Here is a 72,089-nt window from a genome sequence, read left to right as displayed (position 1 = left end):
GACTCCGGCAACCGGAGGAAGAAAGAGCCTAGAAACCGGCCTCTCCGAAGAGGAGATACGAGAGCGGGAGAAGGTCCGGAACCACGAGCTAGAGCTCGCACGACTGCGGCTGGACGGCGAACTCCAGCTGGCGGAAAAAAAACTGGCCCTAGAGCAGCTACGGCTACAAGAGGAGATAGAAGAGAAGAGACGGCACCGAGAGTTGGAGGAAAAAAGACTGACCCTTGAGCACGAGCGCAGTCTCAAAGAGCTCGAAATCAAGGCAAAGAACGGGGGGACTGACACCCCCAGTAATAGAGACACCCTACCGCCTGCCGAGGCCAAGGTACATATCCCGAAAGAGGTCGTCAAGGAGTACTATAAGAATGACGACATCCAACAATGGTTCAAGGCATACGAGGTGGCCATGACCTCTCATCGGGTGCCCCGAAAGGACTGGGGCGCCGGCCTGTGGGGTCGGTTCCTGAGTGAAGGTCGAGACACACTGCTCCAGCTGCCGGAGGAGGTGATGACCTCCTACGACCACATGAAGGAGGCCCTGCTCACCCGCTACGGGCTAACCGCGGAAATGTACCGCCAGCGGTTCAGAGACTGCAAAAAGATCCCGGGTACTACCTGGGTGGAATATGTGGACTTTTTCAGCCGGGCCCTAGAAGGATGGATCAAGGGTAGCAAAGTCACCACCTACGGGCAGCTGGTCGACCTCATTGTTGGGGAACATCTCTCCAACAATTGCTTCGTGGAGCTAAGGCAACACCTCCTCGACAGCAAGATGATCGACCCACGAAAACTCGCCGTCGAGGCCGATCGATGGGTCAACACCTGAGTCCCCCGGAACTCGATGGGGGAGTACCAGAGGAACCCCACCGGACCCCCCCGCCAACGCGGTGGAGGGGGAGGGCCGAACAGGAACCGGGACCCCCCCGCCGGGGCCCCCAGGAGCCCACCTCGAGGGCCACCGCAGCAACCCCTCTCCCCGAGCCTAGCCCGAAGGGGGGCGACCCCGGCCAGAACCGGACCACGGCCCCCAGTAACATGCTACGGCTGCCAACAAACCGGACACTATGCCAGCGACCCGGTCTGCCCCCTGAACCGAAGAAGCGGGGCCGGCGGGCCCCCACCCCGACAGCTGGCGGCCGCCGCCCTGGGGGAAGGAGAAGAAGAAGAAGAAACCCTCGACCGAGGAACCCCCGAATGGGAGCCAGCAGCCATGTCCCTGGTCTGCCTGGGCAGCCGAGAAATGGTGCCCCGCACCCCCATCCCGAGCAACACCCAGAAGTACAGGCAGCAGGACACCGTCAATGGACAACGGGCCGAAGCCCTTCGTGACACCGGCGCCAGCGTCACCGCTGTCCGCTGCCACCTGGTGACCCCCGAACAGATCCTACCCAATGTGCTGTGCCCCGTCCGGACGGCCGACAACAGCGAAATCCTGTGCCAGATGGCCCTGGTCCCCTTCGAGTGGGGAGGGGTGACAGGCCTGCTAAAGGTGACTGTCCGCGACGACGCACCAGTAGACTGCCTCCTGGGGAACGACCTGGAGAGTTCCCCCTGGGCCCAAGTGGAGCGACGAGAGCACCTCCGAATGCTGGGACTATCCGAATGGGCCTGCGCCATCACCCGGTCCATGACTGCCCGGGCCCCCCGCTCGTCCTCGGCCCCCGGTGCCGCCCAGCCCGAGGGGCTCGCACCACCCCCCCGCCTGCAGCGAGGGGGAGGCGGACACCGACACTGGACCTATTGAATCCTCCCCCGAGGAGATTGCTTCCCTTGGCGCCCTACCAGAACTTGCACAATGGCGCCATGAAGGGGGCCCCACCCGTGAGCAGTTCCAGCAAGAACAGCAGTCCTGTCCCTCTCTCGAAGGGGTCCAACAACAAGCGTCCGCACAAGCCAACGGGGACCAGACCGGCACCCACTGGGTCTACTGGGCCGAGGGCCTGTTGTACAGTGAGCAAAAAGTGGCAGAACTCGGGGCCAGCCGCGTGTTGGTGGTCCCCCTCCGCTTCCGGGAGTTCCTTCTCAACCTGGCACATGACGTGCCCCTCGCCGGACACTTAGGGCAAGACAAAACTTACAGCCGTCTGGTGACCCACTTCTACTGGCCCCGGATGCGGAGAGACGTGGACAACCACTGCCGGTCCTGCCAGACCTGCCAAGCCAGCGGGAAGACGGGGGTCGGGTCAAGGCCCCCCTCCAGCCGTCAGCACCCCGTTCGAACGGGTCGGAATCGACATCGTGGGGCCCCTGGACCCCCAGACCGCCCTGGGCCACCGCTTCATCCTGGTCCTCGTGGACCACGCCACCAGGTACCCGGAGGCGGTCCCGCTAAGAACTGTAACGGCCCCCGTGGTAGGCCGGGCCTTGATGGGGATCTTCTCCCGAGTGGGATTTCCCCGCGAAGTGGTGAGCGACAGGGGCACGAACTTCATCTCCAAGTACATGCGGTCCCTGTGGCAGCAGTGCGGGGTCACGTACAAATTCACAACCCCCTATCACCCTCAGGGGAACGGGCTGGTCGAGCGCTTTAACAGAACCCTGAAGGGGATGATTCAGGGCTTGGAAGAGCCCCTCCGGCGGAGATGGGATGTCCTACTACCATGCCTCCTGTTCGCCTATCGGGAGGTCCCGCAGAAGTCCCTGGGGTTCAGCCCATTTGAACTGTTATTTGGGCGTCCGCGGACCCCTCAGCCTGGTCAAGGAGGGCTGGGAGACGAAGCTCCCAGGCGCCCCTCCTGACGTCTACCGATACCTCCTGACCCTACGAAACCAGACCCGCAAGTTCCGAGCCATGGCCGAAGCCAACCTCGAGGCCAGCCAGGAGGACATGAAGCGGTGGTACGATCGGAACTCCTCTACCATCGAGTTCGAGCCAGGCCAGAGAGTCTGGGTCATGGCCCCGGTTGAGCCCTGCGCCCTCCAGGACAAGTGGACCGGGCCCTTCAAGGTGGTGGAGAAGAAAAGCCCCATCACCTACCTAGTTGACCTGGAGTCCCCCCGGGAACCCCTCCGGGTTCTACATGCTAACAGGCTCAAACCCCACTTTGCCCGAACCGAACTGAGCCTGCTGCTGGCGACCGACGAGGGGGGCGAGGACGACTCCGAGCCCCTACCCGACCTCTTGCAGTCCAACGTCCACGACGGATCCATCAAAGGTGTCCAACTCGCCTCTTCCCTGACCCCGGAACAGCGTAACGACTGTCAACAACTGCTGCAGGACTACGCAGCCCTCTTCTCCCTCACCCCGGGGGTGACCCACTGGTGCGTCCACGACGTCGACACCGGGGAGAGCCCCCCCGTGCGACACCGAGCCTACAGGGTACCTGACCGAGTGCGTGCATGCATCCAGGCCGAAGTAGCGAAGATGCTGGCCCTGGGGGTCATCGAGCCCTCCGACAGCCCGTGGGCCAGCCCTGTCGTCCTGGTACCAAAGGCCGCAGCCCCCGGCCACCCCCCGGAGTTACGATTCTGTGTAGACTACCGAGCCCTGAATGCTGTGACCAAGACGGACGCCCATCCTATACCCCGGGCCGACGAACTCATCGACCGCTTGGGGGCCGCCCGCTACCTGAGCACACTGGACCTCACCGCCGGGTACTGGCAGATCCAGCTCACCCCCGGCGCCCGAGAAAGATCCGCCTTTTCTACCCCTGATGGGCATTACCACTTTCGGGTGATGCCCTTCGGCATGAAGAACGCCCCGGCCACTTTTCAGAGACTTGTAAACAAGGTTCTGGCCGGGCTCGAGGCCTTCAGCGCGGCCAACTTGGATGACATTGCCGTGTACAGCAACCAGTGGGCTGAGCACCTCATTCACCTCAAAGCCGTCCTGGCCGCCCTCCAACGGGCCGGGCTCACGATCAAGGCCAGCAAATGCCAGATCGGCCAAGGATCAGTGACCTACCTGGGCCATCAAGTGGGAAGCGGTCAGGTGGCCCCTCTCCAGCCAAAAGTCGATGCCATCCAGGCATGGGAACCCCCCACTACCCAGACCGCTGTGCGGGCCTTCCTGGGCCTCCCTGGATACTACCGGCGGTTCATCCGGGACTATGGGAGCATTGTTGGGCCTCTCACAGAGCTCACCTCGAAGAAACAACCCAAGAAGGTGCACTGGACTCCTCGCTGCCAGTCAGCTTTCGAAACTCTCAAGGCAGCGATGTGCACTGCCCCTGTACTCCAGGCCCCTGACTACAGTAAGGAGTTCATCGTGCAGACAGACGCCTCCGAATATGGGATCGGGGCCGTCCTGTCTCAGGTTGATGAGAAGGGACTCGACCGCCCGGTGGCCTTCATCAGCCGACGGCTGCTGCCCCGGGAGCAACGATGGAGCACCATCGAGCGCGAGGCCTTCGCCGTAGTGTGGGCCCTTAAGAAGCTCCGGCCCTATCTCTTCGGTACCCACTTTCGGGTCCAGACCGACCACCGGCCCTTGCGGTGGTTAATGCAAATGAGAGGCGAGAATCCCAAGCTGCTGCGGTGGTCCATTGCCCTGCAAGGGATGGACTTTTCGGTTGAACACCGACCCGGCAATGACCACGCCAACGCGGACGGCCTGTCCCGCTTCTTCCGCCTTGACGAGGAGAATCCCCAAGGAGATGGGTGACTCTCTCCGCCTTCGGCTGGGGGGGATGCCTGTTGGACCCGGCCTCGTGGCGTGGTCCTGACTTCCCGGGGATTGGGCCCGTTCCCCGCCCTAGACTCCACGAGCTACCCGTTCGGGCCGCACGAGGTCACCTATGCCTCGAGGCTCCGCCATTTTGTCACCTGCCACGTGACCCTGCACACCAGCCCTCATGACTCCGCTCAACCCGGCCTCGGCCCCAGCAAGGCCCAGACATTAAGGTACCAAGAACTGGCCAGGGGGTGTCACGTGAACACCTCATCGCCCTGGCGGAGGGCGGTATCGATGGGACCCCCAACCGTCCCCACACACCGAGGTACGATCGGCCTCCATCTCTCCTGGGCCGGGCGCCTCTCCTGCTGGGCGTCTGGCCGCTCTCAGCCCGGCCTCTCCGCCCCCCCGGGCGCAAGGGTCCGGAAATCAAAGGGCTCCAGACCTATATCTGGGGCGACCCCGCCACAGACCGGCAGTTGTATCCCGGAGTCGAGAGCCCTGCTGATTGAATCGCGGCCGACCCTACAGAGAAGAACTCTTGCTTGAAACCACCACGAGCCCTGCAGACTGCGTCGCGGCTCGAGCTGAGCAGCAACCATCTTGAGAGCCCCGCTGACCTGGTCGCGGCTCTCCACGAACTGAACGGCAGAGCCCTGCTGACGCCGTCGCGGCTCGACCCCTCCGAGACCCGGAGGTCCTCCAGCTTGAGGATAAGAACTGGGCCCCAGGTACCCTCGTACCAAGCTCCTGCCTAAGACTGTCCCGCTACCCCTTCCCTCCTGAAAGAGACACTGAGACTTTTGCGGATCCCTCGATCCCCTTTTTGTGTAATATTGAACCCGTAACCTTTTATCGTGCTGATAAAGAATTGCTCATCTTGAGACAACCTCCTTGAGTCCGGTGTGGTGGTGTTACTGTGCTAGTACATAATAGGAGAAGGATCTCCCAGGAGGCTTCTCTACAGCGCTCGGCTACTTCGTACAGTGTGGGGGCCCCCCCTGAGTGGTCTCGCCGACTCCTCGGGGTCCGCCTTCCAACAACGGTGGTACGACACGTACAGGGGTGGGGGGGTGTACATAGACGGTGGTACGACATGTACAGGGGTGGGGGGGTGTACATAGACGGTGGTACGACACGTACAGGGGTGGGGGGGAGTACACAGATGGTGGTACGACACGTACAGGGGTGGGGGTACGACTCGAATGTACTGGGGTGTACATTGACGTTGGTACGACACGTACAGGGGTGGGGGGGAGTACACAGACGGTGGTACGACACGTACAGGGGTGGGGGTACGACTCGAACGTACTGGGGTGCACATAGACGGTGGTACGACACGTACAGGGGTGGGGGTACGACTCGAACGTACAGGGGTGTACATTGACGTTGGTACGACACGTACAGGGGTGGAGGGGTGTACATAGACGGTGGTACGACACGTACAGGGGTGGGGGTACGACTCGAACGTACAGGGGTGTACATACACAGGTGGGGGTTCGACACATACACGGGTGTACATACAGGGGGGGGTGTACATTCACGGGGAGTACGACTCGAACGTATGGGTGCTGGGGGGAGTGTTGGGCGCGTATGCGGGCACATGTCTCCATGGTTGCAATGGGAGTTCGGTGCGGACGGTGTTTTTACCATACGGTTGTGAGATCGGACGCACGGGTGGGATCGTGATTCCTCGGTCGGACTTCACTTTTCACGTTTGTACGATAAATCATCCGAGAACGTGTCGGACACATTTTCCGACCCGAGGACGTGTGGGGAATGATTCCCAATGCGGTTCGTATGGACTTTTTACCATGCGAATCGTGATTGCCAGTTCGTACGGCACTTGTACAATTCGTACGGTAAAAAGACCGGATACGAGTCGCATGGGGAATTTTTTTACAGGATCGTAATTGCCACCTAAGGTGCCAATTACGATCCTGTAAAAACCGGGTACGAACCGTCGGACGGAGCATATTCTCCGTCCGACGCGTACCCGGTCGTAAAAAAATACAAACATGGAATTACGATTTGCACGGGAACACCATTTCCGTACGAATCGTAAAAAACCCCGAACGAACAAAATAAACCTACAAATGCGATCCGGGAAAGCGCCGACCTGACGTCGGGACGCTCGCAGCCTGCCATTCACGAACCAGGAATTACGATTCGCACCGACGTCATCCCGCACGGTGAATATTTTCCGGCAGCCAAAAACTGCCGGGAAATCAGGACGACGCGAACAAGGACCACCAGTACGCGACGGACAGACAGGACGACGCGAACAAGGAGGACCAGTACGCGACGGACACACAGGACGACGCGAACAAGGAGGACCAGTACGCGACGGACACACAGGACGACGCGAACAAGGAGGACCAGTACGCAACGGACACACAGGACGACGCGAACAAGGAGGACCTGTATGCGACGGACAGACATGGACCCGAACCTACGTGTCATCCCGGCCCTCATAGCAGTCGACCTCCTCTACAGGTTCCGACGCAGACGCCGCAGAAGGTCAGAACAACTAAGGGAGGGGGGAAAGTGGGGTGGGGGGGTGGCAGGACCAGGGCAGGCCACAAACCCCCCACCAAAGTCACACAGCACACATGCCCTGGAGATACCTGACTCCCAGGCACTGGTCACTACGAGGGGGTGGGGGCGTGTCCAGCTAAGCCAGCGACCGCCACAACGGAAGTCTGTCACGACGCGAACCGGCAACACAACCAGACATGTACGTCCCGTACCCACGCCTGAAGAGCGTGGGTACGAGTCGTACCACGCCCACACCCACGTCACCCCAACAATGGCGGGACGGCTCGTACCCACGTGGCAAAGGCCTGGGTACGGGCCGCACAAGCATCACATAGCGTGGGGACGGATATGTACGGACCCTACCCCCACCCGCGTACGTATGGAGCGTACCCCCACCACAACAGTGTAAGTACGACCCGTACCCACACCTGCGTACGTATGGAGCGTACCCCCACCCCAACAGTGTAAGTACGACCCGTACCCACACCCGCGTACGTATGGAGCGTACCCCCACCCCAACAGTGTAAGTACGACCCGTACCCACACCCGCGTACGTATGGAGCGTACCCCCACCCCAACAGTGTAAGTAGGACCCGTACCCACACCCGCGTACGTATGGGGCGTACCCCCACCCCAACAGTGTAAGTATGACCCGTACCCACACCCGCGTACGTATGGAGCGTACCCCCACCCCAACAGTGTAAGTACGACACGTACCCTCACCTCGAATGCATGGAGCGTACCCCCACCCCAACAGTGTAAGTACGACCCCAACCCTCAGCCGCGTACGTATGGAGCGTACCCCCACCCCAACAGTGTAAGTACGACACGTACCCACACCCGCGCACGTATGGAGCGTACCCCCACCCCAACAGTGTAAGTACGACACGTACCCTCACCTCGAATGTGTTAGAAAGGGTAGACGGACCGGGAGGGTCGGCCGGGGTCAGGAGGAGAGGTCTCCGGGGAGAGCCGTCTCCAGCGATCGTACAGACAAGTAACTTCTCCCCCCCCCACAGACAGATACCACACACAGATAAGGTTCAGTGTTCTTTATAAGCACTTCTTAAGGTACGGTTGAATGGTACAAGGAGGTCTGGACTCAGGGGTCCCCTCGATTCAAGTCTCTCAATGCAGGGTAAGGGGGAGCGGGACAGTCTGTTTACCAGTCAGGTAGTTCGGATAAGATGATGACTAGCTCACAATCCTCGAGCTTGGTGGTTTAGTTGGTACGGGCCGCGGCAGCGCCAGCAGGTCCCGGTCGAGATGGTCGGGACACGGTCCGCGGCAGCGCCAGCAGGTCCCGGAAGGATGGTCGATGTACGGTCCGCGGCAGCGCCAGCAGGTCCCGGTGAGGATGGTCGTTACAACGGGCCGCGGCAGCGCCAGCAGGTCCCGACGAGGATGGATGTTGCAGAAGGCCGCGGCAGCGCCAGCAGGCAGGATGATGGTTCACAAGAGCGGGCTACGGCAGCGCCAGTAGTCCGTCAAGGCTGAGTTCTCTCGGTGTCTCTCGACTCCAGGATACAACTGCCTTCCTGCTCCGGAGTTGCCCCAGTTATAGGGCAGGCGCCCTTTGATGTCCGGACCCTCGCACTTGGAGGTCGGAGGGCCCGGGATGAAGGTGTCCAGACACCCAGCAGGGGGTGGAGCCAGCGCCTGGGGGAGCTGGAGGCGATCGGCACCTGGCGGGGGAAGAGCTCTTGACACTTCGTCCTCCCATTGACCTGCCAAGTGGTCCGCTCACCTCCCGGGTGGATGGTGGTGCCGGGATGTCGGGGCCGGCCAGGCCCGGGGTTAGGGTCGGGGCGAGGCCACGCGGCCTCGTGGTGCAGGGCCCAAGATGGCGGCTTGAACCGGCCGGGGGAGCCGGTGGGGCTGGGCCCCGTGATGAGTAGAGGTCCGAGGGCAGAAGATCCGTCGGGAGACGGGGTACAGGTGCTTTTCGTGGGTTATGCCTGGTGGGCCGGAGCTCGGGCCCTGTCGTGCGGGGAGGGAGCAAGCCCTTTGTGTGGCCTGTCCAACATGCGTCCCCCCCAGCTGAAGGCGGGGAGAGTCACCCATCTCCTTGGGGACTCTCTTCGTCGAGGCGGAAAAAGCGGGACAGGCCATCCGCGTTGGCGTGGTCTTGACCTGGTCGGTGCTCCACAGTGAAGTCCATTCCCTGCAGGGAAATGGACCAGCGCAAGAGTTTTGGGTTCTCCCCCCGCATCTGCATCAGCCACTGCAGGGGTCGATGGTCGGTTTGTACCCGGAAGTGGGTACCGAAGAGATAGGGCCGGAGCTTTTTGAGGGCCCACACCACTGCGAAGGCCTCCCTCTCGATGGTGCTCCAGCGCTGTTCTCGGGCCAGGAGACGTCGACTGATGAAGGCCACCGGCTGGTCATGACCTTCGGGGTTTAACTGAGAAAGGACGGCTCCGATGCCGTGGTCGGAGGCGTCGGTCTGTACCACGAATTCCCGACTGTAATCGGGGGCCTGGAGTACAGGGGCGGTGCACAGGGCGGCCTTCAGCTTCTCGAAGGCCGCTTGACAATCGGGGGTCCAGTTAATCCGCTTCGGTTGGTTCTTGGACGTGAGACCCGTGAGGGGCCCCACGATGCTGCCGTAGTCCTTCACGAACCGCCGGTAGTAGCCGGTGAGCCCCAAGAAGGCTCGGACCTCGGTCTGGGTGACGGGGGGCTGCCAGGACTGGATGGCAGCAATCTTAAGTTGTAGCGGGGCCACCAGCCCGCTTCCCACTTGGTGCCCAAGGTAGGTCACAGACCCTTGGCCAATTTGGCACTTGCCGGCCTTAATTGTGAGGCCGGCCCGCTGGAGGGCCTGTAGGACCTCTCGGAGGTGACGGAGGTGGTCGGGCCAGTGGCGGCTGTATACAGCGATATCGTCCAGGTAGGCAGCGCTGAACTCTTCGAGCCCCGCCAAGACCTGGTTCACGAGGCGTTGAAACGTGGCGGGGGCATTCTTCATGCCGAAGGGCATGACCTTGAATTGGTAGTGGCCATCGGGGGTAGAGAAGGCTGACCGTTCCTGAGCCCTGGGTGTGAGGCCGATCTGCCAGTAGCCCGCTGTTAGGTCGAAGATACTGAGGTAGCGGGCGGCCCCCAGCCGGTCGATCGGCTCGTCTGCTCGGGGGATCGGATGAGCGTCGGTCCGGGTGACAGCGTTCAAGCCCCGGTAGTCGACGCAGAATCTCAGTTCAGGTGCGGTGCCGGGGGCAGCGGCTTTGGGGACCAATACAACCGGACTGGCCCAGGGGCTGTCCGAGGGCTCGATGACCCCGATTGTGAGCATCTTGGCCACCTCCTCCTGTATGCAGGCCCGTACCCGATCTGGTACGCGGTAGGCCCGGTGTCGGACAGGGGGACTGTCCCCGGTGTCCACGTCGTGCAAACACCAAGGGGTGACCCCGGGGGTGAGGGAGAACAGGGTAGCGAACTGCAGCAGGAGGTTCCGGCAGCCCTGGCGTTGCTCCGAAGTGAGGGCGTCAGAGAGCCGGACCCCGTCCACGGAGCCGTCATTCTCCTGAGTCTTCAGAAGATCCGGGAGGGGTTCGGAGTTTTCCTCTGCCCCACTGTCCGTAGCCATCAGGAGGCTGAGTTCTGAGCGCACAAAGTGTGGTTTGAGTCGGTTGGTGTGGAGGACCCGAAGGGGGTTCCGGGAGGTCCCCAGGTCGATGAGGTAAGTGACGGGGCTTTTGCGCTCGACCACTTTGAAGGGCCCCGTCCACTTATCTTGCAAGGCAGAGGGTTCGGTGGGGGACATCACCCATACTTGTTGTCCAGGCTCGAACTCAACGGAGGAGGCATTGTGATCATACCACTTCTTCATGTCCTCCTGGCTGGCCTCGAGGTTCGCCTTGGCCATCTCTCTGAAGCGCCGGGTCTGATTGCGTAGGGCCAGGAGGTATTTGAAGACGTCTGGAGGGGTCTTTAGGGGGGCCATCTCCCAACCTTCTTTTACTAGGCTGAGGGGCCCTCGCACAGGGTGCCCGTACAGGAGTTCGAAAGGGCTAAAACCGAGGGACTTCTGGGGAACTTCTCGGTAGGCGAAGAGGAGGCACGGGAGTAGTACATCCCACTGGCGACGGAGGGGCTCTTCCAATCCCCCAATCATCCCCTTGAGAGTGCGGTTAAAACGCTCCACTAGTCCGTTCCCTTGGGGGTGATAGGGGGTCGTGAATCTGTAGGTGACCCCGCATTGTTGCCAGAGGGACTTCATGTATTTGGATATAAAGTTCGTGCCTCGGTCGCTGACGACTTCTCGGGGGAAGCCTACCCGGGAGAAGATCCCCATTAGGGCCCGGCCAACCACCGGAGCTGTCACGGTCCGTAGGGGCACCGCCTCGGGGTAGCGGGTGGCATGGTCCACCAGTACTAAGATGAACCTGTGTCCTTGTGCCGTGCGGGGGTCCAGAGGCCCCACAATGTCTATCCCCACCCTCTCGAACGGGGTGGTGACCACAGGGAAGGGTTGCAGAGGGGCTTTCAGCTTCCGACCACTCTTCCCGCTGGCTGGGCATGTGGGGCAAGATCGGCAGTGGTTCAGGACGTCGTTCCTCATTTTCGGCCAGAAAAAGTGGGTCACTAGGCGGCTGTACGTTTTGTCCTGGCCCAGGTGTCCAGCCAGGGGGACATCGTGGGCCAGGTTGAGCAGAAAGTCTCTGAAGCGGAGAGGTACCACCAGTACTCGACCGGCCCCCAGCTCGGCGATTCTTTGCTCGCTGTATAGCAGGTCGTTATCCCAGTAGACCCAGTGAGTTCCGGTGGAGTCCCCTGCGTTCTGGGCGCTGGCTTGTTGGCGGAGTCCCTCGAGGGAGGGACAGGTCTTTTGTTCCTGGCGGAACTGTTCTTGGGTGGGCCCCCCTTCTTGACGCCACTGAGCCAGGTCAGGAAGGTTCTGGGGTTGCGCGTCCCCTTCGGTCGTCGGGTCTGGGAGGCTGGCCTCGTCGTTGTCTTCTACTGGGGCGACCGGGGGCGGAGGTGCCGGCCATTCCGGTTCTTCTGATCGGGGGACGGCACGGGCGGCCATGGACCGGGTGGTTACGCAGGCCCAGTCCGGGAGGCCCAGCATCCCCAGGTGCTCTCTTCTCTCAACGGTGGCCCACGGGGAACTCTCGAGGTCATTCCCCAGGAGGCAGTCCACGGGGGCGTCGTCCCGGACCGTCACCTTCAACAGGCCGGAGACCCCTCCCCATTCGAACGGGACGCAGGCCATTTGACACATACTCTCAGAGTTGTCTGCCGAGCGGACGGGGCAGAGAATGTTCGGCAGGATCTGCTCGGGCTTCACCAGGTGACAGCGGACGGCCGTCACACTGGCGCCTGTGTCACGCAAGGCCTCGGCTCGCTGTCCATTAATGGTCACCCACTGACCGTATTTCCTGGTGTTAGCGGGTAGGGGAGCCCGTGGGACCATGTCTCTTCCCCCTAAGCACGCCAGGACCATGGCGGCCGGTTCCCACTCTTGCTGGGCCGGCTCATACTCTTCTGGTTCCCCCGATAATCGCTCTTCCCCCAGGGCGGCGGCAGCTACCTGGCGGGGCTTGGGTGTTTGGTTCTGCGGGCAGCTCGGGTCATTGGCGTAGTGGCCGACTCGCTGGCATCGGTGGCACGTGACGTTGGCTCGGAACCCAGGACGCCACGGGGGGTTGCCCCGGCCGGCCGGAGGCGGGGTGCTGGCCACGGGTGTTGCTGGCAAGGTGTCTCTCCCTCGCCCCTGGCCCCCTCCTCCTCCCCGAGGACGGTGCTGGCCTGGGTTGCTTCTGTTCTGTTCGTGTGGCCCCCTCCGGCCCACTCGGGTGCTTTCCCATCGGTCAGCTTCGGCGGCGAGCTGCCGGGGGTCAGTCAGCTTACTGTCGAGGAGGTGCTGCCTGAGCTCGACGAAACAGTTGTTCGACAGGTGCTCCCATACCATAAGGTCAAAGAGTTGTTCGTAGGTGGTGACATGGCTCCCCTTGATCCAACCCTCGAAGGCACGGCTAAAATAGTTCACGTATTCTACCCAAGTTGTACCTGGGATCCGGGTGCAATCTCTGAACCTCTGGCGGTACATCTCGGGTGTGAGGCCGTAGCGGGTGAGGAGGGCAGCCTTCATGTGGTCGTAGGACGACATTTGGTGATCTGGGAGCTGCAGTAGGGCATCGCGACCCTCGTTGACAAACCTCCCCCAAAGTCCGGCTCCCCAATCACTCCGGTCGATCCGGTGGGAGGTCATGGCGATCTCGTAGGCTTTAAACCACTGTTGGATGTCGTCTTCTCGGACATACTCGCGGACAACATCCTTGGGGATGTGGACTTTTTTCTCGATTGGCCCCGGGGTGTGTGGTCGCTCAGGCACCCCCAGTTCTTTATTCTGTTTCCGAAGTTCTATCTCCGCTAGTTGGCGCTCGTGCTTGAGCGTTATTTTTTTCTCCTCCAGCTCTCTCTGTCTCTGCTTCTCTTCTCGTTCTTCTCGGAGCCGCATATGCTCGAGGTTGAGTTTCTGTTCAGCTAACTTGAGTTCCCCATCCATCTTGAGTCGTGCCATTTCCAACTCGTGCAATCTGGTTCTTTCTCTTTCTCGGATCTCCTCCTGCGAGAGGCCCGTTCCCCGCTCCTCGGGAGCCGTGGCGTTCCCCTCTGGTGTGATGCTGCTTTGGTCGGAGAGTCCGGCGACCCCAGTTTCGGTCCACGACTCTAGGGCGTGCTTTAGATCATCCTTGGTACTCAGGCCGGTGGTAGCAATGCCAAGTTCTATGCAGAATTGTCTCAGTTCACGGTGGTTGTATTCTTCTAACTTATCCATTTGGAATTTCTCGGTGGAGCTGCTATCTTTGGCTGACATCGTGTTTTTGTCGTGGGGTGAGCTACTCTCTGTACGATTACGCGTTGATTCGGATCGCGCCGCTGGCCACCAATGTTAGAAAGGGTAGACGGACCGGGAGGGTCGGCCGGGGTCAGGAGGAGAGGTCTCCGGGGAGAGCCGTCTCCAGCGATCGTACAGACAAGTAACTTCTCCCCCCCCCACAGACAGATACCACACACAGATAAGGTTCAGTGTTCTTTATAAGCACTTCTTAAGGTACGGTTGAATGGTACAAGGAGGTCTGGACTCAGGGGTCCCCTCGATTCAAGTCTCTCAATGCAGGGTAAGGGGGAGCGGGACAGTCTGTTTACCAGTCAGGTAGTTCGGATGAGATGATGACTAGCTCACAATCCTCGAGCTTGGTGGTTTAGTTGGTACGGGCCGCGGCAGCGCCAGCAGGTCCCGGTCGAGATGGTCGGGACACGGTCCGCGGCAGCGCCAGCAGGTCCCGGAAGGATGGTCGATGTACGGTCCGCGGCAGCGCCAGCAGGTCCCGGTGAGGATGGTCGTTACAACGGGCCGCGGCAGCACCAGCAGGTCCCGACGAGGATGGATGTTGCAGAAGGCCGCGGCAGCGCCAGCAGGCAGGATGATGGTTCACAAGAGCGGGCTACGGCAGCGCCAGTAGTCCGTCAAGGCTGAGTTCTCTCGGTGTCTCTCGACTCCAGGATACAACTGCCTTCCTGCTCCGGAGTTGCCCCAGTTATAGGGCAGGCGCCCTTTGATGTCCGGACCCTCGCACTTGGAGGTCGGAGGGCCCGGGATGAAGGTGTCCAGACACCCAGCAGGGGGTGGAGCCAGCGCCTGGGGGAGCTGGAGGCGATCGGCACCTGGCGGGGGAAGAGCTCTTGACACTTCGTCCTCCCATTGACTTGCCAAGTGGTCCGCTCACCTCCCGGGTGGATGGTGGTGCCGGGATGTCGGGGCCGGCCAGGCCCGGGGTTAGGGTCGGGGCGAGGCCACGCGGCCTCGTGGTGCAGGGCCCAAGATGGCGGCTTGAACCGGCCGGGGGAGCCGGTGGGGCTGGGCCCCGTGATGAGTAGAGGTCCGAGGGCAGAAGATCCGTCGGGAGACGGGGTACAGGTGCTTTTCGTGGGTTATGCCTGGTGGGCCGGAGCTCGGGCCCTGTCGTGCGGGGAGGGAGCAAGCCCTTCGTGTGGCCTGTCCAACAGAATGCATGGAGCGTACCCCCACCCCAACAGTTTAAGTACGACCCCTACCCTCAGCCGCGTACGTATGGAGCGTACCCCCATCCCAACAGTGTAAGTACGACACGTACCCTCACCTCGAATGCATGGAGCGTACCCCCACCCCAACAGTGTAAGTACGACACGTACCCCCACCTCGAATGCATGGAGCGTACCCACATCCGTGCATGTCATGAGCGTACATATTGTGAAATTGGAGAGGTGGGTGCAGTGTCCTCCCAGCAGTGCCCAGACATAGGAGGGGTGTGTGCCTATCACTCCCAGCAGTGCCCAGAGACAGGAGGGGTGGGTGCAGAGTCCTCCCAGCAGTGCCCAGACACAGGAGGGGTGTGTGCAGAGTCCTCCCAGCAGTGCCCAGACACAGGAGGGGTGGGTGCCTATCACTCCCAGCAGTGCCCAGACACAGGAGGGGTGGGTGCAGAGTCCTCCCAGCAGTGCCCAGACACAGGAGGGGTGGGTGCAGAGTCCTCCCAGCAGTGCCCAGACACAGGAGGGGTGGGTGCCTATCACTCCCAGCAGTGCCCAGAGACAGGAGGGGTGGGTGCCTAACACTCCCAGCAGTGCCCAGATGCAGGAGGGGTGGGTGCAGAGTCCTCCCAGCAGTGCCCTGATACAGGAGGGGTGGGGGCCTATCACTCCCAGCAGTGCCCTGAGACAGGAGGGGTGTGTGCAGAGTCCTCCCAGCAGAGCCCTGAGACAGGAGGGGTGTGTGCAGAGTCCTCCCAGCAGTGCCCTGAGACAGGAGGGGTGGGGGCCTATCACTCCCAGCAGTGCCCTGAGACAGGAGGGGTGGGGGCCTATCACTCCCAGCAGTGCCCTGAGACAGGAGGGGTGGGTGCAGAGTCCTCCCAGCAGTGCCCTGAGACAGGAGGGGTGTGTGCAGGGTCCTCCCAGCAGTGCCCAGACGCAGGAGGGGTGGGTGCCTATCACTCCCAGCAGTGCCCAGACACAGGAGGGGTGGGTGCAGAGTCCTCCCAGCAGTGCCCAGACACAGGAGGGGTGTGTGCAGAGTCCTCCCAGCAGTGCCCAGACACAGGAGGGGTGGGTGCCTAACACTCCCAGCAGTGCCCAGATGCAGGAGGGGTGGGTGCAGAGTCCTCCCAGCAGTGCCCTGAAACAGGAGGGGTGGGGGCCTATCACTCCCAGCAGTGCCCTGAGAGAGGAGGGGTGTGTGCAGAGTCCTCCCAGCAGTGCCCTGAGACAGGAGGGGTGTGTGCAGAGACCTCCCAGCAGTGCCCTGAGACAGGAGGGGTGGGTGCAGAGTCCTCCCAGCAGAGCCCTGAGACAGGAGGGGTGTGTGCAGAGTCCTCCCGGCAGTGCCCTGAGACAGGAGGGGTGGGGGCCTATCACTCCCAGCAGTGCCCTGAGACAGGAGGGGTGGGTGCAGAGTCCTCCCAGCAGAGCCCAGAGACAGGAGGGGTGGGTGCAGAGTCCTCCCAGCAGTGCCCAGACACAGGAGGGGTGTGTGCAGAGTCCTCCCAGCAGTGCCCAGACAAAGGAGGGGTGGGTGCCTATCACTCCCAGCAGTGCCCAGACACAGGAGGGGTGGGTGCAGAGTCCTCCCAGCAGTGCCCAGACACAGGAGGGGTGGGTGCAGAGTCCTCCCAGCAGTGCCCAGACACAGGAGGGGTGGGTGCCTATCACTCCCAGCAGTGCCCATGGAACGCAAAGGGTGGAGTAGTCACATATACCATGCCCACAAATGTCAGTCAGGTGCACAAAGACCCTGCAGTACATGTACCACATGTGTGCGAGGCTGGAAGTATACGCATGCATAGGGCCAAAAACAAAACATTTACACATGAAGTCATGTCAATAGTCCACATACACAAGTACAATGACTACCAAGGATGCCACGAATGATGCAGGTGGAGAATGGCTCAGCATGCATGTGCAAAGTTGAAGGAGTCCGTCACACACCCAGCTAATGTACACACAGCTCTGCACTAAATATTGGGAACACCCTGCAGGGAAGAAGTCAGGGTACACAGAGGAAGGAAAACACCTTGGGACAATTGCAACATGCAGCAACTGCTTACATGAATGGAGAAAGGTAGCTAACACCGTGTGAGGCACACTGATCCCAGGGTCCCCCCTATGAGCAGCACACTACTACATTTCCCACACACCCAACACATGACCAACACCCACAACCATGTAGCAGCCCCACCAACAGCAATGCCAGCAATGCAGGAGTGTTCCAAGGGCAAAAAATAAATAGCTTTATTCAGCATGAGCAAAAAACTAGTATGACGTAAGTCCAATATTAACAAAGGCCATAGGGCAGTCCAGGAGTCCCAGCTGGATGGGGGACACAGTGGGATGCGTGTCCCCTAGCTTGCCTGCACAGTTACAAGTCGTCGTCTTCCACAGGGGTGAGGGCATCATGTGGGGGGGAAGGAACAGGCACCGCAGGGACAGGAGGGCAAAGGGTAGGCGAATTGGGTGCAGGGATGGAGGACTCCACCACAGGGGGTGGGGCAGGGCCAAAGGTGGATTCTAGGAGCGCGCTGCACACCTTGGCAAGGTCCTCCAGGGACTCCCCTGCACCCGAAGGAACCACAGGCCCCAAGGAGGGGGGGGGTCAGAGGGATGGGTCGCAGCGCCACTGGGGGAGGGTGTGGACAGGGGGGGGGACTCAAGCACCCTGACCGGGGACTTCCTTGACCGCTTGCGGGGTGGTGTCACTGTGGGGCTCAGGGACAGAGCGGCCATGAAGGAGTCTTTGGGGGAGATGTGGCCAGGAGAGCTGAGGGGAGGGGATTTGGAGGGAGTGGATTGGGTGGAATGCGGACTCCCACTCTGGCTGCGTGTCACACGTTTGCCCCCCGACCCAGTGGGTGTGCCTACTGCACCCTGTGTGTGCATGTCAGGAGGTGTGCGGCGGACCTTCCCTACTGGTGTGGTGCCTGTGTCTGTTGTGGTGGGTGCATGCTTACGTCTGGGTGTATGTGGGACAGGCATGGGAGTGGGAATTGTGGAAGGAGCAGGGGTAGGGGGTGGGACGTAGCGCTGCAGGAGACCCACTGCTGCAGTCAGTGGGGAGTCTATGGACCTCAGCAAGTTGCGTTGGTCAGCCTGCGATGAATGAATGCCCTCCAAGTATGCCTCCATGTTGTTGAGGACCTGGCTGTGGCCATGGAGGACATTAAGGATCGCAGTCTGACCAATCTGCAACTGCCGCTGGATGTCCACAGACTCAGCATTGGCGGCAGCAGTGGAGACAGGGGCAGGGGGTGCGGTGCCTGGCAGGAAGGAGACATGTGGTGACCGGGCACGCTGGGAAGGGACACGAGCACGTGGGAGGCGGCTGATGCCAATGGAGGGGGCAGTGCCAGATGTAGGGCTGCTGTCAGATGGTGGTGCAGCCACCGCCCACTCGGAGTGATCCTCCTCGGACCCGTCGGCTTCATACTCTGTTGTGCCAGTCGACAGGTCCCCGGGTTCACTCTCCACCGCCTCAGTCCCACTCGAAGTGCCAGCCCCGATGTCACCGCTGGCACTGGTGCTCCGTCCCTCCGCGCCGTCTGTGTCCATGTCTCCCTCCGTGTCCCCCGACGATGCTGTGGGCAGGGTGAAGAGACAGAAAGTAATCATACACCTGTATACATATGTCACATGAGTACAATCTACTTAGGTTACAGTGCATAGCCTGAAACAAAGGAAGAGTTACATCTACAAAACAAGGTACATATGTAGGGCATGCAAGACACAGTTTTTCGACCCACCATGCCATTGAAAAACTATGGAGAGCATGACACACTAGCAAATGAGATGATATGGAATTTTTACTGAGGAGCAAGGCCCTGGGGACAATCCAGCACTGCATCTGCACCACACAGCATGGCAGCAAATAGGGATGAGCAGGGACCATAGGCAGGAACCACAGGCACATGCAGCATAGGTAATACTGATAACATGCCCACCCTGACAGGCACACTGCACCTTGAGTCTATGTCCAGGCAAACATTACACACTGGCCAGTCCTAGCAAGGAGATATCAGGTCTTGACATGTCGGACATGCCCGCACCACCCACCCCCTACATGAGACAAATCTATGGAGACACAGGAAGCACGTACATCTCTTAGTCTGGGTGAAATACACATGGGATGCAAAACTTCTATATTGCACACAAACTACCCAAGGTGCGGCTGTGCAAATTATCATGTACAAATGGGCAGCATCAGATGATTGCAACAAGACACAAAGGCAATGGCCACCGTGAGTATGTAATAGGAAAATCAGGTCAGGCTGTACAGTGGACACTTGTAATACATCGCACGTCAATATACATGTTGCCAGGGGACAATGGCACAGAGCACAACCTATGCTGTAGACACAGAGATTGTCGACATATTCGGATTACACACATGATACCTAGGAAAATATGCCCCTGGGGACAGTAGTGGCCACACAACTCCATGCTCCTGAATGGGAATGACTGCAACACACGCTAACATCCCTGCACTATGCGTACCGCACACTCATGCACATCATGTCACAGGCCACCACATAGGACATGCGTGCTGTAAGGCCTCACACTTGAGAGACTAACTCCCATGTCTGGACTCAGCATTAGTGCCAACTGACATGGAACCCACAAGTCCAGAACTGGACAGGGCACAGGCAAGGTCCAAAATCCTGTTACGCACCACCCCCACACATGATGCTGCAGGCATTGTACACTTGTAGAAGGTGTCAGGCTACATAACCTTGTGATGGAGTGACTACACACAGACCAGGGAACACATTGCAAGGAGGGGAAGGGAGGCAGGAGAGCACTGCAATACTGTGGGGAATAGGATCTGCACAGCACCATAAACCCTGGAAGTGTATCCATGGAACAGTGCACTTACAAATGCTGGTGAAACACAACAAACACACACATGTACCTACCCCCTTCCGGCTGCTGCATCACCTGTAGACGCCTGTCCAAGTCAGGAAAGACCACCGCCAGCACACGTTTCTGGATGTGGGAGAGACGGCGGCGCCCGCGGTTCTTGTGGCTCTCAGGTGAGTCCCCCAGCAGGACCCGTGCGATCCTCCGCGTCCAGCACCGGATATCCTGCCAGCGTTTCCTCACCTGGGACATGCGCCGCCTCCGACCTTCCGCACTCCTCACGGCGCTGACGGCGTCCAGCCATATCTGCTCCTTGGCAGAGGCGTCTACCTGTGAGGATGGACAAGTGACACTACATCAATACACCTGGCACATGTCACAGGGACACAGATTAGAACACATTCGCTGTTTACAACAAGGCCTAGTATGCATCCAACGCATTGCACCTTTGTCATAGGGACATGATCCTCTGGGGAAGGGCAAAAGCAGTACGTGCCATTGAAAGGACACAGGTGGAATGAGGGCAATGACACAATCAAAGATCCAGGCTCACACTGTGCATCACACCCACCCCAGGGCACTGCTGGGAGTGATAGGCCCCCACCCCTCCTGTCTCAGGGCACTGCTGGGAGTGATATGCCCCCACCCCTCCTGTCTCAGGGCACTGCTGGGAGTGATATGCCCCCACCCCTCCTGTCTCAGGGCACTGCTGGGAGTGATAGGCCCCCACCCCTCCTGTCTCAGGGCACTGCTGGGAGTGATAGGCCCCCACCCCTCCTGTCTCAGGGCACTGCTGGGAGGACTCTGCACCCACCCCTCCTGTCTCAGGGCACTGCTGGGAGTGATATGCCCCCACCCCTCCTGTCTCAGGGCACTGCTGGGAGGGATATGCCCCCACCCATCCTGTCTCAGGGCACTGCTGGGAGTGATAGGCCCCCACCCCTCCTGTCTCAGGGCACTGCTGGTAGGACTCTGCACCCACCCCTCCTGTCTCTGGGCACTGCTGGTAGGACTCTGCACCCACCCCTCCTGTCTCAGGGCACTGCTGGGAGTGATAGGCCCCCACCCCTCCTGTCTCAGGGCACTGCTGGGAGGACTCTGCACCCACCCCTCCTGTCTCAGGGCACTGCTGGGAGACATCAGGCATTCCCCCCCCTGGGACCCCCCCTACAGTACATAGCATGTGTGTCACACCTGGACACAATGGCAGAAGTCACAGTCACAAAAAAGGGACACAGTCTGTGGCAGTGGACACTGCACTCACCTGATAACCTGGTCGCCCATACAGCATGGGGTACCGTGGGAGGATCACATCCACCAAAGCCATGTTCTCCTCCAGGGTGAATGGCTGTGACCTCTCCACAGCCCTTGACATGGTTCCAGGGAATCAGTAGCAGCAGCTGGGTCGTGGAATACAGAGATGTGCAGGCAAGTGCTCCCTCATGGGACCTGGCTGCCTTATATCTACCTTGCTGGCCCATCTCATGCACAGGAGTACAGAGTGATTGGTCACTCACATTTGCATCCTATGTTTCCTCCAATCCCTTCAAACCTAGCAGTCTGTGGGTTCTCTATCAGTTTCATTCTCCTGCATGATGTCAGCCCCACAAACACATTGCAACAAAGTAGAAGAATTCCAACTGACTTCTGCTGTGCACCTTCCAGAACAATTTCGAAATTTGAACTTGGTCTCCATGACAACCAGCATGCATGTAGGCCTTAATACTTGTCCCTCATGTGTCCCCTATGTAATTTGGAGCGTCACACACAGGTACGGTGCGTTTCGGGGCCCTAGGGCACCCCAAATGCATTGCAACGGCCCGTACACGCGTGCCTACGTTCACTATCACTATGGGTCTCCTCGCGTATGCGTACTCGTAGTGATAGTGAGCGTACATGCGTGTGTACGGCCCGTACCACTACAAGTACGCATACGCGAGGAGACCCATAGTGATAGTGAGCGTACATGCGTGCGTACAGCCCTATCACTATGGGTGTCCTCGCGTATGCGTACTCGTAGTGGTACGGGCCGTACACACGCATGTACGCTCACTATCACTATGGGTCTGCTCGCGTATGCGTACTCGTAGTGATAGTGAGCGTACATGCGTGTGTACGGCCCGTACCACTACGAGTACGCATACGCGAGGACACCCATAGTGATAGTGAGCGTACATGCGTGTGTACGGCCCGTACCACTACGAGTACGCATACGCGAGGACACCCATAGTGATAGTGAGCGTACATGCGTGTGTACGGCCCGTACCACTACGAGTACGCATACGCGAGGACACCCATAGTGATAGTGAGCATACATGCGTGTGTACGGCCCGTACCACTACGAGTACGCATACGCGAGGAGACCCATAGTGATAGTGAGCGTACATGCGTGCGTACGGCCCTACCACTATGGGTGTTCTTGCGTATGCGTACTCGTAGTGGTACGGACCGTACAAATGCCTGTACGCTCGCCATCACGATGGGTACACATACGGCAGTACTCCCATAGTGATTTGGGAACGTACACAGGCCCACTTAGCAGCAGTACGGCGGTTTTCACACATCACAGTGGTGATAGGCGGCACACAGGTAGGAATAGGGCGGACATACTTGTCCATGGATGGACATACTTGTCCATGGATGGACATACTTGTCCAGGAATGGACATCAAGGCATCGTCTGTGCATTACTACATGTGTGGGGCACAGGTGTGACAGGCTGTGATGTGGAACATTACTCCTGAGTGGAGAAGGCACCAGATGTATGATGAGATGTGTACAGGTGTACTGTGTGACGGTGCAATGTGTGCCAGGCATGCCCTTGACTCCTTTGACATGTGTGCATGTCGTACTGCACACTTGGGGTGAGCGTCACTGGCATGGCACGGACACCAACACATGGAAGTGTCCCCTGATGCCCGGTACAGGGGTTACCACACCTGCCTTGACACTACCCACGGTGCACAATGTGACTATGTCATGTATGTGTGGGGGCTTCCCATCAGGTTGATGTTGGAGCACCCTCAAAAGCTGCAGCTGTTGCGGCAACCAACATGTGTCTGTGTGTAGATGGACATTGCACACTGTTCCGCACACCATGCCACATGTGGTATCGGATGTGAGGTGCACATGTATGCATGGGACATGGAGTAGCGTGACAAGGACATGTCTGCATCCTCACAATGATTGTGTGGTGAGTCATGACATGTGCACCTTCATGGCAAGGTGTGTGGGCTGTCCTAGTGTAATGTCATGTGACCTGTGGCTCTAGTGTTCCGCTACCAGTCTCTGCAATCGGCATCCTACTTCTGCTGATGTGTGGGCGTATGTCACTCCTGTGTTGCGTCTGGCTGTTCACTTGCAATGGGACACAGCTATTCCCATGGCATGGCATGGGGCGGTTCTCAATCTCCGTGTGTAGCTGGGTCTTGGTAGGAGTGTCACCTGGCAGCCATACCTGTCCTGGGCATGTAGCACATACCTGACTCCCTATGTAGCATATGTGTATTGACAGATTAACATGTCCTCAGTATAAATGATTTGTTGTTGTGGTGCACTCACTCTTCCTTGTCACTTCCAAATTACTGCAGAGCGCCGCCTCTTCCCCGAGCAATGCCGGACTTGGCTGCCATGCGGGAGAATGATCGGATCCGGTGCTACCGCTTCCCACGACGGTTGATTCTGGAGTTGACGGCGGGACTGGCACCACACCTGCAACCGCAGCACAGGTATCCTACGGCACTGACACCCCAGCTGAAGGAAATGGCTGCCCTACATTTTCTTGTCACGGGTACCTTTCAATATACCATAGCTCATGTTGGTGGCATGTCCCAGCGCATGTTCTGCCGTGTGCTGCATGATTTCTTAGAGGCCATGTTGATTCACCTGGATGACTTCATCAAGTTCCCAACCCCTGAACAGTTGACTGTGGTCAAGCGTGGATTCTATGCCCTGGGAGGGATGCCCCATGTCATTGGGTCCATAGATGGGACACATGTAGCTTTGGTACCACCACACGCACGGGAGGTAGCGTACCGCAATCGGAAGCACTACCACTCCATCAATGCCCTTGTGGTGTGTCAGTCCAACATGGTGATTTCACATGTCTGTGCTCGTTTTCCAGGATCAGCACACGATGCCTACATCATGAGGTGTAGCAGGATGCCTGAAATGATGATGCAGCTGCGCAACGAAAGAGCATGTGTTGTTGGTGGGTACAGTCTGTCTGTCCTGTATTTTGCATAGCCTACCAGCACGACCGCTTCACCAGTTCTAACGATGTCCATGTGCTTCCCATGTAGGGGACGCTGGCTATCCCAACATGCCTTGGCTGCTCACACCTCTCCGCAACCCCATCACGCCGGCCCAGCTCCGCTACAACACCGCCCATGGCCGGACAAGGCGAGTGATAGAGAGGACGTTTGGCCTGCTGAAGAGCCGCTTTCGGTGCCTCCACAAGACCGGCGGCGCCCTCCCATATGCCCCTGCGAAGGTCTGCAAAATCTTCATGGTCTGCTGTATGCTGCACAACATGGCAGTTGAGAAAGCTGTGCCACTCATCCTGGATCAACATGACGAGGACCATCCACCCGTGGAGGACGAAGGCCTTGGCAATGGGGCTAGTGATGTGGAGGATGTGGAGCCGCAGGAGGACATCCGGACTCGGCTCATACGCGACTTCTTTGCTTAGTGGTGAGTACCAGTGTCTGAGTGTGCACGCATTTGTCCCCGTGTGGCATGTGTTGTGATGTGTGTGTCCACCTGCATGTATGGCACGTGAGTCAGAGGTGTGTGTGGGTGTGTCACTGGAGTGATGGTGGCAGTGATGGTTGTATTTCCCCAGTCATAATTGTGACCTAGCATGTTGTCATCCATACATGTGTCGAGCACATGCACATGCAAGTGGCTGTGCTTTTTGTGGCTGACTTCTTGTGTGCTCTCTTCCCCAGGTACTTGCGCATGCCGTCTGCTGGTTGCATTGTTGTGGCACTGCTATTCCTCATGGACACGTCATCGTGGGCTGACTCAGCGTTACAGGCACGGACACGTTTGGAAGTCTCCATGGGGTAAGGGATGCATCAGGGGTGTATTGGGTGTGGCAATTGGTCACTGTTAGACGGCGACCTCAGAGGAGCCCGGAAAGGGGTCCTGACTTCCCTGAGTCCCACCCGTGTTGTATTGTAGCCGGGCACTGGCGAGAGATTCCCCAGGGGGAGGAATCTCGCAACTAGGATCGTACTTCTGGCACCACACGACACAGAGAGACCACACTGGGTATTCTCAGAAACAAGCTTTATCAAATAGGTATCACCGCAAATATGTACAAGATGAGCACGGGCTCAAGAGTCTCGGAAAGGTAGGGGGTAGCGGGACTGTCTCTGGTAACGGTTCCAAGCAGGGACGTATCCGGCGCACAGCTCACAATCCTCGAGCTGGGGGATACGTGGTCGGAGTCGGGGTCCGGCGGGACCGTGAGAGTCTGGGGGAGCCGCGAGTCACTCAGCGGGCTCAGGTACAGGTTCGGAGGTCTTACGATCTTCAGGGAGCCGCGAGTCACTCAGCAGGGCTCAGGTCCAAGTTCGGAGGTCTTACGATCTTCAGGGAGCCGCGAGTCACTCAGCAGGGCTCAGGTACAAGTTCGGAGGTCTTACGATCTTCAGGGAGCCGCGAGTCACTCAGCAGGGCTCAGGTACAAGTTCGGAGGTCTTACGATCTTCAGGGAGCCGCGAATCACTCAGCAGGGCTCAGGTGGGGTCCAGTCCCAGGAGCCGCGACCACGTCAGCAGGCTCTCGTTGTTCCAGCGTCGAATCTGCCGGACAGTCTCAGAGCACCCCTTGTTATAGGTCGACCCCGCTTTGATGTCCGGAGTCTGCGCAGGCAGGGGTCTTGTCACCTGGGGGCCGCGTGTCGGGGTTTCCTGCTATTGTCTTTTGATCCTTTCAGGGCCGGGTCGGGAGGAGTCCCAGACACCCAGCAGGCACGGAGCCAGCCCGCAGGGAGGCCGGAGGGCCGATCGAAACCCATCGTCCCAGGGGAGTTCAGAGGTGCGATAGAAACTGCTCCTCCCTCTCTCATCCCCGGGAAGCGTGATGTCCTCCAGCCGGAGTGGCGCCTTGAGGCCCGGGTCGCGCTGGAGCCGGGCGGCCATCTTGTTGCAGGGAGTGGGCACGCGGGCCCGGGGTGGCCGAAAGGAGAGAGGCCATGGACGGGGATGTCCGGGGTTGGTGCAGGTGTCCTGGTGGGAAAGGTCGGCTGGGCCGCGTGCTTGGGCTGCAGGCACCAGGTTTCGGTGGTGCGGGGGCACGGAGGGCCATTCTACGAGGCCGGGTCCAACACGCGTCCCCCCCAGCTGAAAGCCAGAGAGAACTGCCCATCACCTTGGGGGGTTCTCGTCGCTGAGGCGGAAGAACCGGGAGAGGCCGTCAGCGTTGGCGTGGTACGTACCAGGGCGGTGTTCTACGGTGAAGTCCATTCCTTGGAGGGAGATTGACCACCGCAGTAGCTTGGGGTTTTCTCCTCGCATCTGCATGAGCCATCGCAAGGGCCGATGGTCAGTTTGGACCCTGAAATGAGTGCCGAACAGATAGGGTCGTAGTTTCTTGAGTGCCCAGACCACGGCAAAGGCTTCGCGCTCTATGGTGCTCCACTTCTGTTCTCGGGGTAGCAGCCGCCGACTGAGGAAGGCGACGGGCTGGTCTAGGCCTTGATCATTCACTTGGGACAGGACGGCCCCAATACCATGCTCGGAGGCATCGGTCTGGACTATGAACTCCTTGGTGTAGTCGGGAGCCTGGAGGACGGGGGCAGTGCACATGGCCTTTTTCAGAGCATCGAAAGCTTCCTGGCAGGCAGCCGTCCACTGCACCTTCTTTGGCTGCTTTTTAGACGTGAGTTCAGTGAGAGGGCCGACCAGGCTGCCATACCCCCGAATGAATCGGCGGTAGTAGCCCGTGAGTCCCAGAAAGGCTCGGACCTCCGTTTGGGTGATGGGTGGTTCCCATGCCAGGATGGCGTCGATCTTTGGCTGTAGAGGGGCGACCTGGCCACTCCCGACTTGATGCCCCAGGTAGACTACGGATCCTTGCACGATCTGGCACTTGCTGGCTTTTACGGTGAGGCCTGCCTGGCGCAGGGCTGTTAGCACTCTCCGGAGGTGCTGGAGGTGCTCACTCCATTCTGAACTGAAGACAGCGATGTCGTCCAGATAGGCCGCGCTGAACTGTTCTAGCCCGGCCAGGACCCTATTCACCAGTCTCTGGAAAGTGGCCGGGGCATTTTTCATCCCGAAGGGATTCACGTGGAAGCGGTAGTGCCCATCGGGGGTGGAGAAAGCAGACCGCTCCTTGGCCCCTTCGGTGAGCGCAATCTGCCAGTATCCGCAGGTGAGGTCGAAAGTGCTGAGGAACCGGGCGGCCCCCAGGCAGTCAATGAGTTCGTCGGCGCGTGGAATGGGGTGGGCATCGGCTCGGGTAATGTCATTGAGCCCCCGGTAATCCACGCAGAACCGGAGCTCGGGGGCGACACCGGGGGCCGCTGCCTTCGGAACTAGGACCACGGGGCTGGCCCAGGGACTGTCAGAGGGCTCGATCACCCCCAGGGTTAGCATCTTCGAGACTTCAGCTTGAATGCAGGACCGGACCCGGTCAGGAACCCGGTAGGCTCGGTGTCTCACCGGCGGGCTGTCCCCGGTGTCCACATCGTGAACACACCAGTTGGTGACCCGGGGGGTCAGGGAGAAGAGGTCGGAAAATTGACTGAGGAGCTGGCGGCAGTCCGCTTGTTGCTGGGCAGTGAGGGCTGGGGAGAGGTTCACCCCCTCCACGGAGCCATCCTGCTCCTTGACACACAGGAGGTCCGGGAGGGGATCCGACTCATCTTCGGCCCCGTCATCGGTGGCCAGCAGGAGGCTCAGTTCTGTCCGCACGAAGTGAGGCTTGAGGCGGTTCACGTGCAGGACCCGGAGGGGATCCCGAGGCGACTGGACGTCCACCAAGTAGGTGACTTGACTCTTCCTCTCGACCACTTTGTAGGGCCCAGTCCATCGGTCCTGGAGGGCGCCGGGCTTCACGGGGGCCATGACCCACACCTGCTGTCCCGGCTGGAACTCGACCAGAGTAGCATTCTGGTCGTACCAGCGCTTCATTTCTTCTTGACTCGCCTCCAGGTTGGCCTCGGCCAGTTCTCGGAACCTCCTGGTCTGGTTCCGGAGGGCCAGGACATATTGGAACACATCTCGGGGGGTGGTCTGGGGCGCTGCCTCCCACCCTTCCTTAACCAAACTGAGGGGACCTCGGACGGGGTGCCCATAGAGTAATTCAAATGGGCTGAACCCTAAGGACTTCTGGGGGACCTCCCGGTAAGCGAACAAGAGGCAGGGGAGCAGGACGTCCCACTTACGCCGGAGGGGCTCTTCTAGGCCAGCGATCATCCCTTTCAAAGTCCTATTAAACCTCTCTACTAGGCCGTTCCCTTGGGGATGGTACGGGGTGGTGAACTTATAGGACACCCCACATTGTTGCCACAGGGACGTCATGTACCTTGATATAAAATTAGTGCCGCGATTGCTCACGACCTCGCGGGGGAAACCCACCCTGGAAAAGATCCCCATCAGGGCCCGGCCCACCACGGGGGCCGTAATGGTGCGTAGGGGAATAGCCTCCGGATAGCGGGTGGCGTGGTCTACTAGGACCAAGATGAAACGGTTACCTTGGGAGGTGGGGGGTCCAGTGGCCCCACGATGTCGATTCTGACTCGTTCGAAGGGGGTACTGACGACCGGGAAGGGTTGGAGGGGAGCCTTGCGCTTCCCCCCACTCTTCCCACTGGCCTGGCACGTGGGGCAGGACTTGCAGTGGGCCTCTACCGCTGCTTTCATCTTAGGCCAATAAAAATGGGTCACGAGACGGCTGTAGGTCTTGTCCTGACCCAGGTGGCCGGCGAGGGGGACGTCGTGGGCTAAGCCCAGGAGGAAATCTCGGAAGCGGAGGGGTACCACCAGTACCCGTCCGGATCCCAGCTCCACCGACTTCTGCTCACTATACAGGATGTTATTCTCCCAATAGATTCGGTGCGTTCCGGTCTGGTCACCTGCGGCTGGCCCTCGGCCTGGCGCCGCAGCCCGACCAGGGAAGGACAGGTGGCTTGCTCCCGGCAAAATTCTTCCCGGGTGGGCCCGCCCTCGTGGCGCCAATGGGCCAACTTGGGTAGATCCCCCAACTCGGGGACCGGGGCGGGGTCGGATGGTGCGGGTTCGTCGCTGGCGACGGACCCTTCTGATGGGGGAACGGGAGGACCCTCGGCGGGGACGGTACTGGTTTCTTCGACCGGGGGGCTCTCGACTTCTCTCCGGGGAGTGAGTCGGGCTGTCATAGATCGGGTGGTGGCACACACCCACTCGGGGAGTCCCATCATTCCTAGGTGGGCCTTGCGCTCTACGTGCTTCCAGGGAGAACTCTCCAGGTCGTTCCCTAGGAGGCAGTCGACCGGCTGGGAGGTTCTTACGGCCACCTTGAGTTTGCCTATCACCCCTCCCCACTCAAATGGCACCAGGGCTACCTGACACATACTTTCCCTATTGTCTGCGGATATTACGGGGCAAAAGACATTGGGGAGGATCTGCTCCTCGGGGACTAGGTGCCTGAGGACACCAGTGATACTGGCCCCGGTGTCCCGCAGGGCCTCTACCTGGTGGCCATTGATCTTGACGAGCTGCCCATATTTCTGTGTGTTGGAGGGTAGGAGGCTACCAGGGATCATTTCCCTATCTCCCAGGGATACTAGGGCCATCGCGGCGGGTTCCCACTCCTCGGCTTCCCCAACCTCCTCCCCCAGGGCTACGTTGGCTATCTGTCTCGCAGGGGGGACTTGGGTGGCCATGGGACACTCTGGGTCATTGGCGTAGTGCCCGGGTTTCTGGCAACGGAAGCATGTGACGGTCACCCGGTGTCCCCGTCTCCCAGAGAGCCCGGTCACTGGTGGAGGGGGCGCCGGGAAAGGTGGAGGTGGTGTCTTCGGGGGGCTAGGCTGGGCCTCCCTCGGCCCTCCCTGGTTCCCTCCTCCTCTCTGGCGGGGTGGTCCCTGACTGGCTCGGGGATACTCTCCTACCATGCCCCGGGAGACCCGGGTGTTGGTCCAGCGGTCGGCCTCCACAGCCAGCTTCCGGGGATCTGTGAGCTTGCTATCCAGCAGATGTTGACGTAGCTCTATGAAGCAGTTCGCAGCCAGATGTTCCCATAACATGATATCAGTGAGTTCGGCAAGGGTGGTGACTTTGCTGCCCTTGACCCACCCATCGAAGGCCCGACTAAAAAAGTTTACATACTCCACCCAGGTGGTGCCCGGGATCTTCCTGCAGTCCCGGAACCGTTGGCGGTACATTTCTGGGGTGAGGCCGTATCTTGTGAGGAGAGCCTCTTTCATGTGGCTGTAGGAGGTCTGTAGAGAGAGGGGTAGGTCGAGCAGGGTGTCCCTTCCTTCGCTCAGAAACCGCCCCCACAACCCCGCCCCCCAGTCCTTCTGTGGGATCCGATGGGAGGTCATGGCGACCTCGTAGGCCCGAAACCATTGCTGAATGTCATCGTTTTAATAATATTCCTTGACCACATCCTTGGGGATGTGGACCTTCTGTTCCGCTGGGGGGGTCGTCTCTCGGTTTCCCGAGGGCCTCCCGTCCTCATTTCGGGCCTTGAGCTCGAGTTTCTTTAAGCTGCGTTCGTGCTCCAGTTGGAGCTTCCTTCCTTCGTGCTCCCGTTGGAGCTTCTTTTCTTCCAGTTCGCCTTGTACGCGCATTTGCTCTACCGCTAGCTTTTTCTCCGCTAGCTTCAATTCGCCCTCGATTTTGAGTTTGGCTAACTCGAGTTCATGACTGCGGCTTCTCTCTCTGTCCGCGAGTTCTTCCGGGGATAGGCCCCCGTCTGGTGCTATGCCTCGCACCTGATTGTCGCTGCTTTCACTTGGAGGGGGTTCGGCTTCGTCGGGGCGCTCTCCCGTGCCTTCCGGGCGGGAGGCCTCGGTCTCCACCCAAGTTTTCAGTGCTTTCTGCAAGTCTTCCTTAGTGTTGAGGCCAGTGGTAGCGATTTTAAGTTCTTTGCAAAATTGCTTTAGCTCTTTGTGTGTGTATTCTTCTAGATGCTCCACCTGGAACACTCTGTTGGCGTTGGTTTCTGCGGAGCTTGTGGCGCTTCCTTCTGCCATCTTTGTTGGTCGTGCGTCCGTTGTTCACTGTACGATCTCTAGGTGATGGGCCCGAATCCCGTCGCTTGCCACCAATGTTAGACGGCGACCTCAGAGGAGCCCGGAAAGGGGTCCTGACTACCCTGAGACCCACCCTCGAAGTATCGTAGCCGGGCACTGGCGGGAGGTTCCCCAGGGGGAGGAATCTCGCAACTAGGATCGTACTTCTGGCACCACACGACACAGAGTGACCACACTGGGTTTTCTCAGAAAACAAGCTTTATCACATAGGTATCACTGCAAATATGTACAAGGTGAGCACGGGCTCAAGAGTCTCGGAAAGGTAGGGGGTAGCGGGACAGTCTCTGGTAACGGTTCAAGCGGGGACGTCTCCGGCGCACAGCTCACAATCCTCGAGCCGGGGGATACGTGGTCGGAGTCGGGGTCCGGCGGGACCGTGAGAGTCTGGGGAAGCCGCGAGTCACTCAGCGGGCTTCAGGTACAGGTTCGGAGGTCTTACGATCTTCAGGGAGCCGCGAGTCACTCAGCAGGGCTCAGGTACAAGTTCGGAGGTCTTACGATCTTCAGGGAGCCGCGAGTCACTCAGCAGGGCTCAGGTGCAAGTTCGGAGGTCTTACGATCTTCAGGGAGCCGCGAGTCACTCAGCAGGGCTCAGGTACAAGTTCGGAGGTCTTACGATCTTCAGGGAGCCGCGAGTCACTCAGCAGGGCTCAGGTGGGTTCAGGTTTCAGGAGCCGCGACCACGTCGGCAGGCTCCCGTTGTTCCAGCGTCGAATCTGCCGGACAGTCTCAGAGCACCTCTTGTTATAGGTCGACCCCTCTTTGATGTCCGGAGTCTGTGCAGGCAGGGGTCTTGTCACCTGGGGGCCGCTTGTCGCGGTTTCCTGCTATTGTCTTTTGATCCCTTCAAGGCCGGGTCGGGAGGAGTCCCAGACACCCAGCAGGCACGGAGCCAGCCCGCAGGGAGGCCGGAGGGCCGATCGAAACTCATCGTCCCAGGGGAGTTCAGAGGTGCGATAGAAACTGCTCCTCCCTCTCGCATCCCCTGGAAGTGGGATGTCCTCCAGCCGGAGTGGCGCCTCGAGGCCCGGGTCGCGCTGGGGCCGGTCGGCCATCTTGTTGCATGGAGTGGGCACGCGGGCCCGGGGTGGCCGAAAGGAGGGAGGCCATGGACGGGGATGTCCGGGGTTGGTGCGGGTGTCCTGGTGGGAAGGGTCGGCTGGGCCGTGTGCTTGGGCTGCAGGTACCAGGTTTCGGTGGTGCGGGGGCACGGAGGGCCATTCTACGAGGCCGGGTCCAACAGAAGGTCTCTACTACTATGCTAAGCCTAGCTAATAGTCTAGAGAGACTGCCAATATTCCATAGATCAGGACACTTTTCTCATGTCAACATAAATCAGTTCACTCTATAATGTCAAATTAAAAATATAGTGATGTTTAAAAAGGGGGAACACTTAGTATGGTAGTACAGAGAGAAACGGAATTGCACCACGCTAAGTCAATTAACCTATATGGGTTGCTAATTCTTCACCATAATTCATCCCGTTGGGAATTTTAGCATTAAGTTCGATGATGTACTTTGACTCGGTAATCCTCAAGAGTTTTTCCCGGTCCCCTCCTCTAGGAAGGGGTAGGACTCTATCAATGCCAAAGAATTTGATCAAGTCAGCGTTGCTCTGATGTTTCTCCTGATAATGCCTCGCTACGGGATAGTTAAGATCCTTATTGGTTACAGCCCTCATATGCTGTAATATATATTATATATACTTACTTAATAATAAATTTTAATAATTGTTTTAATAACTTATAACTTGTTAAAAATTATTATAAATTACAAATACATCATACATATAAAACAATAACATGAATACAAATTAAATAATTATTTATAACACATTTAAAAAATTACATTTAATTTGTATATTGTTAAAATTAATTATATATTACATTAGCTCAAATAATACAAAAAATATTAAATAGCACCGACAATAAAACTACAACTCCAGCTAAAAAAAAAAAACAGTAAAGAAAATGTTGGATAGCGTAGAGCTAAAAATTACTATTTCCACTCCAGGGAGTGTGACAATAGGGAAAGTGTTGGATAACGTACAGGTATAAATTACTATACCCACTGCAGGGAGTGCAACAGTAAAGAAAGTGTTGGATAGCGTAGGGGTAAAAATGACTATTCCAACTCCAAAGAGTGCAACAGTAGGGAAAGTGTTGGATAGTGTAGGGGTAAAAATTACTATTCCCACTCCAGAGAGTGCAACAGTAGGGAAAGTGTTGGATAGCGTAGGGGTAAAAATTACTATTCCCACTCCAGAGAGTGCAACAGTAGGGAAAGTGTTGGATAGCGTAGGGGTAAAAATTACTATTCCAACTCCACAGAGTGCAACAGTAGGGAAAGTGTTGGATAGCGTAGGGGTAAAAACTACTATTCCCACTCCAGAGAGTGCAACAGTAGGGAAAGTGTTGGATAGCGTAGGGGTAAAAATTACTATTCCCACTTCAGAGAGTGCAACAGTAGGGAAAGTGTTGGATAGCGTAGGGGTAAAAATTACTATTCCAACTCCACAGAGTGCAACAGTAGGGAAAGTGTTGGATAGCGTAGGGGTAAAAATTACTATTCCCACTCCAGAGAGTGCAACAGTAGGGAAAGTGTTGGATAGTGTAGGGGTAAAAATTACTATTCCAACTCCAGAGAGTGCAACAGTAGGGAAAATGTTGGATAGCGAAGGGGAAAAAATTACTATTCCCACTCCAGAGAGTGCAACAGTAGGGAAATTTATGGATAGCGTAGGGGTACAAATTACTATTCCAACTCCAGAGAGTGCAACAGTAGGGAAAGTGTTGGATAGCTTAAGGGTAAAAATTACTATTCCAACTCCAGAGAGTGCAACAGCAGGGAAAGTGTTGGATAGCGTAGGGGTAACAATTACTCTTCCAACTCCAGAGAGTGCAACAGTAGGGAAAGTGTTGGATAGCGTAGGGGTAAAAATTACTATTCCAACTCCGGAGAGTGCAACAGTAGGGAAAGTGTTGGATAGCGTAGGGGTAAAAATTACTATTGCCACTCCAGAGAGTGCAACAGTAGGGAAAGTGTTGGATAGCGTAGGGGTAAAAATTACTATTCCAACTCCACAGAGTGCAACAGTAGGGAAAGTGTTGGATAGCAAAGGGGTAAAAATTACTATTCCAACTCCAAAGAGTGCAACAGAAGGGAAAGTGTTGGATAGCGTAGGGGTAAAAATTACTATTCCCACTCCAGAGAGTGCAACAGTAGGGAAAGTGTTGGATAGCGTAGGGGTAAAAATTACTATTCCAACTCCAGAGAATGCAACAGTAGGGAAAGTGTTGGATAGCGTAGGGGTAAAAATTACTATTCCAACTCCACAGAGTGCAACAGTAGGGAAAGTGTTGGATAGCGAAGGGGTAAAAATTACTATTCCAACTCCAAAGAGTGCAACAGAAGGGAAAGTGTTGGATAGCGTAGGGGTAAAAATTACTATTCCCACTCCAGAGAGTGCAACAGTAGGGAAAGTGTTGGATAGCGTAGGGGTAAAAATTACTATTCCAACTCCAGAGAATGCAACAGTACGGAAAGTGTTGGATAGCGTAGGGATAAAATTTACTATTCCAACTCCAGAGGGTGCAACAGTAGGGAAAGTGTTGGATAGCACAGAAGTTAAAAATAACAGTTATAAATAAAATAATTATTTAAAATAATTAGTGATTTAATCCACATGGATAAAATGAATGTCTGACAGAATATCGACGGACAGAAAATCGACCTACAAAAATATCGACACAAAAATATCGATGACAAGAATATCGAGATCCTATCTACAACATGGTAAGTACAAAAATATCGAAAATAAAATATAGAATGTCAAAAATATCGTTATTAAAAATATAAAGTATTTTTTAGTTAAAAAAAATATGTAAAATAAACTAAATAATACTTATAAATAAAATAAACATAATTAAATATATTTTATAATGTTTAAAATTAATAATTAATATATATATTATAATAAAACATTAATTAAACATATACATATAATATATAATATATATACTTACTTAATAATACATTTTAATAATTGTTTTAATAACTTATAACTTGTTGAAAATTATTATAAATTACAAATACATCATACACATAAAACAATAACATGAATAAAAATTAATAATTATATATAACACATTTAAAAAATTACAATTAATTTGAATATTGTTAAAATTAATTATATATTAAATTAGCTAAAATAATACAAAAAATATTAAATAGCAACGACAATAAAACTACTACTCCAGCTCCAAAAAAAAACAGTAAAGAAAATGTTGGATAGCGTAGAGCTAAAAATTACTATTTCCACTCCAGGGAGTGTGACAATAGGGAAAGTGTTGGATAACGTACAGGTATAAATTGCTATACCCACTGCAGGGAGTGCAACAGTAAGGAAAGTGTTGGATAGCGTAGGGGTAAAAATGACTATTCCAACTCCAAAGAGTGCAACAGTAGGGAAAGTGTTGGAGAGCGTAGCGGTAAAAATTACTATTCCCACTCCAGAGAGTGCAACAGTAGGGAAAGTGTTGGATAGCGTAGGGATAAAATTTACTATTCCAACTCCAGAGGGTGCAACAGTAGGGAAAGTGTTGGATAGCGTAGAAGTTAAAAATAACATAGTTATAAATAAAATAATTATTTAAAATAATTAGTGATTTAATCCACATGGATAAAATGAATGTCTGACAGAATATCGACGGAAAGAAAATCGACCTACAAAAACATCGACACAAAAATATCGATGACAAGAATATCGAGATCCTATCTACAACATGGTAAGTACAAAAATATCGAAAATAAAATACAGAGGTGCCGATCACGATCCGGTAAAAACCGGGTACGAACCGTCGGACGGAGCATATTCTCCGTCCGACGCGTACCCGGTCGTCAAAATTTACAAACAAGGAATTACGATTCGCACGGAACACCATTTCCGTACGATTCGTAATAAAGCCCGACCGAACAAAATAAACCTACCAATGCGATCCGATAAAGGGCCGACCTGACGTCGGGACGCTCGCAGCCTGCCATTCACGAACCAGGAATCACGATTCGCACCGACGTCATCCAGCACGGTGAATATTTTCCGGCTGCCAAAAACTGCCGGGAAATCAGGACGACGCGAACAAGGACCACCAGTACGCGACGGACAGACAGGACGCCACGAACAAGGAGGACCAGTACGCGACAGGACGACGCGAACAAGGAGTACCAGTACGCGACGGACAGACAGCACGACGCGAACAAGGAGGACCAGTACGCGACAGGACGACGTGAACAAGGAGGACCCGTACGCGACGGACAGACATGGACCCGAACCTACGGGTCATCCCGGCCCTCATAGCAGTCCACCTCCTCTACAGGTTACGACGCAGACGCCGCAGAAGGTCAGAACAACTAAGGGAGGGGGGAAAGGGGGGGGGGTGGCAGGACCAGGGCAGGCCACAAAACCCCCACCAAAGTCACACACCACACATGCCCAGGACATACCTGACACCCATGCCCTGGTCACTACGAGGGGGTGGGGGCGTGTCCAGCTAAGCCAGCGACCGCCACAACGGAAGTCCGTCACCACGCGAACCGGCAACACAACCAGACCGGTACGTCCCGTACCCACGCCTCAAGAGCGTGGGTACGAGACGTACCACGCCCACACCCACGTCACCCCAACAATGGCGGGACGGATCGTACCCACGTGGCAAAGGCCTGGGTACGGCCCGCACAAGCATCACATAGCGTGGGGATAGAGATGTACGGACCCTACCCCCACCCCCCCTATGCATGGAACGTACACCCACCCCACCAGTGGAAGTACGACCCGTACCCTCACCCTCGTATGCATGGAGCGTACCCCCACCCCAACAGTGTAAGTACGACCCGTACCCTCACCCGCGTATGCATGGAGCGTACCCCCACCCCAACTGCGTATGTACGTACCGTACCCCCACCCCAACAGTGTAAGTACGACCCGTACCCTCACCCTCGTATGCATGGAGCGTACCCCCACCCCAACAGTGTAAGTACGACCCGTACCCTCACTCGCGTATGCATGGAGCGTACCCCCACCCCAACCGCATATGTACGTACCGTACCCTCACCCACGTATGCATGGAGCGTACCCCCACCCCAACAGTGTAAGTACGACCCGTACCCTCACCCGCGTATGCATGGAGCGTACACCCACCCCAACTGCGTATGTACGTACCGTAACCCCACCCCAACAGTGTAAGTACGACCCGTACCCTCACCCGCGTATGCATGGAGCATACCCCCACCCCAACCGTGTATGTACGTACCGTACCCCCACCCCAAAAGTGTAAGTACGACCCGTACCCTCACCCTCGTATGCATAGAGCGTAGCCCCACCCCAACAGTGTAAGTACGACCCGTACCCTCACCCGCGTATGCATTGAGCGTACCCCCACCCCAACCGCGTATGTACGTACCGTACCCTCACCCGCGTATGCATGGAGCGTACCCCCACCCCAACAGTGTAAGTACGACCCGTACCCTCACCCGCGTATGCATGGAGCGTACCCCCACCCCAACCGCGTATGTACGTACCGTACCCTCACCCGCGTATGCATGGAGCGTACCCCCACCCCAACAGTGTAAGTACGACCCGTACCCTCACCCGCGTATGCATGGAGCGTACCCCCACCTCAACCGCGTATGTACGTACCGTACCCTCACCCGCGTATGCATGGAGCGTACCCCCACCCCAACAGTGTAAGTACGACCCGTACCCTCACCCGCGTATGCATGGAGCGTACCCCCACCCCAACCGCGTATGTACGTACCGTACCCCCACCCCAACAGTGTAAGTACGACCCGTACCCTCACCCGCGTATGCATGGAGCGTACCCCCCACCGCGTATGTACGTACCGTACCCCCACCCCAACAGTGTAAGTACGACCCGTACCATCACCCTCGTATGCATGGAGCGTACCCCCACCGTGTATGTTCCAAGCGTACATATCCAGAAATAGGAGGTGTGTGTGCAGAGTCCTCCCAGCAGTGCCCTGAGACAGGAGGGGTGGGTGTGGAGTCCTCCCAGCAGTGCCCTGAGACAGGAGGGGTTGGTGCCTAACACTCCCAGCAGTGCCCTGAGACAGGAGGGGTGGGTGCCTAACACTCCCAGCAGTGCCCTGAGACAGGAGGGGTGGGTGCAGAGTCCTCCCAGCAGTGCCCTGAGACAGGAGGGGTGGGTGCCTAACACTCCCAGCAGTGCCCTGAGACAGGAGGGGTGGGTGCCTAACACTCCCAGCAGTGCCCTGAGACAGGAGGGGTGGGTGCAGAGTCCTCCCAGCAGTGCCCTGAGACAGGAGGGGTGGGTGCCTAACACTCCCAGCAGTGCCCTGAGACAGGAGGGGTGGGTGCAGAGTCCTCCCAGCAATGCCCTGAGACAGGAGGGGTGGGTGCCTAACACTCCCAGCAGTGCCCTGAGACAGGAGGGGTGGGTGCAGAGTCCTCCCAGCAGTGCCCTGAGACAGGAGGGGTGGGTGCCTAACACTCCCAGCAGTGCCCTGAGACAGGAGGGGTGGGTGCAGAGTCCTCCCAGCAGTGCCCTGAGACAGGAGGGGTGGGTGCCTAACACTCCCAGCAGTGCCCTGAGACAGGAGGGGTGGGTGCCTAACACTCCCAGCAGTGCCCTGAGACAGGAGGGGTGTGTGCAGAGTCCTCCCAGCAGTGCCCTGAGACAGGAGGGGTGGGTGCCTAACACTCCCAGCAGTGCCCTGAGACAGGAGGGGTGGGTGCAGAGTCCTCCCAGCAGTGCCCTGAGACAGGAGGGGTGGGTGCCTAACACTCCCAGCAGTGCCCTGAGACAGGAGGGGTGGGTGCCTAACACTCCCAGCAGTGCCCTGAGACAGGAGGGGTGGGTGCAGAGTCCTCCCAGCAGTGCCCTGAGACAGGAGGGGTGGGTGCCTAACACTCCCAGCAGTGCCCTGAGACAGGAGGGGTGGGTGCCTAACACTCCCAGCAGTGCCCTGAGACAGGAGGGGTGGGTGCAGAGTCCTCCCAGCAGTGCCCTGAGACAAGAGGGGTGGGTGCCTAACACTCCCAGCAGTGCCCTGAGACAGGAGGGGTGGGTGCAGAGTCCTCCCAGCAGTGCCCTGAGACAGGAGGGGTGGGTGCCTAACACTCCCAGCAGTGCCCTGAGACAGGAGGGGTGGGTGCCTAACACTCCCAGCAGTGCCCTGAGACAGGAGGGGTGGGTGCAGAGTCCTCCCAGCAGTGCCCAGAGACAGGAGGGGTGGGTGCCTATCACTCCCAGCAGTGCCCTGAGACAGGAGGTGTGCAACACATGTGTGTGAGGCTGGAAGTACCCACATGCATACTGCCTACAAGGGAACATGTCCCCATGAACTCATGTCAACAGACTCAACACACAAGTACAGTGATCACCAAGGATGCCACGAATGTTGCAGGTGGAGACATGGCCCTGCATGCATGGCCAAAGTAGAAGGTCTCCGTCACACACACAGCTCATGTAGACACAGCTCTGCGCTAAAGATTGGGAACACCCTGCAGGGAAGATATCAGGGTACACAGAGGGAGGAATACACCCTGGGACAATTGCACCATGCAGTAACTGCTTACATGAACAAAGAAAGTTAGCTAACACCTTGTGATGGCACACAGATCCCAGGGTCCCCCCAATGAGCAGCCCACTACTACATTTCCCACACACCCAACACATAAACACCACCCAAAACCATGTAGCAGCCCCACCAACACCAATACCAGCATAGCAGTAGTGTCAGAATGAAAAAAAAAATAAAGCTTTATTCAGCAGGATCACAGTGTCCGTGGATTGCAGGCAGTTAAATATTCACAAAGCCCATAGGGCAGTCAATAAGTCTCAGCTGGATGGGGGACACAGTGGGATGCGTGTCCCCTAGCTTGCCTGCACAGTTACATGCCGTCGTCTTCCACAGGGGTGAGGCCATCAGGGGGGGGGAAGCACCAGGCACCGCAGGGACATCAGGGCAAAGGGGAGGCGTTGTGGGTGCAGGGATGGAGGACTCCACCACAGGGGGTGGGGCAGGGCCAAAGGCGGAGGCCAGGATGGCACTACACACCTTTGCAAGGTCCTCCAGGGAGTCCCCTGCACCCGAAGGATCCACAGGCCCCAAGGAGGGGGGGGGTCAGAGGGATGGGTCGCAGCGCCACCGGGGGAGGGCGTAGACAGGGGGGGAGAATCAACCACCCTGACCGAGGACTTCCTTGACCGCTTGCGGGGTGGTGTCACTCTGGGGCTCAGGGACAGAGCGGCCATGAAGGAGTCCTTGGGGGAGATGTGGCCAGGAGAGCTGAGGGGAGGGGATTTGGAGGGAGTGGACTGGGTGGAATGCGGACTCCCACTATGGCTGCGTGTCACACGTTTGCCCCCCGACCCAGTGGGTGTGCCTACCTCACCCTGTGTGTGCGTGTCAGGAGGAGTGCGGTGGACCTTCCCTGCTGGTGTGGTGCCTGTGACTGTTGATGTGGGTGCATGCCGACGTCTGGGTGTACGTGGGACAGGCATGGGAGTGGGAAGTGTGGATGGGGCAGGGGTAGGTGGGGGGAAGTCGCGCTGCAGGAGACCCACTGCTGCAGTCAGTGTCGAGTCTATGGACCTCAGCAAGTTGCGTTGGTCAGCCTGCGAAGAATGAATGCCCTCCAAGTATGCCTCGATGTTGTTGAGGGTTTGCCGGTGGGCATGGAGGACATTAAGGATCGCAGCCTGACCAACCTGCAGTTGCCGCTGGATGTCCACAGACTCAGCATTGGCGGCAGCAGTGGAGACAGGGGCAGGGGGTGCGGTGCCTGGCATGAAGGAGACATGCGGTGACCGGGCACGCTGGGAAGGGACACGAGCAAGTGGGAGGCGGCTGATGGGAACTGAGGGGGCGGTGCGAGGTGTTGTTCCGCTGTCAGCTGCTGGTGCAGCCTCCGCCCACTCGGAGACATCCTCCTCGGACCTGTCAGCTTCGTATTCTGATGTGCCAGTCGACAGGTCCTCGGCCGCACTATCCTCCGCCTCTGTCCCACTCGATGTGCCAGCCCCGATGTCACGGCTGGCACTGGTGCTCGGTCCCTCCACCTGGTCTGTGTCCATGTCTCCCTCTGTGTCCCCCGACGATGCTGTGGGCAGGGTGGAGAGACAGAAATTAATCAGACACCTGTACACATCTGTCACATGAGTCCAATCCACATAGGTAACATTGCATAGCCTGAAAAGGAAGATCCCTAACATCTACTAAACAAGGTACCGATGTAGGGCATGAAACACACAGTTGGTTGAGCCACCATGCCACTGAAATACCATGGAGAGCATGAGACAATAGCTAAAGACAGGAAACGGAGTCTGACATAGCACCCAGGCCCTGGGGACAATCCAGCACTGCATCTGCACCACACAGCGTTGGCGAAAATACCGATGACCAGGGACCATATCCATGAACTTGAGACACATGCTGCATAGGTAATGCTGAAAACATGCACAACATGACTCGGTCACTGCACCTTGCGTGTGTGTCCAGACAAACATCACACACTGCCCAGACCCTGCAAGTAGAAATCTGGATTTGACATATAGGCTTTGCCCGCCCCAACCACCCCCTACACGAGGCAAATAGTTGAGACACAGGTAGCACCAACATCTCATAGTCTGGGTGATAAACACAGGGGCAGGCAAAATGCAAGATTGGACGCCAAACACCCAAGGTGCGCCTGTCCAAATAATGAGGTACCAGTGCCCATCCTCAGATGAGTATAACAAGACACACAGGCACTAGCAACTGTGAGTATGCAGAAGGACATTCAGGTCAGGCTGCACAGTGGACACCTGTCCAAAATAGCACGTCTATATACATGGTGCCAGGGGACAATGGCACAGAGCACAACCTACGCTGTAGACACTGAGAGTGTCCACGTTTATGATGACACATACAACACCGATGAAAAGGTGCCCCAGGGGACAGTAGTGGCCATGCAACTCCATGCTCCTGAATGGTAATGACTGCAACACACGCCACCATCCCTGCACTATGCGTATCGCACACTCATGCACATCATGTCACAGGCCACTACATAGGACATGCGCGCTGTAAGGCATGACACATGAGAGACCAACTCCCATGTCTGGAGTCAGCATCAGTGCCAACTGACATGGAACCCACATGCAGTGAACTTGACAGGGCACAGCCAAGGTCCCAAAACCTGTTACACACCACCCCCACACATGATGCTACAGGCATAGTTCTCGTGGACAAAGCGCCAGCCTACATTACCTTGTGAAGGAGTGACTACACACAGACCAGGGAACACATTGCAAGGAGGGGAAGGGTGGCAGGGGCGCAGCGCTATACTGGGGCAAAATGGATCTGCACAGCACCTTTAAACCCTGGCAGTGAATTAATGCTACTGTGCCCTTACAAATGCCGGTGACACACAACACACACATGTACCTACCCCCTTCCGGCTGCTGCTTCGCCTGTAAGCGCCTATCCAAGTCTGGAAAGACCACCGGCAGCACACGCCTGTGGTGGTGGCTCAGACGGCGGCGCCCGCGGTTCTTGTGGCTCTCAGGTGAGTCCTCCAGCAGGACCCGTGCAATCCTCCGCGTCCAGCACCGGATATCCTGCCAGCGTTTCCTCACCTGGGACAGGCTCCGCCTCCGACCATCCACACCCCTCACGGCACTGACGGCGGTCAGCCAGATCTGCTCCTTGGCAGTGGCGCCTACCTGTGAGGAAGAACAAGTGACACCACATCAATACACCAGCCACATGTCACAGAGAGACATTTGATAACAAATTAGCTGGTAACAACAAGGCATGTCATGCAGCCAATGCATTGCACCTTTGTCATAGGGACATGATCCTCTGGTGAGGGAAAAAGCAGTACGTGCCATAGTGGGTACACAGGTGGAATGATGGCAATGTCACAATCAATGATCAAGGCTCACACTGTGCATCACACCCACCCCTCCTGTCTCAGGGCACTGCTGGGAGCACTCTGTACCCACCCCTCCTGTCTCAGGGCACTGCTGGGAGGACTCCACACCCACCCCTCCTCTCTCAGGGCACTGCTGTTAGTGATAGGCACACACCCCTCCTGTCTCAGGGCACTGCTGTGAGGACTCCACACCCACCCCTCCTGTCTCAGGGCACTGCTGTTAGTGATAGGCACACACCCCTCCTGTCTCAGGGCACTGCTGTTAGTGATAGGCACACACCCCTCCTGTCTCAGGGCACTGCTGTGAGGACTCCACACCCACCCCTCCTGTCTCAGGGCACTGCTGGGAGACATCAGGCATCCCCCCCCCTGGGACCCCCCCAACAGTACATGGCATGTGTGTCACACCAGGACACAATGCCAGAAGTCACAGTCACAACATAGGGACAGTCTGTGCCAGTGGCCTATGCACTCACCTGATACCCTGGTCGCCCATACAGCATGGGGTACTGTGGGAGGATCACATCCAGCAATGCCATGTTCTCCTCCAGGGTGAATGGCTGTGACCTCTCCACAGCCCTTGACATGGTTCCAGGGAATCAGTAGCAGCAGCTGGGTCGACGAATTCAAAGATGTGCAGGCAAGTACTCCCTCATGGGACCTGGCTGCCTTATATGTGCCTTTCTGCCCTGTCTCATGCACAGGAGTACAGAGTGATTGGTCACTCACATTTGCATCCTATGTTTCCACCAATCCCTTCAAACCTAGCAGTCTGTGTGTACTCTATCGGTTTCATTCTCCTGCATGATGTCAGCTCCACAAACACATTGCAACAAAGTATTTTAATTCCAACTGACTTCTGCTGTTCACCTTCCAGAAGAAATTCGATTTTTGAACTTGGTCTCCATGACAACCAGCATGCATGTAGGCCTTAATACTTGTCCCTCATGTGTCCCCTATGTAATTTTGAGCTCCACACACAGGTACGGTGCGTTCCGGGGCCCTAGGGCACCCCAAATGCATTGCAACGGCCCGTACACGCGTGACTACGTTCACTATCAGTATGGGTGGCCTCGCGTATGCGTACTCGTAGTGGTACGGGCCGTACACATGCCTGTACGCTCCCTATCACTACGAGTACGCATACGCGAGGCCACCCATACTGATAGGGAGCGTACACACGCCTGTACGCTCCCTATCACTACGAGTACGCATACGCGAGGCCACCCATACTGATAGGGAGCGTACACACGCCTGTACGCTCCCTATCAGTATGTGTGGCCTCGCGTATGCGTACTCGTAGTGGTACGTGCCGTACACACGCCTGTACGCTCCCTATCAGTATGTGTGGCCTCGCGTATGCGTACTCGTAGTGGTACGGGCCGTACACACGCCTGTACGCTCACTATCACTACGAGTACGCATACGCGAGGCCACCCATACTGATAGGGAGCGTACACATGCCTGTACGCTCCCTATCAGTATGTGTGGCCTCGCGTATGCGTACTCATAGTGGTACGGGCCGTAAACACGCCTGTACGCTCCCTATCACTACGAGTACGCATACGCGAGGCCACACATACTGATAGGGAGCGTACAGGCGTGTGTACGGCCCGTACCACTACGAGTACGCATACGCGAGGCCACACATACTGATAGGGAGCGTACAGGCGTGTGTACGGCCCGTACCACTACGAGTACGCATACGCGAGGCCACACATACTGATAGGGAGCGTACAGGCGTGTGTACGCTCCCTATCAGTATGGGTGGCCTCGCGTATGCGTACTCGTAGTGATAGTGAGCGTACAGGCGTGTGTACGGCCCGTACCACTACGAGTACGCATACGCGAGGCCACACATACTGATAGGGAGCGTACACACGCCTGTATGCTCCCTATCAGTATGTGTGGCCTCGCGTATGCGTACTCGTAGTGGTACGGGCCGTACATATGCCTGTACGCTCGCCATCACGATGGGTACACATACGGCAGCACTCCCATAGTGATATGGGAACGTACACAGGCCCTCTTTGCAGCAGTACAGCGGTATTCACACATCACAGTGGTGACAGGCGGCACACAGGTAGGGATAGGGCGGACATACTTGTCCATGGATGGACATACTTGTCCATTAATTGACATCGAGGCATCGTCTGTGCATCACTACATGTGTGGGGCACAGGTGTGAAAGGCCTGTGATGTGGAATATTACTCCTGAGTCGAGAAGGCACCAGATGTATGATGAGATGTGTACAGATGTACTGTGTGATGGTGCGATGTGTGCCAGGCATGCCCTTGACTCCTTTGACATGTGTGCATGTCGTACTGCGCACTTGGGGTGAGCGTCACTGGCATGGCACGCACACCAACACACGGAAGTGTCCCCTGATGCCCGGTACAGGGGTTATGACACCTGACTTGTCACTACCCACGGTGCACAATGTGACTATGTCATGTATGTGTGGGGGCTTCCCATCAGGTTGATGTTGGAGCACCCTCAAAAGCTGCAGCCGTTGCAGCAACCAACATGTGTCTGTGTGTAGATTGTCATTGCACACTGTTCCGCACACCATGCCACATGTGGTATCGGATGTGAGGTGCACATGTATGCATGGGACACGGAGTAGCGTGACAAGGACATGTCAGCTTCCTCACAAGGTATGTGTGGTGAGTCATGACATGTGCACCTTCATGGCAAGGTGTGTGGGCTGGCCTAGTGTAATGTCATGTGACCTGTGGCTCCAGTGTTCCGCTACCAATCTCTGCAATCGGCATCCTACTGCTGCTGATGTGTGGGCGTATGTCACTCCTGTGTTGCGTCTGGCTGTTCACTTGCACTGGGACACAGCTATTCCCATGGCGTGGCATGGGGAGGTTCTCAATCTCCGTGTGTAGCTGGGTCTTTGAAGGAGTGTCACCTTGCATCCATACGTGTCCTGGCCATGTAGCACATACCTGACTCCCTATGTAGCATGTGTGTATTGCCAGATTAACATGTGCTCAGTACACATGAGTTGTTGTCGTAGTGCACTCACTCTTCCTTGTCACTTCAAAATTACTGCAGAGCGCCGCCTCTTGCCCGAAGAATTCCAGACTTGGCTGCCATGCAGGATAATGACAGCATCCGGCTCTACCGCTTCACCCAACCGTTGATTCTGGAGTTGACGGCGAGACTGGCACCACACCTGCAGCCGCAGCACAGGTATCCCACGGCACTGACACCCCAGCTGAAGGTAATGGCTGCCCTACATTTTCTTGCCACGGGTACCTTTCAAAATACCATAGCTCATGTTGGTGGCATGTCCCAGAGCACGTTCAGTGGTGTGCTGCATGATTTCTTAGAGGCCATGTTGATTCACCTGGATGACTTCATCAAGTTCCCAACCCCTGAACAGATGACTGAGGTCAAGCGTGGATTCTATGCCCTGGGAGGGACGCCCCATGTCATTGGGTCCATAGATGGGACACATGTAGCTTTGGTACCACCACACGCACGGGAGGTGGCGTACCGCAATCGGACGCACTACCACTCCATCAATGCCCTTGTGGTGTGTCTGTCCAACATGGTTATTTCACATGTCTGTGCTCGTTTTCCAGGATCAGCACACGATGCCTACATCATGAGGCGTAGCGGGATGCCTGATATGATGATGCAGCTGCGCAACGAACGGGCATGTGTTGTTGGTGGGTACAGTCTGTCTGTCCTGTATTCAGTATAGCCTACCAGCACGACCGCTTCACCACTTCTAACGATGACCATGTGCTTTCCATGTAGGGGACGCTGGCTATCCCAACATGCCTTGGCTGCTCACACCTCTCCGCAACCCCATCACGCCGGCCCAGCTCCGCTACAACACCGCCCATGGCCGGACAAGGCGAGTGATAGAGAGGACGTTTGGCATGCTGAAGAGCCGATTCAGGTGACTCCACAAGACCGGCGGCGCACTCCCATATGCCCCGGCGAAGGTCTGCAAGATCTTCATGGTCTGCTGCATGCTGCACAACATGGCAGTTGAAAGAGCAGTGCCACTCATCCTGAATCAACATGACGAGGACCATCCACCCGTGGAGGACGAAGGGCTTGGCAATGGGGCTAGTGATGTGGAGGATGTGGAGCCGCAAGAGGACATCCGGACTCGGCTCATACGCGACTTCTTTGCATAGTGGTGAGTACCAGTGTCTGAGTGTGCACGCATTGGTCCCCGTGTGGCATGCGTTGTGATGTGTGTCTCCACCTGCATGTATGGCACGTGAGTCAGAGGTGTGTGTGGGTGTGTCACTGGAGTGATGGTGCCAGTGATGGTTGTACTTCCGCAGTCATAATTGTGACCTAGCATGTTGTCATCCATACATGTGTCGAGTAAATGCACATGCAAGTGGCTGTGCTTTTTGTGGCTGACTTCTTGTGTGTTTCTCTTCCCCAGGTACCTGCGCATGCCGTCTGCTGGTTGCATTGTTGTGGCACTGCTATTCCTCATGGACATGACATCATGGGCTGACTCAGCGTTACAGGCACGGACACGTTTGGAAGTCTCCATGGGGTAAGGGATGCATCTGGGGTGTATTGGGTGTGGCAGTTGTTCACGATGTGTGCACACTGCCCCTGTCAGTGTTTGGTTCCTCTGCAGCCATGTCGCATCCCCATGGGACACGACATGCAGCTGTGTACACCTGAATAGATGGTCTGCCTGGTTGACAGTCATCAGTGATGGGATAGGGGATTGTGATGATGGCATCAATGTGTGTGACACTGCCCTCGGACACATTCGGTTAGCATTGGCTTGACATGGTGTGGGACTTCGACATCCGCGGATCTATGGTGTATGGCAGGCTCTCCGTGTGCAGCTGTGGGTATTTAGCTGTTAGCCGACGCTTGTGTGGCAGTTCCATGGCGAACACGCATGTGTGCTGCTGAAGGGGGGTGCCAGTGTTGGACCCACATGTTACTCCACATGATGTGTTCATGTGTACTTCGAGTTGCCTCTGCAATCCCGAATACATGACTAATAAAGGTGTCCCTATGCCTCCAAGGTGCCTCTTCTCAGTCAATGCTGGTGTGTTGCCACGGTGCATCCTGCTTGTCTGGCATGGTATTCCCTGATTGTGGCTATGTGTCAATGTGTCGAGTGGCAAGATGCAAGCTGTGTGTGTGGGCTGAGACTGTGTATTGGGCATGATGTCCATGACTGTGTGGGTATTGTGACATGTGCCATCCCCATGCATCCAACGTTGGCCAGGCCCTCATTCTCTGCATCCACCGGACTCAAGCTTGCAGGACATGTTTCTGCCACCTGTCTACACATACCTGGGTGCCCCCCAGGACACTGGACTGGATCCCTGACCTCTGCGCATGACTGTTGCTGTACTCAATGTGTCTGTCAGCACGGTTGTTCGGTAACCCCCTCAGCTGGTTGGGCCCATCAGGGGTGTGTATGGTGCTCGATGTCTGTCTTGCCTAATACACTGTGACCCATGTGTCCTGTGCCAGACTCAGGCCCCAGGGTGTGGGTGGTTGAAGACAAAAGATGACTCAGGCATGTTTTGACTTTACAAGACACATGTTAGGTAATAATGCTACCAGCAGGCATCTACTCTTCATAGTGTGATTTATTATTGGGGGGGGGGGGAAACAAAGTGAGTGTCTTTCCGGGAATTTGGAATCCAAAGTTCAGTAGGGGAGTTGGTGTCCTTGCCATTGGATGTCCTCAGAGTCCATGCCACAGTCTTTGTCAACATTGGTCAGCCAGTGACCAGCAGGGCCATGTGGCAGAGAATGTCTCTTGATGCTGTGATGCTGTTACTCCAGTGGGCCAGGTGCCAGGCCAGGTGTCCTGGGAGATGGTGATGTAGCGCCGACCCTCACGGTCCTTTCCGTGGACGACCCGGCCTCCTGCGGGGAACCTCACCAGCAGGCCGTGACGACATCTGGGATGCTCCGTCGGATGTTTCCTCCTCCTCCTCCTGATCCCTCCCTGTGGGTGGTGATGTTCTCCGCCTTCTGGCACAGGGAGGGTCGGCCATGTTGTCGGCCATCCGACGGAGTGTAGCGTGAATCCCCTGGAATGCCGTCACTTGCTCAGCCTGTCTGTCCTCCATCCTCCGTTGGTGTACCAGTAGACAGGCATGTAGCTCCGCATGTTGCTGGGCCTGCTGGGTCTTTATCTCATCGAGGCTCCCCTTGATCTCATTGAGGGTGGACACAACCTGGGCCATGCCCGTGGTGTCCTGCCGGTATGAGTCCAGGATGTTACGGACATGGGAAAATACCGGATCCCCAGCCAACTGGTCAGGCTCGTGCCTCCGCCGTCCTCCACTCCCACCACCCCTGCCCACTTGCGCCTGGCCTGCCCTTGCGGGCACATCGGGTCTCCGGGACCCCTGAGGGGTGGCATTGGCGTTGTCGCCTGCCTCCTCCTGGGTGCCCAGGACACCGTGTCCCTCCTGGCCAGCCTGGCTGCATTGTGGTGTTGGGGCAGGGATCCTGGGTGTCTCCTGGGATGTGGCAGGAGTGGGGGTGGTGGTTGGCACAGTTGTACCTGACGCAGGTGCTGCAGGCGGTTGGACACCAGAGGGGCCAGGTCGGTCGGGGTCGTCCACAGAGTGGTGAGAGTGGTCGCTGCCGGTGGGATCGGGCTCCTGCAGATCCGGGTCCTGTGAGTGTTCCCCCCCAGTGTTGGGGGGTGCACCACGACGTTGACCTGTGTGTGAGAGAGACAATGTTAATTTTGGTCCATGCAACATCCATGTTTCATCATTTCCTAAGTTGGCACATTTCCTCTTGGAATTAGGATCTGTCTTGCATTCCACTCACAGTGCACTTGTGCATGGGTGTGTCCCTTGGGCACCACTTTGGCACCTTTAACTATGTGTGGCACAGTCTTACTTGCTGCGTCAAGTGTGACTGCAGTCAGCAGTGGAGTGGGCAGGTGTTGCGAGCCATGCATTGGCGCCTTCCGTGTAGCACTGTACATGTGCACATGGATTTGTTCCACACACTTATGTGATGCAGGTAGCTGTCATTGTGCTCGTGCACAGGTTGTGACATGGCCCTGTGTTTTGCCATGGAGAAGAGGGGGGGTTCTGGCACGGGCCACCCTTGGCTACATGCACGCAGTCTACCTGCTGACGAGCAGACATTCCCACACACCACACGGCTGATTTGCTCTCCCTGTGTCTCCCTCCCTCTCTGTCCCCCTCTCCCTCCCTCTCTGTCCCCCTCTCCCTCCCTCTCTGTCACCCTCTCCCTCCCTCTGTGTGTCAGACTCCTCCCTCTGTCCGTCTCCCTGTGTCTCCCTCCCTCTCTGTCCCCCTCTCCCTCCCTCTCTGTCCCCCTCTCCCTCCCTCTCTGTCACCCTCTCCCTGTGTGTCAGCCTCCTCCCTCTGTCCGTCTCCCTGTGTCTCCCTCCCTCTCTGTCCCCCTCTCCCTCCCTCTCTGTCCCCCTCTCCCTCCCTCTCTGTCACCCTCTCCCTCCCTCTGTGTGTCAGCCTCCTCCCTCTGTCCGTCTCCCTGTGTCTCCCTCCCTCTCTGTCCCCCTCTCCCTCCCTCTCTGTCCCCCTCTCCCTCCCTCTCTGTCCCCCTCTCCCTCCCTCTGTGTGTCACCCTCTATCACCTCAGCCCAGCTTCCTGGGCACACACTGTTAGCAGATCTTTGAGTGGCCCTTGGCTTGTTGATGTGAGTTTGTTTCTGATCTCCAGGCACCCATTGGGTGTGATGTGTGTCTGTGCGCTGCTGCTGTGGTGGTGTGTGCTGCCACTCTTTCACAATGTTGGCTGTTCATTAGCTGCTGTCATGTGCAAAACAGTGCCTTCACCCCCATGTGTTGATGCAAGGCGTCCGCCATTTGCTGGCAAGTCATTCCTGTGTTGGGACACACTGTTTGTCTGGCTGTGACCTAGGCCATATGGGCAGAGTGCATTGTTGTCTGCTTCGGAGTCGCACTATGTGATTTTTGGGGCCCAGCCTCCCGCCATCCGGGTTACCGTGTCATGTGTTGTTGTCTTCTGTGACTTGCCATTGTCCAGCTGGGTGCATGGGGCATGGTGGCAGCAGTGGCATGTGCGTGCTCATGGAGTGTGGTTGAGTAATGCGATGGCTTGTGGTGGTTGCGTGCCTGTTAGTGATTTTGGTTGTGGATGCCGTTCCCCCCATGTGAGGTGCGTTGTTTGTGTACTCACCCGGGTCTCGGAGTCCTTCTAATCCTTCGACTGCCTCCACCGGCAGTATGGCCATCACCCTCTCCTCCCAGGGATGGTACTGTACGGGTCTGCGGGAGGGCCCTCCTCCGGTGGCGTTGGCCTGGTCGTGTTCCTCCTGCCTCTTGGCTCTGACCCTCCTCCGCAGATCGTACCACCTGTTCTGGCATTCCTGCCTGGTCCTCCTGGTGTCCGCAACAGCATTCACAGCATCAACGATGGTCTGCCACATGGCTGTTTTTGCTGCCAGGCTGGTGTTTCTGTCCAATGTTCCAAAGATCTGTGGCTCGACTCTGAGTATTTGATCAACAAGGACCTCCAACTCTCGGTTACTGAACTTTGGATTCTTGGTAGTGGGCATGGTGAGGGGTGTGGGTGGGGATGGTGGGGGGGGTGTGGATGTTGGGGGGGGTGGATGGTTGTGTGTGTGTGTGTGAATGTGATGAGGGGGTGTTTGTGAGGGTGGTTGTGTGAAGGTGTGCAAGTGTAAGGTGTGGTGTAGCTTGTTGTATGGTTCTGTGGTGTCTGGCAGCAGTGAGTCTGTTGCAAAGGCTCATGGTTTGTGTGTGTGGGCCCTTTTTATTGGTCCATGGGTGGGTGTGGCAGTGTTTGAATTTTGGGTGGGTGTGTTATAAGTAGTGGTGATGTTTTGGCCCTCTGTTTGTCTTTGGCAGTTGCAGGTCAGTGAAGGTGTATTTGTAGTGTTTGTTGGCCATGTTTAGTGGCTTTGTGCCATTCGAATAGTGTCTTCTTGTGTTGTTTTGTTTTGTCCTGGTTGTGTACGTGCGTTTTGAGCGTGTGTACGGTGTGTAGATGGGCCATTTGGTTGTACGGTGCTGTCCTTGTGTGTGGGTTGGTACGACTCGTACATGCGGTTGTGATGTTGGGGCCTGGGGTGTGCTCCGTACTTAGGAGGTTGTGTTGGGGGTAGGACCGGAACGTACTGGGGTGTACATAGACGGTGGTACGACACGTACAGGGGTGGGGGTGCGACTCGAACGTACTGGGGTGTACATAGACGGTGGTACGAGAAGTACTGGGGTGGGGGTACGACTGGAACGTACTGGGGTGTAGGTACACGGGGGTATGACACGTACTGGGGTGGGGGTACGACTGGAACGTACTGGGGTGTACATAGACGGTGGTACGACACGTACTGGGGTGGGGGTACGACTGGAACGTACTGGGGTGTAGGTACACGGTGGTGCGACACGTACAGGGGTGGGGGTACGACTGGAACGTACTGGGGTGTAGGTACACGGTGGTGCGACACGTACAGGGGTGGGGGTGGGGCTCGAACGTACAGGGGTGTACATAGACGGTGGTACGACACGTACTGGGGTGGGGGTACGACTGGAACGTATTGGGGTGTACATAGACGGTGGTACGACACGTACTGGGGTGGGGGTACGACTGGAACGTACTGGGGTGTAGGTACACGGGGGTATGACACGTACTGGGGTGGGGGTCGAACGTACTGGGGTGTACATAGACGGTGGTATGACACGTACTGGGGTGGGGGTACGACTGGAACGTACTGGGGTGTAGGTACACGGGGGTATGACACGTACTGGGGTGGGGGTACGACTGGAACGTACTGGGGTGTACATAGACGGTGGTACGACACGTACTGGGGTGGGGGTACGACTGGAACGTACTGGGGTGTAGGTACACGGGGGGTATGACACGTACTGGGTGGGGGTGGGGCTCGAACGTACTGGGGTGTACATAGACGGTGGTACGACACGTACTGGGGTGGGGGTACGACTGGAACGTACTGGGGTGTAGGTACACGGGGGTATGACACGTACTGGGGTGGGGGTACGACTGGAACGTACTGGGGTGTACATAGACGGTGGTACGACACGTACTGGGGTGGGGGTATGACTGAAACGTACTGGGGTGTAGGTACACGGGGGGTATGACACGTACTGGGGTGGGGGTGGGGCTCGAACGTACTGGGGTGTACATAGACGGTGGTACGACACGTACTGGGGTGGGGGTACGACTGGAACATACTGGGGTGTAGGTACACGGGGGGTATGACACGTACTGGGGTGGGGGTACGACTGGAACGTACTGGGGTGTAGGTACACGGTGGTGCGACACGTACAGGGGTGGGGGTGGGGCTCAAACATACTGGGGTGTACATAGACGGTGGTACGACACGTACTGGGGTGGGGGTACGACTTGAACGTACTGGGGTGTACCTAGACGGGTGGGGGTATACATACACAGGGGGTACGTGTCGGACGTACTGGGGCTGGGGGGAGTGTTGGGCGCGTATGCGGGCACATGTCTCCATGGTTGCTATAGGAGTTCGGTGCGGACGGTGTTTTTTCCATACGGTTGTAAGCTCGGACGCACGGGATGGATCGTGATTCCTCGGTCGGACTTGGCTTTTCACGTTTGTAAGGTAAATCGTCCGAGGACGTGTCGGACACACTTTCCGACCCGAGGACGTGTGGGGAATGATTCCCAGTGCGGTTCGTATGGACTTTTTACCATGCGAATCGTGATTGCCAGTTCGTACGTCACTTGTACGATTCGTACGGTAAAAAGACCCGATACGAGTCGTACGGGGACATTTTTTACCGGATCGTGATCAGCACCAGAATGTCAAAAATATCGTTATTACAAATATAAAGTATTTTTTAGTTAAAAAAAAATATGTAAAATAAACCAAATAATACTTATAAATAAAATAAACATAATTAAATATATTTTATAATGTTTAAAATTAATAATTAATATATATATTATAATAAAACATTAATTAAACATATACATATAATATATAATATATATACTTACTTAATAATACATTTTAATAATTGTTTTAATAACTTATAACTTGTTAAAAATTATTATAAATTACAAATACATCATACACATAAAACAATAACATGAATAAAAATTAAATAATTATATATAACACATTAAAAAAATCACAATTAATTTGAATATTGTTAAAATTAATTATATATTACATTAGCTAAAATAATACAAAAAATATTAAATAGCACCGACAATAAAACTACTACTCCAGCTCCAAAAAAAAACAGTAAAGAAAATGTTGGATAGCGTAGAGCTAAAAATTACTATTTCCACTCCAGGGAGTGTGACAATAGGGAAAGTGTTGGATAACGTACAGGTATAAATTACTATACCCACTGCAGGGAGTGCAACAGTAAGGAAAGTGTTGGATAGCGTAGGGGTAAAAATGACTATTCCAACTCCAAAGAGTGCAACAGTAGGGAAAGTGTTGGATAGCGTAGGGGTAAAAATTACTATTCCCACTCCAGAGAGTGCAACAGTAGGGAAAGTGTTGGATAGCGTAGGGGTAAAAATTACTATTCCCACTCCAGAGAGTGCAACAGTAGGGAAAGTGTTGGATAGCGTAGGGGTAAAAACTACTATTCCCACTCCAGAGAGTGCAACAGTAGGGAAAGTGTTGGATAGCGTAGGGGTAAAAATTACTATTCCCACTTCAGAGAGTGCAACAGTAGGGAAAGTGTTGGATAGCGTAGGGGTAAAAATTACTATTCCAACTCCACAGAGTGCAACAGTAGGGAAAGTGTTGGATAGCGTAGGGGTAAAAATTACTATTCCCACTCCAGAGAGTGCAACAGTAGGGAAAGTGTTGGATAGTGTAGGGGTATAAATTACTATACCCACTGCAGGGAGTGCAACAGTAAGGAAAGTGCTGGATAGCGTAGGGGTAAAAATGACTATTCCAACTCCAAAGAGTGCAACAGTAGGGAAAGTGTTGCATAGCGTAGGGGTAAAAATTACTATTCCCACTCCAGAGAGTGCAACAGTAGGGAAAGTGTTGGATAGCGAAGGGGTAAAAATTACTATTCCAACTCCACAGAGTGCAACAGTAGGGAAAGTGTTGGATAGCGAAGGGGTAAAAATTACTATTCCAACTCCAAAGAGTGCAACAGAAGGGAAAGTGTTGGATAGCGTAGGGGTAAAAATTACTATTCCCACTCCAGAGAGTGCAACAGTAGGGAAAGTGTTGGATAGCGTAGGGGTAAAAATTACTATTCCAACTCCAGAGAATGCAACAGTACGGAAAGTGTTGGATAGCGTAGGGATAAAATTTACTATTCCAACTCCAGAGGGTGCAACAGTAGGGAAAGTGTTGGATAGCGTAGAAGTTAAAAATAACAAAGTTATAAATAAAATAATTATTTAAAATAATTAGTGATTTAATTAATAAATAACTCAAAATTATTTACAAATACCAATAAATAATTATTACAAACATAACTACCAAAGAATAATTAATTAACAAAACATTAATAATAAATACCAATAAATAATAATTAATAAATATTAATTACCAAATAATAAATATTAAACGACAAAATATTTTTCATAACCAAAAACATATGAATTATTAAAAAGTAAATACCAATTAAAATATATTTAATAATTTTAAAAAATATATACCGCAAAATAATAATTATGAAACATTAATTACCAATTAAAAAATATTGAACTATTAAATATTTTTCATACGTCAAAATAATAAATATTACACATTAACTACCAATTAATAATTACTTATTAATATATTAATTAGAAATATCAATGCATAATATGTAATTATATTTAATTCACAATTAATGATTAATCAACTATTAATTATTTTTCATAACCAAAATATTATAATTTAAAATATTTACCAATTAATAATTATTGTCCAATAATTAATTATCAATACCCAACAACTAATTTAATAATTACTTAATTAGATTTCAATTACTTCCAACACTATTCCCCTATAAACGCACAACACACTAATGTATGTACGGTGCGTACCCCCCACCCGTACATACACGGGTGGGGGTACGACTCGAACGTACTCGGGTGTACATACACGGGGGGTTCGACACGTACTCGGGTGTACATACACGGGGGGGTTCGACACGTACTCGGGTGTACATACACGGGGGGTTCGACACGTACTCGGGTGTACATACACGGGGGTACGGCGCGTACATGCGGGGGCTGGGGGGGTACGTCGCGTACATGCGGGGGCTGGGGGGGGTACGGCGCGTACATGCGGGGGCTGGGGGGTACGGCGTGTACATGCGGGGGCTGGGGGGGGTACGGCGCTTACCGGGCCACCTACTCTGGTCGTTTCGCGCCGTACTTCGCTTATCCGGCACTTTTTGGGTGCCGTAAAAATATTGCTGTCCGGACTGCTGTCGGTTCGAATCGTACTTCCTGGGTCGTGAAACGCGGCCTGAGAGCATCCCGACGTCACGTCGGCTCTTTCCCCGGATCCCATTTGTATGTATCTTTTTGTCGGTCGGTGTTTTGTACGACTCGTACGGAAATGGTGTTTCCGTGCGAATCGTACTTGCATGTTTGTAAAGTTTTACGACCGGGTACGAGTCGGACGGAAAAAAGCCTCCGTCCGACGGTTCGTAACCGGTTTTTGCCGGATCGTAATTGGCACCTTAGTGTAACGAACTATGTAGGAGTTCCTAAGTCCTGTAGCATATATTTCAGTTCACCATGACGACGGTACCAATTTTCATTAGTCCCACGCTGACATGCCATCAGATTAATCAACTGAGATTCTAAATGATCATCTCTCTGATGCACTTTATCCATAAAAACCTTTGCAGTTACATTTTGCAGATGCATTCCAGTTTTTAAAATGTGATTTACTGCATATGAAAGTCCAGACAAGTCACTTTCAAACAGAAGATGAAACATATAAGGGATACATTGTCGAAATCTTGGATCTTCTGCATATAATCTTGTTGTCCGATATTCAGATGCAGGAATCTGCACAAGACGTTCATCATATCGTCCACCGTTTCCTGTTGGAAACAACTGCGGGAAACAACGAGCTTCCAAACTCTCTTCCCATACACTCATGGGACTTCCTCTTGCTTTTTATCATTTGGAACAACTCATTCGTATTCCCCATCACTTCTTTGGAATGAAGTGGATGTACACTGTAATGTTCATAGATTTCTTCACATCTGGACATGTCCACTTTTTCAATTTGTCCACTCAGGTGCCGATTACGATCCTGTAAAAAAATTCCCCGTACGACTCGTATCCGGTCTTTTTACCGTACGAATCGTACAAGTGCCGTACAAACTGCTGATTACGATTCGCATGGGAAAAAGTCCATACGAATCGCATTGGGAATTATTCCCCACACGTCCTCGGGTCGGAAAATGTGTCCGACACGTCCACGGACGATTTACCGTACAAATGTGAAAAGTGAAGTCCGACCACGGAATTACGATCCATCCCATGCATCCGATGTTACAACCGTATGGAAAAAACACGGTCCGCACCGAACTCCCATAGCAACCATGGAGACATGTGCCCGCATACGTGCCCAACACTCCCCCCAGCCCTCCTATGTACGAGTCGAATCCCCACCCGTGTATGTACACCCGTGTATGTACGAGACGTACCCCCACCCGTGAATGTATGGAGTGTACCCCCACCCCAACCGTGAATGTACGACCCGTACCCTCACCCGCAGATGCATGGAGCGTACCCCCACCCCAACCGTGTATGTACGACCCGTACCCTCACCCGCGTACGTATGGAGCGCACCCCCACCCCAACAGTGTATGTACGACCCGTACCCTCACCCGCGTATGCATGGAGCGTACCCCCACCCCAACCGTGTATGTACGGACCGTACCCCCACCACAACCGTGTATGTACGACCCGTACCCTCACCCGCGTACGTATGGAGCGTACCCCCACCCCAACAGTATATGTACGACCCGTAGCCTCACCCGCGTATGCATGGAGCGTACCCCCACCCCAACCGTGTATGTATGGACCGTACCCCCACCCCAACCATGTATGTACAACACGTATCCTCACCCGCATATGCATGGAGCGTACCCCCATCCCAACCGTGTATGTACGGACCGTACCCCCACCCCAACCGTGTATGTACAACCCGTACCCTCACCCGCGTACGTATGGAGTGTACCCCCACCCCAACAGTGTATGTACGACCCGTACCCTCACCCGTGTATGCATGGAGAGTACCCCCACCCCAACCGTGTATGTACGGACCGTACCCCCACCCCAACCGTGTATGTACGACACGTACCCCCACCCGCGTCTGCATGGAGTATACCCCCACCCCAACCGTGTATGTATGGACTGTACCCCCACCCCAACCGTGTATGTACGACACGTACCCTCACCCGCGTATGCATGGAGCGTACCCCCACCCCAACTGTGTATGTACGGACCGTACCCCCACCCCAACCGTGTATGTACGACCCGTACCCTCACCCGCGTATGCATGGAGCGTACCCCCACCCCAACAGTGTATGTACGACCCGTACCCTCACCCGCGTATGCATGGAGCGTACCCCCACCCCAACCGTGTATGTACGGACCGTACCCCCACCCCAACCGTGTATGTACAACACGTACTCCCACCCGCGTACGTATGGAGCGTACCTCCACCCCAACAGTGTATGTACGACCCGTACCCTCACCCGCGTATGCATGGAGCGTACCCCCACCCCAACCGTGTATGTACGGACCGTACCCCCACCCCAACCGTGTATGTACGGCACGTACCCCCACCCGCGTATGTATGGAGCGTACCCCCACCCCAACATTCTAAGTACGGAGCGCACCCACCCCAGGCCCCAACACCAGCACCTTCACACAACATCGCGCATGTACGAGTCGTACCAAGCCAGACACAAGGACAGCACTGTACAACAAAATTCCCGAAGTACACACCGTACACAAGCTAAAAACGCACGTACACAACCAGGACAAAGCAAAACAACACAAGAATACACCATTCGAATGGCACAAAGCCACAAAACATGTCCAACAAGCACAAAAACAACACATCCCAAACAGAGGCCCAAAACACAACCACTCCTTATAACACACCCACCCAAACTTCAAACACAGCCACACCCACCAATGGACCAATAAAAAGGGCCCACAGAAACAAACCATGAGCCTTTGCAACAGACTCACTGCTGCCAGACCCCACAGACAACCTACAGCACCATACTAGAACCATTACTACACCTTACACTTGCACACCTTCACACACACACCTTCACAAACACCCCCTCATCACATTCACACACACACCTGCACAACCACACCCACACACCCACAACCATCCACACACCGCCCCCCCACCATCCACACCCACACCCCTCACCATGCCCACTAACAAGAATCCAAAGTTCACTAGCCGAGAGTTGGAGGTCCTTGTCGACGAAATCCTCAGAGTCGAGCCACACCTCTTTGGAACATTGGTCAGACAGACCTGCATGTCCGAAAAAACAGCCATGTGGCAGAGGATTGTTGATGCTGTGAATGCAGTTGCGGCCACCAGAAGGACCAGGCATGAATGCCAAGCCAGGTGGTACGATCTGCGGAGGAGGGTCCGAGCCAAAATGACCGACGACCACAACCAGGCCAACGTCACTGGAGGAGGGCCGCCCCGCAGACCCGTACACTACCATCCCTGGGAGGAGAGGGTGATGGCCATTCTGCCGGTGGTGTCAGTGGACGGATTAGAAGGACTCCGAGACCCGCGTGAGTACACAAACAACTCACCTCACATGGGGGGAACGTCATCCACAACCAAACTCACAAACAGGCACGCAACCACCCCAAGCTATCGCATGACTCAACCACACTCCATGAACACGCACATGCCACTGGCGCCACCATGCCCCATGCACCCAGCTGGACAATGCAAAGTCACAGGCCACAGAAAACACCAACACAAGACACGGTAAGCCGGATGGCGGGAGTGTGGGCCACAAAAATCACATAGTGCAACTCAGAAGCAGACAACAATGCCCCCTGCCCATATGGCCTAGGTCACAGCCAGACAAACAGTGTGTCCCCACACAGGAAAGACTTGCCAGCAAATGGCGGACGCCTTGCATTAACACATGGGGGTGACGGCACGTTTTTGCACATGACAGCAGCTAATGAACAGCCAACACTGTGAAAGAGTGGCAGCACACACCACCACAGCAGCAGCGCAGACACAGACACTACACCCAATGGGTGCCTGGAGATCAGAAACAAACTCACATCAACAAGCCAAGGGCCATTCAAAGATCTGCAAAAAGTGTGTGCCTAGGAAGCTGGGCTGAGGTGACAGAGGGTGACACACAGAGGGAGGGAGAGGGGGAGAGAGAGGGAGGGAGACACAGGGAGACGGACAGAGGGAGGAGGCTGACACACAGAGGGAGGGAGAGGGGGACAGAGAGGGAGTGAGAAAGGGACACACAGGGAGACCAATTCAGCCTTGGGGGGTCTGGGAATGTCTGCTCATCAGCAGGTGGACTGCGTGCATGTAGACAAGGGTGGCCAGTGCCTGAATCCCCCCTCTTCTCCATGGCAAAACACTGGGCCATGTCTCAACCTGTGCACGAGCACACTGCCAGCTACCTGCATTATCTAAGTGTGTGGAACAACTCCATGTGCCCACGTACAGTGCAACACGGAAGGCGCCAATGCATGGCTCGCCACACCTGCTCACTCCACTGCTGACTGCAGTCACAATTGATGCAGCAAGTAAGACTGTGCCACACATAGGTAAAGTCTCAAAAGTTGTGGCCAAGGGACATACCCATGCACAAGTGCACTGCGAGTGGAATGCAAGACATATCCAAATTCCCAGAGGAAATGTGCCAACTTAGAAACGAATGAAACATGGATCTTGCATGGAACACCCCCCAACACTAGGGGGGATGACTCACAGGACCCGGCTCGGCGGGATGACGGACCCACCGGCAGCGACGACTCTCACCACTCTGTGGACGAACCCGACCCCGACCAACCTGGCCCCTCTGGTGTCCAACCACCTGCAGCACCTGCGTCAGGTACAACTGGGCCAACCACCACCCCCACTCCTGCCACATCCCAGGAGACACCCAGGATCCCTGCCCCACCACGACAATGCAGCCAGGCTGGCCAGGAGGGACACGGTGTACCGGGCACCCAGGAGGAGGCAGGCGACAACGCCAATGCCACCCCTCAGGGGTCCCAGAGACCCGATGTGCCCACAAGGGCAGGCCAGGTGCAAGTGGGCAGGGGTGGTGGGAGTGGAGGACGGCGGAGGCGCGAGCCTGACCGGTTGGCTGCGGAACCGGTATATTCCCATGTCAGAAACATCCTGGACACATACCGGCAGGACACCACGGGCATGGCCCAGGTTGTGTCCATCCTCGAGGAGATCAAGACCCAGCAGGCCCAGCAACATGCGGAGTGTTGGAGCCGGCCTCGTGGCGTGGTCCTATTCCCCCTCGCTAAGCCGCACGAGGTCCCATGCACCTCGGGGCCCCTCCATTTTGGATTGTACGTGACTCTACGTAACCACCTACGTGACCCTGCTCCACCCGGCCTCGGTCCCAGCGAGGCCCGACATCGAGGCGCCAACCCCTGGCCCGGGGGATACCACGTGAACCCTTCCCACTCCCGGCGGAGGGCAGTATCGATGGGACCCCCAACCGTCCTTCCACACCTAGGTGCGATCGCCCCACAGCTCTCTGGGGCCAGGCGCCTCTCCTGCTGGGCGTCTGGCCGCTCCCTACCCGGCCTCTCCGCCCCCCCCGGGCGCAAGGGTCCGGACATCAAAGGGTTCCAGACCTATATCTGGGGCAACCCGGCAACAAGACGACAGTTGTATCCCGGAGTCAAGAGCCCTGCTGATCGGATCGCGGCTGACCCTCTGGAGAAAGACTCATCCTAAAACGACACTCTGAGCCCTGCTGACGACGTCGCCGCTCCATCGTGCTTAAAAGACCTTCACGAACCTTTGGGGCCCTGCTGACGCTGTCGCGGCCCGACCTTGTTGAACTTACCATCAGAGCCCAGCTGACCTCGTCGCGGCTCGACCGAAGCGGACCTACCACCGGAGCCCTGCAGACACCGTCGCGGCTCCCCACGTCCGAGCTGCTTTGAGACCAGCCCGCAAGGTCTGGCGCAGAACCTCCCCGTACCAGGCTGGTACTAAGACTGTCCCGCTACCCTACCCCCACAGAGACATTGAGACTCTTCTGGATCACTCGATCCCCCTGTAAATATATTGAATGTGCTACCATTGATAAAGTACCGAGATAAGCAACTGACACGGAGTCCTGTGTAGTGGTGTTACTGGGCCTAGTACGATCATAGGAGAAGGACCTCTCCCAGGAGGCTTCTCGGCGGCACTCGGCTGTAACTTTGCGGTAGGAAGGTGCACCGGAGTAGTCTCCCCGACTCCCCCGGTGGTCCTCCCTCCAACATTTGGTGGCCAGCGACGGGATCCGAGCCAGACGCAATCGTACAGGCAAGTAACGCAACCACTACCTAACCAGACGGAAAGAAGGGAACCATGAACGGCCAAGAAGCAACCGTCGCCGCAACCTTCCAGCTGGAAAAGCTGGAAGAATACACCCACAAAGAACTGAAACAATTCTGCAAGGACAAAGGGATTCCAACCACAGGATTGGGCACCAAGGAAGAAATGCAGAAAGCCCTGAAAGCCTGGGCAGAATCCGAGACCACTCCACCCCGAGCCGAAGGAACCTCGGCCCGGGGCGGAAACCTGCCACCGACCATAACCCCGACTGATGGGGGACGAAGCATCCCGGAAGCCGGCCTGTCCCACAAGGAGATGCAAGAACGGGAGAGGGCCCGGACACACGAAATGGACCTTGCACGACTCCGGCTGGACGGGGAACTCCTGCTGGCGGAGAAGAAACTAGCCTTGGAGCAACTACGGCTGCAGGAGGAAATCGAAGAAAAGAAACGGCAGTGAGAACTAGAAGAGAAATGGCTAACCCTCGAGCACGAGAGGGGCCTCAAGGAACTCGAATTGAAATCCAAAACGGGGGAGACCAGCACCCCCGGGGCCCGGGACGCTCTGCCACTAACCGAGCCAAAGGTTCATATCCCCAAGGATGTCGTCAAGGAATACTACAAAAACGACGACATCCAGCAGTGGTTCTGAGCCTACGAGGTAGCCATGACCTCCCATCGGGTACCCCAGAAGGATTGGGGTGCCGGCCTATAGGGGAGGTTCCTCAGCGAGGGCCGGGATACCCTGCTGCAACTCCCCGACGCGGTGAGGACATCATATGACCACATGAAAGAAGCCCTACTCACACGCTACGGACTATCAGCCGAGATGTACCGGCAGCGCTTCCGGGACTGTAAGAAGCTCCCCGGTACCACATGGGTCGAATACGTGGACTTCTTCAGCCGGGCCTTTGAAGGGTGGATAAAAGGGAGCAAGGTCACCTCGTACAACGAACTGTTCGACCTCATTGTCTGGGAGCACCTCGCCAACAACTGCTTTGTGGAACTAAGGCAACACCTCCTGGACAGTAAGCTGACCGAGCCCCGTAAGCTCGCCGCCGAAGCCGACCGATGGGTCAACACCCGGGTCACCCGGAACCCCGTGGGGGACTACCAACGGAGTACCACGGGACCTCCTCGCCAGCGGGGAGGAGGAGGGGGGTCCCACCGCAGTCGAGAATTCCCGACCGGGCCGCCCAGAAGCCCGCCACGAGGCCAAGCCGCCAACCACACGTCCCCGACCCTGGTCCGAAGGGGGACCCCCATCGCCAGGCCTGGACCCCGAACAACAGTGACCTGCTTCGGCTGCCAACAGACCGGCCACTATGCGAGCGACCCGGCCAGCCCAGTGAACCGACGGAGCGGGACCGCTGGGCCCCCTCCCCGACAAATAGCCGCCGCAGCCCTGGGGGAAGGAGAGGAAGAGGAGGAAAACCGCGAGGACGGGTCCCCCGAGTGGGAACCCGCTGCCATGTCACTCGTATGCCTGGGCTCCCGAGAAATGGTGCCCCGAGCTGCCATCCCAAGCAACACCCAAAAGTACCAGCAGTGGGTCACCATCAATGGACGACGGGCCGAAGCCCTCTGGGACACTGGGGCCAGTGTGACCGCTGTCCGCTGCCACCTGGTGACCCCCGAACAAATCCTGCCGCATGTCCTATGCCCTGTCCGGACCGCGGACAACACCGAAAGCATGTGCCGGATGGCCAGGATCCCCTTCGAGTGGGGAGGGGTGTCAGGCACCCTCAAAGTAACTGTCCGCGACGACGCCCCAGTGGACTGCCTCCTGGGGAATGACCTAGAGAGCTCCCCCTGGGCCCAGGTGGAGCGCCGAGAGCATCTGTGGATGCTAGGGCTGCCCGAGTGGTCCTGCGCCACCACCCGGTCCATGACCGCCCAACCAGCCGCTGCCGCGGCCCCCGACAAGCCTATGGGGCCAGAACTACCACCCTCCTCCGGCACGGAGGAACCTGACGATGAGGCCGGGCCATCCGAACTTTCTCCCGACAAGGCCGCCTCCCTCAGCGAGATCCCCGAGCTGGCCCAGTGGCGCCACGATGGGGGCCCCACCCGCGAACAATTCCAGCAAGAGCAGAAGGCCTGCCCGTCCCTCGAGGGGGCCCGATAGCAAGCGGCCGCCCAGGCCTCGGGGGACCCCACGGGAACCCACTGGATCTATTGGGACAATGACTTATTGTATAGCGAGCAGAAAGTCGCCGAACTGGGAGCCGGCCGGGTGTTGGTGGTTCCCCTCCGATTCCGAGAGTTCCTCCTGAACCTGGCGCATGACGTGCCCCTCGCCGGACACCTCGGGCGAGACAAAACTTACAGCCGCCTAGTGACCCATTTCTATTGGCCCCGAATGCGGAGAGACGTGGACCATCACTGCCGGTCCTGCCGAACCTGCCAGGCTAGCGGAAAGACTGGGGGTCGAGTTAAAGCCCCCCTCCAACCATTTCCAGCCGTCCACACGCCGTTCGAACGAGTGGGGATCGACATCGTGGGGACCCCCGGACCGCCCTGGGACACCGCTTCATCCTGGTACTGGTCGACCACGCCACCCGATACCCCGAGGCCATCCCACTCCGCACTGTGACAGCTCCAGTGGTGGGCCGGGCCCTGATGGGCATCTTCTCCAGGGTGGGGTTCCCCCGAGAAGTGGTGAGCGACAGGGGTACGAACTTTATTTCGAAGTACATGAGATCCCTCTGGCAACAATGTGGGGTCACCTACAAATTCACCACCCCTTACCACCCCCAGGGGAACGGACTGGTCGAGCGGTTCAACAGAACCTTGAAGGGGATGATCAAGGGCCTGGAAGAGCCCCTGAGGAGGAGATGGGACGTCCTGCTGCCCTGCCTCCTGTTCGCCTATCGAGAGGTACCACAAAAATCCCTGGGCTTCAGCCCCTTTGAACTGTTGTATGGGCACCCCGTCCGAGGGCCCCTCAGCCTTGTCAAGAAGGGCTGGGAGGCGAACGTCCAAGATGCCCCCCCCAACGTCTACCGGTACCTCCTGACCCTGCGGAACCAGACTCGGATGTTCCGGGCCCTGGCAGAAGCCAACCTCGAAGCCAGCCAAGAAGACATGAAACGCTGGTATGACGAAAATGCCTCGACCATCGAGTTCGAGCCGGGCCAGCAAGTCTGGGTCATGTCACCCGTGGACCCCTGCGCCCTGCAGGACAAGTGGACCGGGCCCTTCAAGGTGGTTGAGAGGAAGAGCCCTGTCACCTACCTGGCCGACATGGAGTCCCCGAGGAACCCCCTCCCGGTCCTACACGTCAACCGGCTCAAGCCCCACTTTGCCCGAACTGAACTAAGCCTGCTGCTGGCTACCGACGATGGGGGCGAAAGCGACTCCGAGCCCCTACCAGACCTCCTGGGGTCCTCGGGCCAAGACGGCTCCTTGGAGGGCGTCCACCTCTCCGCCACCCTGACCCCAGAACAGCGCCATGACTGCAGGAAGCTGCTGCAACACTTCGCTGCCCTCTCCTCTCTCACGCCCGGGATGACCCCCTGGTGCGTCCACGACGTGGACACCGGGGACAGCCCCCCTGTGCGGCACCGCGCCTACAGAGTACCCGACCGAGTCCGAGCCTGCATACAGACCGAGGTCTCCAAGATGCTCGCCCTCGGAGTCATCGAGCCATCAGACAGCCCGTGGGCCAGCCCGGTGGTCTTGGTGCCGAAGGCCGCCGCCCCCGGCACCCCCCCGGAACTCAGATTTTGTGTAGACTACCGGGGCCTGAACGCAGTCACCAAGACCGATGCCCACCCCCTGCCACGGGCAGACGAGCTGATCGATCGCTTAAGGGCCGCCCGCTACCTAAGCACCTTTGATCTCACCGCTGGGTACTGGCAGATCAAGCTCACTCCCGGCGCCCAGGAACGATCCGCCTTTTCCACCCCCGATGGGCACTACCACTTTCGGGTGATGCCCTTCGGTATGAAGAACGCCCTCGCGACCTTCCAGAGGCTGGTGAACAAGGTCCTGGCCGGGCTAGAAGCTTTCAGCGCGGCCTACCTCGACGACATTGCTGTCTTCAGCGACCACTGGGCCGCGCACCTGGGACACCTCGGAGAAGTCCTGGCCGCTCTCCAAAGGGCCGGGCTCACAATTAAGGCCAGCAAATGCCAGATCGGTCAAGGATCTGTGACCTATCTGGGCCACCAGGTGGGAGTGGACAGGTGCCGCCCCTCCAGTTAAAGGTCGATGCCATCCAGGCGTGGAAGCCCCCCGCAACCCAAACCGCTGTCCAGGCCTTCTTAGGCCTCACAGGCTACTACCGGCGATTTACTAAGGATTATGGCAGCATTGTGGGGCCCCTCACGGAGCTCACTTCCAAGAAACAGCCCAAGGCGGTGCACTGGACGCCCCGCTGTCAGACCGCTTTTGAAGCCCTCAAGGCGGCCATGTGTGCTGCCCCTGTGCTACAGGCCCCTGACTACAGCAAGGAATTTGTGGTTCAGAACGATGCCTCGGAGTATGGGGTCGGGGCGGTCCTCTCCCAGCTGGACGCCGAGGGCCTCGACCGACCTGTAGCCTTTATCAGCCGCCGACTGCTGCCACGAGAACAGAGGTGGAGCACCATCGAGCAGGAAGCCTTCGCTGTGGTATGGGCTCTCAAAAAGCTCCGGCCCTACCTTTTCGGCACCCACTTCAGAGTCCAAACTGACCACCGGCCCTTGCGGTGGCTAATGCAAATGCGGGGCGAGAACCCCAAGTTGTTGCGATAGTCCATCTCGCTGCAAGGGATGGACTTCACCGTGGAGCACCGGCCCGGCAACGACCACGCCAATGCTGACGGCCTGTCCAGATTCTTCCGCCTCGGCGAGGAGAACCCCCAAGGAGATGGGTGACTCTCCCTGCCTTCAGCTGGGGGGGACGCGTGTTGGAGCCGGCCTCGTGGCGTGGTCCTGTTCCCCCTCGCTAAGCCGCACGAGGTCCCATGCACCTCGGGGCCCCTCCATTTTGGATTGTACGTGACTCTACGTAACCACCTACGTGACCCTGCTCCACCCGGCCTCGGTCCCAGCGAGGCCCGACATCGAGGCGCCAACCCCTGGCCCGGGGGATACCACGTGAAGCCTTCCCACTCCCGGCGGAGGGCAGTATCGATGGGACCCCCAACCGTCCTTCCACACCTAGGTGCGATCGCCCCACAGCTCTCTGGGGCCTGGCGCCTCTCCTGCTGGGCATCTGGCCGCTCCCTACCCGGCCTCTCCGCCCCCCCCGGGCGCAAGGGTCCGGACATCAAAGGGTTCCAGACCTATATCTGGGGCGACCCGGCAACAAGACGACAGTTGTATCCCGGAGTCAAGAGCCCTGCTGATCGGATCGCGGCTGACCCTCTGGAGAAAGACTCATCCTGAAACGACACTCTGAGCCCTGCTGACGACGTCGCGGCTCCATCGTGCTTAAAAGACCTTCACGAACCTTTGGGGCCCTGCTGACGCTGTCGCGGCCCGACCTTGTTGAACTTCCCATCAGAGCCCAGCTGACCTCGTCGCGGCTCGACCGAAGCAGACCTACCACCGGAGCCCTGCTGACTGTGTCGCGGCTCGACCCAAGCGGAACTACCACCCGAGCCCTGCAGACACCGTCGCGGCTCCCCACGTCCGAGCTGCTTTGAGACCAGCCCGCAAGGTCTGGCGCAGAACCTCCCCGTACCAGGCTGGTACTAAGACTGTCCCGCTACCCTACCCCCACAGAGACATTGAGACTCTTCTGGATCACTTGATCCCCCTGTAAATATATTGAATGTGCTACCATTGATAAAGTACCGAGATAAGCAACTGACACGGAGTCCTGTGTAGTGGTGTTACTGGGCCTAGTACGATCATAGGAGAAGGACCTCTCCCAGGAGGCTTCTCGGCGGCGCTCGGCTGTAACTTTGCGGTAGGAAGGTGCCCCGGAGTAGTCTCCCCGACTCCCCCGGTGGTCCTCCCTCCAACACGGAGCAACATGCCCGTCTACTGCGACACCAAGGGCGGATGGAGGACAGACAGACTGAGCTCGTGACGGTGTTCACAGGAATTCACAGTACACTCCGTCGGATAGCCGACAACATGGGCAACCCTCCCTGTGCCACCAGGCGTACAACATCACCACCCACAGGGAGGGATGAGGAGGAGGAGGAGACATCCGACGGAGCATCCCAAACATCGTCACGGCCTGCTTCTGAGGGTCCCCGCTGGAGGGCGGGTCGTCCACGGAAAAGACCGTGAGGGTCAGTGAAACTGCACCATCTCCCAGGACACCTGGCCTGGCACCTGGCCCACTGGACCAACAGCAGCACAGCAGCAAAAGACATTCTCTGCCACATGGACTTGCTGGTCACTGTCTGACCAATGTTGACAAAGACTGTGGCATGGACTCTGAGGATTTCAAATGGCAAGGACACCAACTCCCCTAGTAAACTTTGGATTCCACACACACGGAAAGCCCCTCATGTCATACCCCCCCCCCCCACGTACCCCAACGAAAATAAAAAGTTACACCATAAAGAGAAGATGCCTACATTTTGCATTATTACCTTACATGTGTCTTGTAAAGTCTAACCATGCCTGAGTTCTCATTTGACTTCAACCATCCACACCCTGGGGCCTGAGTCTGACACAGGACACACATGGGTCACATTGTATTAGGCAAGACAGACATGGAGCACCATACACACCCGTGATGGGCCCAACCAGCTGAGGGGGTGGCCGCACAACCGTGCCGACAGACATATTGAGTACAGCGACAGCCATGTGCAGAGGTCAGGGATCATGTGGAGTGTCCTGTGGGGCACCCAGGTATGTGTGGACAGGTGGCAGAACCATGTCCTGCAAGCTTGAGTCAGGTGGATGCAGAGAATGGTGGCCTGGCCAACGTTGGATGCATGGGGATGGCACAATACCCACACAGTCATGGACATCATGCACAATACACAGTCTAATCCCACACAAACAGCTTGCATCTTGCTACTCTACACATAGACACATAGCCACTATCACGGAAAACCATGCCAGACATGCCGGATGCACCATGGCAACACACCAGCATTGACTGAGAAGAGGCACCTTTGAGGCATAGGGACAGCTTTATTAGTCATGTATTCGGGATTGCAGAGGCAACTCGGAGTACACATGAACGGGTCATGTGGAGTAACATGTGGGTCCAACACTGGAACCCCCCTTCTGCAGGACAAATGCGTGATAGCCATGGAACTGGCACACAAGTGTCGGCTAACAGCTAAACACCCCCTGCTGCTCACGGAGAGACTGCCATACACCATTGATCCGCTGATGTGGAAGTCCCACACCATGTCAAGCCAATGCAAACTGTTGGACAGGCCACACGAAGGGCTTGCTCCCTCCCCGCACGACAGGGCCCGAGCTCCGGCCCACCAGGCATAACCCACGAAAAGCACCTGTACCCCGTCTCCCGACGGATCTTCTGCCCTCGGACCTCTACTCATCACGGGGCCCAGCCCCACCGGCTCCCCCGGCCGGTTCAAGCCGCCATCTTGGGCCCTGCACCACGAGGCCGCGTGGCCTCGCCCCGACCCTAACCCCGGGCCTGGCCGGCCCCGACATCCCGGCACCACCATCCACCCGGGAGGTGAGCGGACCACTTGGCAGGTCAATGGGAGGACGAAGTGTCAAGAGCTCTTCCCCCGCCAGGTGCCGATCGCCTCCAGCTCCCCCAGGCGCTGGCTCCACCCCCTGCTGGGTGTCTGGACACCTTCATCCCGGGCCCTCCGACCTCCAAGTGCGAGGGTCCGGACATCAAAGGGCGCCTGCCCTATAACTGGGGCAACTCCGGAGCAGGAAGGCAGTTGTATCCTGGAGTCGAGAGACACCGAGAGAACTCAGCCTTGACGGACTACTGGCGCTGCCGTAGCCCGCTCTTGTGAACCATCATCCTGCCTGCTGGCGCTGCCGCGGCCTTCTGCAACATCCATCCTCGTCGGGACCTGCTGGCACTGCCGCGGCCCGTTGTAACGACCATCCTCACCGGGACCTGCTGGCGCTGCCGCGGACCGTACATCGACCATCCTTCCGGGACCTGCTGGCGCTGCCGCGGACCGTGTCCCGACCATCTCGACCGGGACCTGCTGGCGCTGCCGCGGCCCGTACCAACTAAACCACCAAGCTCGAGGATTGTGAGCTAGTCATCATATCATCCGAACTACCTGACTGGTAAACAGACTGTCCCGCTCCCCCTTACCCTGCATTGAGAGACTTGAATCGAGGGGACCCCTGAGTCCAGACCTCCTTGTACCATTCAACCGTACCTTAAGAAGTGCTTATAAAGAACACTGAACCTTATCCGTGTGTGGTATCTGTCTGTGGGGGGGGAGAAGTTACTTGTCTGTACGATCGCTGGAGACGGCTCTCCCCGGAGACCTCTCCTCCTGACCCCGGCCGACCCTCCCGGTCCGTCTACCCTTTCTAACACAAACCGTATGTGTCCGAGGGCAGTGTAACACACATTGATGCCATCATCACAATCCACAATCCCATCACAGATGACTGTCTACAAGTCTGACCATCTATTCAGGTGTACCCAGCTGCATGTCATGTGTCCCATGGTGATGCGACATGTCTGCAGAGGAACCAAACATCGACAGGGGCAGTGTGCACACATCGTAAACAACTGCCACACCCAATACACCCCTGATGCATCCCTTACCCTAAGGAGACTTCCAAACTTGTCCGTGCGTGTAACGCTGAGTCAGCACACGATGACGTGTCCATGAGGAATAGCAGTGCCACAACAATGCAACCAGCAGACGGCATGCGCAAGTACCTGGGGATGAGAGACACACAAGAAGTCAGCCACAAAAAGCTCATCCACTTGCATGTGCATGTACTCGACACATATAAGGATGACAACATGCTAGGTCACAATTATGACTGCGGAAATACACTCATCACTGGCACCATCACTCGAGTGACACATCCACACACACCTCTGACTCACGTGGCATACATGCAGATGGACACACACATTGCAACACATGCCACACAAGGACCAATGCGTGCACACTCAGACACTGGTACTCACCACTAAGCAAAGAAGTCGCGTATGAGCCGACTCCGGATGTCCTCTTGCGGAACCACATCCTCCACATCACTAGCCCCATTGCCAAGACCTTGGTCCTCCACAGGTGGATGGTCCCGATCATCTTGATCCAGGATGAGTGGCACAGCTTTCTCAACTGCCATGTTATGCAGCATGCAGCAGACCATGAAGATTTTGCAGACCTTCGCCGGGGCACATGGGAGGGCGCCGCCGGTC

This window comes from Triturus cristatus, chromosome 6, assembly GCF_964204655.1.
Source record: "Triturus cristatus chromosome 6, aTriCri1.1, whole genome shotgun sequence".
Lineage (NCBI taxonomy): Eukaryota > Metazoa > Chordata > Amphibia > Caudata > Salamandridae > Triturus > Triturus cristatus.
Note: the sequence above shows the minus strand (reverse complement) of the source record.